The following is a 72,089-nucleotide window of genomic DNA, read 5'->3' on the forward strand; positions in this document are numbered from 1 at the left end:
AAGGGAATAGATACCTGGCACTGAAAAACTAGTAACAAGCCTGTACATGGCTGGGAAGGTCACAAACCCTAGAAGGGAAACTACGATTGTTGTTTCTCTAAATTGATATATTGTGTCTTTCAAATAGTCCTCTAAATATTTATGTTCTTATGCACAAATTATTGCAGCTCTCACCTTTGGTTAGAGAAACTTCTTTTTGCAGTTGACAGTAGCTGCTAGAGAGACTCAAAACTTATCAAAGTGCTGAGAATATAAGTGACTGTGGAGTACTTAGCATAAAATGATATACCATTATCACCCCTCTGAGGCAAGGAAATGTTGCAGAAGAGGTGGTTAGAAAGAATATAAGAGCCAGAGAAGGGGAAGAAATGCTGCAGCATGCTGAGGACATAACATTGGTATTGCATTTGTGAGCTCATGGTAACTCCTGTTACCTCCACACTATGAGACCCAGCGATATTCCATCATGGATGACAGGAGAATGGCATGCGGTCTTCATTGATCCCTGAGGAGGTATTGGAAGCAGTGGATGCTAGAAGAGTGAGAGACATTTTCTGCAGTGATGTAGCCACTGGTAGGTCTCATGTGCTCTGGTAAATGATACTCCTCCAATGCTTATTAAAACAACTCTGATTAAATTCAGTGGGCCACACAGATATCCAAGAAAGATGAAAGGTGTCAAAATAGAAGGGCTAGTTGAGAATAAGAGTTCAGTGGAAAGGAGGTAGGAGATGGTGCAAGATAAGGTCCTAGAAAGGGATTAATCAAACATGTATTATAAAAGTGTATAGAAATTGTTAATGTAAAAGAAAACTTGTATGTGTTCTTTGGTGTTTGAATTCAAATAGTCCTGTAGTAATGCTTCCCTTCTCACACGTCTTCATCTCTACCAAACTCACTATTATTATTCTTAAGAAGATTGAAATTTCACAAGTCATTACTAACTCACTGGAAGATTATAATTTTATGAGTATATGTTAGGCTTCACTGAATGCGTTTTTCCTATTTCAAGATGAATTTACCCAACAGTGTCTCCTGGCTTTTTCATTTGTGTTCACTAATTTGGATGCATCCAAGGTTTTTCACCCATTTTGTTGGTGAGTCTTATTATTTTCATTTTGTGTTGATTTATTGATTCCTTCTTTCTTCTTTTTTTTGTTGTTGTTTAGTTTTATTTACTTATTCGAGAGTGACAGACAGAGAGAAAGAGGCAGATAGAGAGAGAGAGAGAAAACAGGCACACCAGGGCCTCCAGACACTGCGAACGAACTCCAGATGCATGTGCCCCTTGTGCATCTGGCTAAAGTGGGTCCTCGGGAATCGAGCCTCTAACCAGGGTCCTTGGGCTTCACAGGCAAGCGTGTAACTGCTAAGCCATCTCTCCAGCCCCCCTTTTTCTTCTTTACTGGTTAATCTCTCTAACTGGAAAACAGATTCAACCTGTTATTCACTCACTGTTTTATTTTCTTTGGTCATGGTCTGCAGAATCACCAATTAACCATTTGAAAAATATTTTGACTTCAAAATTATCTTGTTCTTCCAGTTTTGTAGGGATAATAAGGGTTGGTAAAGTCCATGTATTTTTAAATTCACTTCATATTAGCAATATCAAGAATGTTGAAGGAGAAAACATCTCATTGACCACTGAATAACTGGTAAGGTAATAACAGCATAATGAATCAGGTATTCTGATTAAACAAACTAAGGACTAGATATTACTAAGAAATTATCCCTGGATAGATCTTTGTTGGTTATGGAAACTCTTGTTTTTTCCATTTTCTTAAGTTTCTGAAATCTGTTGTCACCTATACAAAATTGATTAAATAGGTTTAGCATTCTGGCCTTAAAACAAGTGCCTATGACTGGGTTTTACTTTTTACTGAGCTCTGTAGTTTATAAGTATTCTTTATATCATTATCATATTCATATATTAGCTATAACTAGATAAAATGTGTTGTAGTCAGTTTCACATTATTGGGATGAACCTCTAAGTCAGACATAGTTTATGGGATGAATGGCATTTATTTGAAGCTTACAGATATAGAAGTTCTATAATGGTGGAAAAGCTGACTTCCTTTCATGGGTACCTAGAGAGAAAAACCACCACCAGCAAGCCAGCACCACAAACATGACCAAACCTTAGGGACCTAGGCAGAACTTAGTCTGTATACCTTAGGCTACAATTCAGAATACTGCAGCTCAGTAGCAGCTCTTGGAACCCTGAATACTTTATGACCCACTCTGTGTATGTTTTATGATTTTGAAACTAATATCAGGTATACAAGACACAGCCGTGCTGTTAATTCAAGGACAAAATAAATCATGACCTTGAAGGGCATATTCTTTCTTTTTAGTCATCTCCTTTAAAAAGCACTTTTATTTTCACCATTTGGTGTTTTTTCAGGTAACCTTTCTATTGTTTCATCATAAAGCAGTTGATCCATCCTTTCTCATGGTCATACCTCCTTCACAAGAGCAATTTTATGGACTGGAGAGATTGCCTAGTGGTTAATGTGCTTGTCTGTGAAGCCTATGTACCCAGGTTGGATTTCCCAGTATCCCTGTAAGCCAGATGTATAAGGTGGCACATGTGTCTGGAATTTTGTTAGAAGTTGCTAGAGGCCTTGGTGTACCCATTCTCTCTCTCTCCTCTCTCTGTCTTTCAAATAAATAGAATATATTAAAAAATTATCAGTAGCAGAGAAATAGTATGTAGGGAGAGGTTTAGCCCTTCTTTAACTGATCTGTTGTATATCATCTTTCTATTGTGTTCATGAATTAATTAGTATGAAAGGTTTGCCTTGGTGTAGCAGTTAAATTCTCATTTCTGGGGGAAAACAACAACAACAACAAAAACACCTGGTCACAAGCAGCATTTGGAGGAAAAGGGTTTATGTCTGCTTTCAGTCTTGAAGAGGTTTCATCAGGTCAGTGAAAGCATAGAGCAGAAGCTAGCCAACACATTTGGTCTTATCACTTGGGAGATGAGTGCCCTAGCTAACACCCAGTAGGGCTAGAATAAAGAGCCCCAAGCCTCCTCCAGCAAGGCTATACATCCCAAATTGCCATCAGCTAGGGACTAAGCCTTCAAAACATATGAGGCTATGGGGAAAGTTTCACACTCAAGAAAGCATGGTTGGAGACCTAGACTCTTCTACTATCCCTGTTATCAGCTTGTATTATAACTCTAATTTTCTGATATCAAGAGAACTCTACAGCACAAACATATTTTCATATTGTCCATAATTTTATCTTTCCCATCATTTCTATGGAATCCGTTTGTTACATGTTTACTCAGTACTAGGCTTCTCAGAACACTGTACAAACAGGATATTTCAAAATTATATCCCTCATTTTTATTATTACTAACAAGTTTATCATTATAGCTAAAAGAGCTTATTGATTTCAATTCTTACAAAACCCTCATACATGGAAAATACATATAAAGAAAGAATGTTGGGTCAGTTGGAAGATCAGGTGGATGACTGGATGTGAGAGGTAGATGAATATACTCAAAATACATTATGTAGATGCATGGAAATGTTATAATGAAATATATCCTGTATAATTAATGTGTAGTAATATAATAAAAATTTTAAAAAAAGCAATATTTCAAGCTGAACATCTATGCCTGTAATCCTAACACTTGATAGAGACAGAAGCACTAGGAGTTTAAGATTAGGCTCAACTACATAGCAAGTTCTAGACCAAGATTACATGAGATCTTGCCAAAATAAAATATAAAAGAGTAACAAATATAAACAAAACAAAATGCAATAAAGCCATAAACCTTTGACGGTAAATATTTGGAAAGGTCTCAGTACTTAATGTATGAGATGATACAGATTTTTAACCTTTGAGTCCACAGTTAAATCTTAGCACTGTAGCTCATCTTAACCTATCACAAGTGATATGAAAATAGATACAAGTGATTTAAACTTATCATGTTACATAAACTATAGAACATTGAAATTATTGTTTGTCATCAATAATAGTATATTTTTATTCAAATATGTCTTTTTAGAGCATTGTGTAATTGTAAGATTTTAAATAGTTTCATTATGGAAACCATAATGTTATTCAAGGTCCAGCTAACAAAATGAACATAGCCTTGTAGCCTAGGATAAACAGATTTTCTTTGAAGGACACTGAGATAAATAAGTAGCTGATATGAAAAAGTGCGCTGACAGAAGAGAGGAAATATATGGTATATCTCTGGATAAAGAAGCCTTTTTAAAAAAAGAGGCTGTGGAGCTATATTAGAATACTGTATTCAGAAGTATAAAAGGGAATTAATATGAGATACATTAAATTGTTCACCATGCCAAATAACTATCTAATTTTTTTCAGTATTTTTCACAGGAAAAATGGTCCAATTTATTTATTGCCTTATGTAGTACTCTAAACAACCTTATATATAAAAGGCATGTTATTTTCCTAGTTTTCCCTAAGATCAAAACCTTAATGTGTTAGTTGAATAGCAGTGGGTTATTCTTGATGCTCCAGGAGTCCCAGATATTGTCATTTTAACTGTACCAGATGTAGACTGAGGTACTTTCTATGGTGTTCCCGACAGGACCAAAGTGTCTTTCCCCTTTCTATTCCATTAGTACCTGCACATCATGACAAATTCATGGTTATGTGGCAAGAACTCCAAAGTATGTTTTCATTAGTCCCTAGGAGACCATAAATTTCCCTGCTGTTTGGCATTGGTGAAGAGTTTACTATTTGCTACAAATGCTTCTGCTCTCCAATGTCACAAGCACTCAGTGCATGCATCATGCTGTGCTGGTTACTGCAATAGAAATCTCACTCTTGGTAGGTACCCTGAAGTACAGTATTGTCACACCTCCACCAGCAGGGGTGGATGATAAATCCCCAGAAAATTCAGAAACATGTTTGCTGGGTGTTTTTCTGAGAAGTGTGAGTAGATTAAAAATGTGAAATTCCTTTGCAAGACAAGGAAAGCTGGTCTTTCCAGTCCCATATTTTAAAAAGAGGCCTTGTCCTTTATTAAGAAATTGCTATTTTTGATGACAGTATGGGACTTACTTGGACATTTCACTGTTATTCCCAGATCTAATACACAAATAGCATCCTTTAATTGGGGTCCACATCACCGATTACATTGGGAATTCAACTCCAAATAGTCAACTTTTAGATTAATATAGGAGTATATACAAAGAACAAAACATGTGTGTGTAGAGTTTTTACTTTGAGATTTTCTGGTAGCTTCCTTATGCACTAATTTAAGGTAATATTTTACAAATATCCCATGTGTATTTAAAAATTATATGTATCACATATTTATTTGGGTATTTGTTCTATATTTATTTACTTAAATACAGATCTTAATTTTGTTGCAGAAAGTTGCTATAACCTTCTTTATTTTGTGTGCTTGAGTTATCTTTTAAAAGAAAAAAGAACAGTGCATCATGAATTGTGAACGTATAAATTTCTTCCAGTAAACATAACAATTTTTTCTTTAGATGTAGAGATTTTGTTTAATATGTGTAACTTTACCTCTCTTCTTGATGGATTGCTCATATTAATATAATGTATTGTTTCTACTTATCTGCATTAATTCTTTCTGCCTTAAATTCAATTTTCTGGGAAGCTGGTTTTGCTAAGGCAGCTTTCTTTTGGTTAGCATCTCTGTATTTTTTGAATTTTGGGAATATGTTTAGTAAGTAGCATCAAGCTAAATTGTATCTTCCTACAATATTTGGTAATTCCTAGCTCTTAATGAGTTTTACTTCTCTTGGCTACTTATATACTGGCATTTATCTCAGCCATCTAGTTTCGTGTTTTCTGGTTATCTTGCTTCCTAATATATCTTCCCTGTTTAATGTTAGATTGATAGGCTTTCATTACTTCCTTTTCACCTATGAAAATTTGAAAAATATATGTGATACCTAGACATTTATATTGTGTTTGAAGTTTTAATATATGAACTTATGTATTATTTTCCAATTAATTTTAGACTTGTGTAAAAATTTTTTAGCTTCTTCTGCCCTCATTGGAGAACCTGAAATACTTGACAATAATAAATCACCTGTTCTTTTATAACTGCTACTTACAGTTGTTTATATCATTAGCATTTTAAAAAACCACAATAGGAAGATTCATTATTTAAAAAATAACTTTGTTTACTATAACTTTGCATCTGGGCTCCTTTTATTTTCTTTCTTCCTCTTTGCTTTTCCCTTTTCATATATATATGTGGATATATATATATGTTTGGTATTTTATACATTATTATGTTTTTACTTTTTCTTCATGTGTGAATAATTATTTATCATCATGTAACACTTTAAGTGAATCGATTTTCTGTTAATGCTTTGAATGATTCCATTATAGTATTGGGTAGGGTGAAGGTTAAGCCACTGTAGTTGTAATAATGACATGCATGAAATACATGGCACAACCACCAAGGGTTAGAGCACAAGCCATTTCCTGGAAGAAGGGTTTTGGCTTTCTAGCTGACTTCTTTTTCTGTCATTTTCTATGCTAATTCCTTTCTCCCTGACCCCCCTTTTTTAATTTTAGAGAGAGCAAGTGAGAGAGAGAGAGAGAGAGGGAGAAAGAATTGGCCAACCATGGCAATCAAAGTCCAGATGTTTGTGCCATCTAGTGGATATGTGCAACCTTGCACTTGCTTCACAAGCAAGTGCATTAACCCTTAAGCCATCTCTCCAGCCCCTTCCTTCTCTTTTCTTCATTTGTTTATCATTGTCACTTAATTATACACCTTTATGGGATATCTATCTCCTTTTTTTAAGTCAAGGGAGTTTTATAGAACTTGTGGTTTCACCAGTGCTGGTCCATACCAACATTAGAAGATAAACATCTGGAAAACCTCACTTGTTTGTAAATTCTAAGACTCAACAGCATAAACATCTTATCTCATTATGCTTCTGCTCTATAACCTGACTACACAGATGCTTATCTTTTAATCTATCTTAATTATGGCTTTCAATCTTCTCCTTGCCTTGTGATAATAATAGAGGGATACCTCTGCATGAGCTAACTAGATATCTTGATTTGATGCTAACTGTGCATGCATTTATATAAGAAGACAAGATGGATAAATGAATAGCTATAGCCAATGCTGAAGATGAATGACAAAAATTATAAAACAAGAATCTGAGAGTTTTATGATTATTAAATAAAATTAAAATCTATAAAAATATTTGGCTCCTGATATTTGTTAATTTCCTTACACTCTTTCCTTTCTCTTACCGTTCCCTCTTTTTGACAGTTCTCCCAGTAGGTTGTAATGAAACAGATTGGAGGGAGAAAGAAAGAGGGACACATTATTGGAATCATATTAGTTTCAGGATGCTGAACCTTAGAGTTCATGGTCCAGTAGCTGTCTTTCTGCGTCATTGTCACCTGTCTATGTTTACATGTCAATTATCAATACAGAACAGACTTGGTACGAAGCAGAACTTCAGAAATAGTTTGTAAAGGTGGTTTCCAAAGCTATAAGGGAAAATATGTTGTAAGTTTTTGATGAATAACTTATTCAGGAGAGAAATGCCAATTAGTGGTAGGATAATGCAGGTAAATAATAAAGAGAAATGGTCCCATCACAGATCTGAGGATATGCTGATAACTTTAACATACACAGCAATGCTGATGTAGTGACTAGAACAGTTCACTTGGGGAAATTACACAGAAACTTTGGCTATTGGGCTCAGTTTTCAGACTAAGGACCAAATGCCTTACTCTCTTTTTCTGTTTCCTTATGTTGCCTTGGGATCAGATGGTTTTGTTTTGTTTTTGTTCATTTCTGGCACTATTCAAGATTGAAGTCAAGGCTTTACACATGCTAGGCAAGTGATCTACTAGAAAGAGAGCTACATCTCCAGGCCTGTTTAAAGTTTTATTTGGAATCAAGGTCTCACAAAGTTGTCCATGCTGACCTTGAATTCACTGTGTAGCTGAGGCAAGACTTGAACGCAATATCTTTCTGTCTCTATCTCCCCAGTAGCTCGAATAACAGACTCATGCCACCATATCTTACCTGATTTTATTGATTTTGTTTTTCCTCTCATTTTCCACTAGCATCTACTTTTCTCCTTGGAAAGTCCCTTCTGCATGAATGTGGCCATGAAGTAGTACCTATGTTTCAAAACCAACATTTCTAATTGAAACCACAAGAAAGGTTGTGTGTCTGGGTTTATAAGTACCTTTGTTACTAATTGTCCTAGATCAACAACTAGGATAAAGAAGATAATAAACCCAAACAAATTTCCTAAAGTTCTTAAAAATATTGTAATATTTTGTTTCTGAGGCTCTATTGTTAGTAAATTCTTGAAAAATAGTATTAAATACTAAAAAAGAAAAAAATCAGGCTTTTGAGTCAATAATAACTAAGTTCAAATCCTGGCCTTTCCACTAATATCTCTGTAACCTTTCCCAACTTCTATTGGTGTTCTTATCTGTTAAAGGAGATAAAACTTATTTCATGTAGTGATTGTGAGGATTAAATAAATTGATATGTGTGTGTTATATGTACTTTTTTTTTTTTTTTTTTTTTTTTTTTTACAATTTCTCTATTTTCCTTTGTGATGTTCATCACCTCCCCTAGCCCCAAAGTTTTCAATTCCCTTTGATTTCATCTCAGCAAGTCAGGTGAGTATTTGCCTCTTGAGGGGCATTCATAAGAATGAATCAGACAAATTGCAGGCGTTCCTTTTCTTTCTCAGAATGTCTAGACTAGGTTACTAAATTTCCTTGTTAAAAGGATATACCAAAGGAACCACAATGTAAGAAAAAATGTACTGCAAAACTTACCATTCTTGATATGTTGGTATATATTATGGTGACCTTTTGATCCAATCCTTTGAATTGGCAATACAGGATACACTTGAAAGCCCCCTTTCAAAGTGACTTATATAAGAAAAGGAGACTAAAACCATGGGTAGCAAGGCACTTAGTTTTTATTTATGGTAATTTAGGGGATAATTTATGTCCAAGAGAATTTCTAAAACTGGCAATCCTAATTGATTTACTATGATTAGATGTGGCCGAGTTCAGATGATCACAAGACCATGCTATCAGTTTGTGAGGCATGAATAGGAGTGAAACAATCATATAGTTATTTTCCCTTTCTTTTTCTTTTTCAAATTCTATCTGCCTTGAGTCCATGTGGGCTGCACTTTTATGTTGTTGCTTTAATGTATCACATATGCCTCATCTCCTTCATTAGTTTAGACATACAATGAAAAATTTTTAGGGTTGATTTTAGCTTAAAGTTTGAGGGAATATTTTTATGATTATGTGGAAGGTGTGGTGGCAGGAACATGACACAGTGTTGATATTCAGTTCCAAGTGAGCAGAGAGTGATGAACACTGGTGCTCAGGTGGCTTTCTCTTCCTTATTCAGCCCAGGACCCTAGCCCACGGAGTGGTGTCACTCACAGTGAGGGTTCTGGCCTCAACTAACCTAATCTGCTTCCCACCTGCCAAGAAATTTGTCTCCTAGGATTGTTTTAGATCTTGTCAAGTTACAATCAATATTAACTATCACTGCTCTCTCCCTACTTTTTTTCCTTTTATTTTTCTTTTTTTCATTATTTCCCAGATTCTTGATCATCATAAAAACATGTATGGATCCCTTTTGTAACTTTTTCTCAATTCTAGAAGTTTCTTGACTATATCATGGTATCTAGTGTCTAGGCATTTGCATAATTTGATTCTTCTTTTTGTTTAAAACTTTAACCCTTTTCCTTTGGGCAATTTTAATTATCTTATTTCCCTACTTAAGCCTTAAAAATTATATGGATAGCTTAACTCTCTAACTCTAAGACAGTTGAACATAAAAGTCATCCACATTATTTTATGCATCAGTTCATATTGGTGTGGCCTCCTTGACTCTCCCAATTAATCTCCCTGTGTCACAGCTATATCATTTTTAGTTTTGTTTATCCTTTATCTGACATGAAGCCTAACATATAGTAATATTTCACAAAACTCATTGAATAAATATATACAAGATTAGATTAATTATCTTGGGCATGTTCTGGAATATGACGCAGATTTTGTGACCAGCTTGTTTTCTTTCTTTCTTTCTTTTTTTTTTTTTTTTTGGATTTTCGAGGTAAGGTCTCACTCTACTCACTCTAGCTCAGGCTGACCTGGAAGTCACTATGGAGTCTCAGGGTGGCCTCGAACTCACGGTGATCCTCCTACCTCTGCCTCCTGAGTTGGGATTAAAGGAGTGTGCCACCACTCCTGGCCAGCTTGTTTACTTGTAATTCTTATTTCCCTTCAAAGTACTTTGCCAAGTGGGGACCCCCTGGATAAGTACCCCTTAAATGAAAATACACTTGACTGAAAGCCTGCAGACAATTTTTATGTTCTCAGCAGATCGGTCAGAAGGAAGCCACTGTAGGGTTTTTGGAATTTCCCTTTGACATGTCACTGTGTAAGAAGCAGAAATTCAGTCACTACTTGATAGCATTTCCTTGGAAATGTGAACTAAAATGTGTACTCTTTACAATTTAAAATATACTTAGTTATGTAGTCTTATAAACTTAGCAGCCAACTTGACCTAAATTAATCAGAAAATGACTTAACAACAGTATAAATGTCATTGGTATAGAGAGTCTCAAGTTTTTGGAGTGGAAGACTTTAAATAAAATAGCACTCAGGATCTATGACACATACATAGAAGTCATAACATGGAGTGAGCTACATGTCAATGTTCCTTCCCATATTTCCTTTGAATTAATGTATATATGTATGTATGTATATATGCAAGTATATGAAACTTTCAGATTTTATTGTTGTAGAAAGTATAATGACAACTTAAGCTCTAGGAGTCAGTTAGTGGTTAAAAGAAGTCTTGCAAGAATATTTTAAGTGCGTAAGTTTTTTCAAGCTTTATTTAAAAAGACACGATTAAAGCACTACTTAATATCTAGTACAACTAGCATTATTTCCATATTTCATATTATTATTTCTACCACATATACATTTATGCTTTCTTGCCATACATGTTACAAGATACAAGTTTTAGGATATATTTTTGATATAATCATTCCTGCACATGAACCAAGGTATTAGTAAACTGAACTTTCAGATTTTAGATCGAATCTACAATAGCCTTGGAGGTGAAAATTGAGAATTATTTAACTATATGATGATAGTTACCATAAAAAGTTTAAAAATACTATTTATTTGACAGGAGGGATAGAGAGAATGGTCAAGCTAGAGCCTTTTGCCACTGCAAACTCCAGATGCATGTGCCACTTTGGGCATATGGCTTTTTATGCTGGTACTCAGGAAAAGAACCTGTGCTAGTAGCCTTTGCAAGCAAGCTCCTTTAACCACTGAGATATTTCCATAGCTTGGTCCTAAGTTTAAGGACAGATTTGTGTGTACAATACTTGGAAGATAGCTCAGTGGATCAATATTTGCAGTGTAAGCCTGAATACCTGAGTTCAGAACTCCAGAAGCTGTTGAGGGTTTCTTTAATCCCAACAGTCTACTAGGAGGCTGAGGCAAAAGAATTTCTGAGAAGTTCCCAGACCAGCTGGCTTGATGAACCAAGCAGGGAAAAGCTAAAGAGAACTCTGCCTCAAATGAGGTAGAATATAAAGACTGACCCTAGAAATTGAACTCTGACCTCCACATTTTGCACCATGGCACACATGCATTTTACTCACATATGCGCCCAGAGCACACATATATACATATACTGAGAAAATGGAAAAAAACATGGGTGAGTGGAAAATTAAGTACAGAGCAACTATTTACATGGGTTGCAACAAAGGAAGATGGCAAAGAAAGTTTTAAATTCCCAATAGACTATGAATTTTAAATAAAGTATCATTTTTCATTCCCTTCCTCCAATTTAAAGAAAGTTTATAAAATTATTTTTATTATCTATATTTTGTTACATAATAATCATGAGCTGGGAAAACTACCCTTAAGTGGCTGATACATTCCTTTATATAAGACAGCATAACTTTGTTTTATATTGTATAGTAATAGTGCTGACATTTTTAATACTAGCGAAATTCCAAATCTTTACTTAAAATGGTATTAGAATACTTTATTTGATCGTGATGTTTGCTACTTGTTGTGACCTGGACTTCAAAAATATCACAAACAAATACAAATGAACAGTTATAAAGATTTAGTAATGTTAATATTGTTAATGAAGGGGTAACCTTTAAGAACTAAGTGTTTATTCTTTCAATTTGAACAAATTAACTGTTATTATTCTCTAGTATTTCTTTTAGAAATAAGGTTATGTACTCCTAGATTTTTTTTGTGGGGGAGGAGTGATGTTAATAATCTATGGCTGATTTTTCAGTGTTTTTAGAGACCCCTCTCATCTTTTGCTGGTTATTTGGTTATTTCATGAAGTTATTGTTATGTCCAGGTGAACAATATAAAAAAAAAGAAAAGATCAGTAGGAGGTTTCTCAGCAGGAACAGAGGCATTCATGATCCTTTTCTCCTGCTGAGCTCCTGATAGACAATGATAATTAGTGTTGAAGCCTCTTCCAGCTGGGTTTGAATATGGAGACATTTCTGTGACACTTGAGTCAAAACATATTTGCTGGTTTGATATGAACCACAAGGTGCATTTCCAACCCTGGTTGGCTGTCTGCTTGGGAGAAAAAGTATATTTGGGGTTAATATAAATGCATCACTTCACCAAGAAAATCAATTCTGAGAGCGTGCTCTACTGATATAGAATCAGAACTGCAGCTGTGTACATAAAGGACACAGTATTAGTAATGATTCAAGCTGAGGTGACTTAGCAGAACCTAATTTTGCATAAGCCTAACTTATAAAAAGCTCTTGGCCAATCACCCTCCTAATTGGCAAAAGATTAGTGGAATGCTACTGGGCATGGAATTCTTCATTTATCATATTGATCCCACTAAGATTTGTGGCAAGTTATTGAAGTGAGAGAAGAATTCTCATGGCATCTAAAGACAATGGCTGAAGTTTTTCTCTCACCTGCTCAAAATCCTGCTTATGTTTATACCAGGTCATGTGTCAGTTAGTAATCTCTTATGCTAATAGTTTTGCTCTGCCAGATGCCCCTACCATTGCTGTCTGGCACTCATACCAGAGTCAAAAGCAATGGTTCTGGGCTGGTGAGATGGCTCAGTGGTTAAAGGTGCTTCTTGCAAAGTCTGATGGCCTGGATTCAATTCCCCAGTACCCACATTAAGTCAGACGTCCAAAGTGGCATGCTTGTCTGGAGTTTGTGTGCAGGGGCTGGAGTCCCTGTTATGCCCATTCCTTAAAACCAATAGCTATTGGTGAGATGGGTATCTTATGGTTCAAACGTAATGTACTTCCTGATAAAAACTGTTCTCCTTCCATGCTCTGCCCAGGTGTTGGTACACTCTGTATACCTAACACGCAAGCAGAAGGCTTGGATGAGATGGTATGGCAGGTCTCCCACTGCCCGCCCTTGCGCTTTCCTTGTCATGAAGCTTTAGCACATTCTCGTGGAGGAACTAACCAGGACAATTGCATTATCTGTAATCATTAGTTGCTCCAGGATTCACTGCTTGTAATTGACATCCCTACAATCATTTAAATCAAATTTAGAAAAAAAAAAAAGATCCTGATTGAAAATAGCCAGTTAAGTGAATCAGCCAGAATGGACAGTGATTAATAATGAAGAATGATAATGATATGTACTGTGATAATTAGCATGGTGCTTTCCTATCAAATGATCCTTTTACTTTATGAAAATTTGGAAGATTTCTTTTGTACTTTTAGGATGGAATGTTTATTTTTAAACTGGTTATGTCATTCTTTTTTTTTTTTAGACCTTGATACTAAGTGGTGGAGACAAACTAGATGAGGGGCCTGTATTTATAAAGGAAACAATCCTTCCCAAATCCCCCATCCTATTTCTGCTTTCTTTGTGAAGCTCGCCAACTACTACAGAAGATTCATCTGCTAGGTTTTGCACTGTCCTACAGAAGAATTTTTCTCAATTGATCTATCTCACCTTCTAGTGAAATGTTAATAATAGCACAAAGCCAACTTAACAGAATGTGCTCTTGTACAAAATAAGAGATTTTTTTCACTTTCAATATGCCATGAATTAGACTCAAGGTTATGCTGAAGAACTACTGATGCCATCAAAATATAGCATTCTTCTAAGGTTACTTATGAAAAAGCAACTTGTCTTTAGTATTCAACCTGTTTCTCTATTACTGACCTGGAGCATATATTAATCCCCAGAATGCTCAAAGTATTTTCTAACCTCTTGTGTTTATTTTTTCTCAAAATATTTCTGTTAAAAGTAAGCAATTATGGGCTGGGGAAATGGCTTAGCAGTTAAGTGCTAGCCTGTGAAGCCTAAGGACCCAGGTTCGAGGCTCAATTCCCCAGGACCCACGTTAGCCAGATGCACAAGGGGGTGCACACCTCTGGAGTTCATTTACAGAGGCTGGAGGCCCTCGCACGCCCATTCTCTCTCTCTGTCTCTATCTGCCTCTTCCTCTCTCTCTCTGTCACTCTCAAATAAATAAATTTTTTAAAAAGTAAGCAATTATGTGATTTTATGGCTATTCTTGGCTCTTCAGCTTGGCAGCACTGGCCATTTGACAAAGACCATGACAACTTCTAGTAAAATGGGTCTGGGGAGCATAGTTGAAATTTGAAAACATGTTGAAGCCCAAAGACTTGAGTTTTCCTTTGGGTTGTTCTGTTTACCAGATACATCATTTACACTAGGGCCTTTGGACCTCAGTTTCTTTAAATTTAGCAGCACTTCTCTAAGAAGGCAGTTATAGGAACTATTGAAATTATGCAGGTTTATTAGTTAGGGTTCTCTAGAGGAACAGAGCTGCTAGAATGAATTATTTTAAAAAGGGAATTTATCGGATTAGCTTAGGGTAGTGCAGTAGCAGTTGCAGGCCGGAGAATCAAGGAACCTGGTAGCTGCTCAGTACATGTGGCCAGATGCCTCAGAAGTCAGGATCCAGTACTGCAGATGGTGCTGGAAGGCCTGGAGGCTTCCTGAGGGGCTGCTGGGTTTCCATCCATGACAGAGCTGGTCTTTAATTCAAGGTGGAAGGTAGCAAGCATCTCTGGAAGCCAAGTGGAAGGAAGGAAGGAAGCTCTTTTCACCCAGAGCTTCCTTATATAAAGTCCCCCTCTGAGCGGGCCACCCACTCTGGCGGAAGGGCTCACTCTGGGGGAAGGACTTTCCCCTTTAGTTGATCCTTCCTGGAAACAACCTCTGAGACCCACCCGAAAGGGGTTTCTGTGGATTACTAAACAGATCAAGTTGACAACACCTTAACTATCACAGCAGGTGAAAGTGTTTTCTCAGCAATAAACAATCATCTGTTGCATCTTGTTTAACTCTCTAGCACCTCACATAAATATGTACTTTTGGACTAAATTGAGAGATGTCAAATTGATCCTCTCCAATGATGACAAATTATCACAACTACCTTCAAGTGTATTAGCATTTTAATATTTTAATGATGCTCTGAAAAATATCCCCCCACAATTAAGATTTAAAATTTTTTTGTTTATTTGTAGTTATTTGAGAGCAACAGAGAAACAGAGAGTAAGATGCAGTGAGAGACAGAGAGAGAGAGAGAATGAGCATTCCAGGGCCTCAATCCATTGCAAACAAACTCCAGATGCATGTGCCATCTTGTGCGTCTGGCTTACCTGGGTCCTAGGGAATTGAGCCTTGAACTTGGGTCCTTAGGCTTCACAGGCAAGCATTTAACAGCTAAGCCATCTCTCCGGCCCCCACACTTAAAATTTTAAAGCTTTTTTGTTTCAATGACTAGTATGGGTACCTCAGGATTGAAATGTGTACTCCCATGATTCCGATCCATTAATTTTATTCATGTTCAGAGTGATGTAACACCTATGCCTAAAACTGCTTTCCAGAGCCTGAGCATTAGCTTAGTGTTACTGAAATAAATTCCAGCTCCTTTGAAGGACTCCCAGTCTTGGTTCTTTTTGTGAAGACAGACCTACACATTTACTTTGCTTATGAGAGGTATTATACTTGTTCTAAAGAAATAAGGGGTCATATTTTTCCTTAGTAGAGAATGGAATTTTATTCTTATTTTAAGGGAGAAACCTTTTCTTACCTTTAAAGGTAGAAAAAGGACTGTCATTGGGAAGCCTTATATACTATGATTTCTTCTTTGAACTTCAAAGAAATGGTTTGTGTGACAAATACCAATGGTCAGATAATTTATTAAATTAAGCTAGGTGAAACAATTTGTCAACCATGATTGCTCTGATTATGGTGCCATAAATATTAAGTCCTTAAGATTTTCTTGGAGCTGTGACAGCAGAATTTATTGCTTTAAAAATGATGAATATGATTGTGTTATTTCTACATGGGTGATGTAACAAACTACTCTATACTTAGTGGCTTAAAGGAACAAATGTATTTCCTTACTGGCCTGTAGGTTTGTCTTTTTTTATTTTTTATTTATTTTTTATTAATTAGTTTTGTATTCAGCAAATACAGTCTGGTACCATTATTAGGCTCATCCGTGACCTACCCCTCCCTTTGGCCCTTCCTTGTTGATCATGCATTCTGGAGTCAGCCTTCAGTTATGGGTAAGAAAAATGTCTCTGCATATCATGACTCAACATGTGGCTCTGACATTCTTTCCACCCCCTCTTCCGCAAAATTTCCCTCAGCCATGTTGGGTTCATTTTTGGTCTGCTTCAGTGATGAAGTGTTGGGGGCTTCTGGGGCTCTGGCTCTCTGATTTGGTAGGAGTTGATTTTTCTCTGTGTTGGTTTCCTTCCCCCTTGTGCTGGTATCTGGTTCATAGGAAAACAGCACCCTTGCTTGTTTTGCCAATTTTTCTTAGTTTCATCCGGGGCCCTTTTAAGGTATGATGGGGTGGCTCTCTCCTTTGGATCTACATCTATCTGAAAAAGAGAAGCAGATTCCCCAATGGAGAGTAAGTTAGCACCAGGACAAATGAGATAACCCTCGCTTTTTTAATAGAGAATTTAATAGGTGTAAGGCCTGTAGGTTTGAAATGTAACATGTATTGAGAGGGTTTTGTTTCTTCTGAGGTTCTGAGAGACAAATGGTATTTATTTTTGCTTTTGCTGACCTCTAGAGCCCCTCATTTCTTGGCTCTATAACTTGTATCATTATGCATGTGTTCTCCCCTTCTCTGACACTGCACTCCCAGGAGGACCCTTTTGAGTAATTAGGATTAACCCAGGATGAGATATTCAAATTAAGAACCCCATATTTGCAAGTCCTTTGCCAGGCAAGATAAAATATTCACCATTTGCTGGGGGGTGGGGGTTATGTGTAGTGTTGTTGACCAATTTGGAAGTTGTTATTCTGTTTAGTGCAGGGTTAAAAAAAACCTATATGTTTATACAAGCTGTAAAAAGACTAACTGGCTGTAGAAACAGCTTAGCTGTTAGGGTGCTTCCTTGAAAAACCAATGAACCCAAATTTAATTCCCCAAGACCCATGGAAGCCAGATGCACAAAGTGCCACTTGCATTTGGAGAATGTTTTCAGTGGCCTGAGGCCGTGGTGTGCCTCTCTCTCTCTCTCTCTGTCTCCCTCTCTCTCTCTCTCTCTCTCTCTCTCCATATACATATATATATATATATATATATGTCTGCTTCTTTCTCACTCTAACAAATAAATAAAAATAAAAAGATTCAGAAAATGTAAGAGCAAATCATTTTTTTCTTCAAATAACCACTTGTACTGTATATCAAAAGAACTAGTTGAGATATAATGAAGCTTTTTTTTGCTGTGAGATTAATTTAGGTAATTTTTTTCAAGATTTTATTTATTCAATTAATAAAGATGAAATAGGGGTGGTAGGGATACAGAGAGAGAAAGAGAGAGCGCAAGTGAGAATGGCTGGGATAGGGGCTCTAGCCACTGCAAAGGAACTCCAGATGTAGGCGCCACCATGTGCATCTGGCTTATGTGGGACCTGGAGAGTCGAACCTGAGTCCTTAGGCTTCATAGGCAAGTGCCTTAACTGCTAAGCCATTTCTCCAGCCTCAATTTCGGTAATTTTTAAATATTTTATTTATTTCACAGAGAGAGGAGAGAGGTGAGAGAGAGAGAGAAAGAGAGAGAGAGAGAGATTGAGAATATGAGCACACCAGAGCTTCTCGCCAGGGCAAACAACTCCAGATGCAAGTCTGTCTTATGTGTCTCCTTGGAAATAGGACTTTGGTCATTAGGTGTCTCAAGCAAAGCTTTAATGGCTAAGCCATCTCTCTGGCTGAATTTAGGAAATTTTAATTAAATCAGTTTTGATGAGTAGGACAAGGAATGATTAGACATAATCATGACTTGCTTCAAGCTTTGCATACTCTAGAGGAATGGCTATGTTCTTTAAACAACGAGTTTAGCATAGGATCTCTAATTTCCAGTTCGAGAGAAAATTAACATGACAAGGATTTGTAACTAATGTCTTTGTGTACTACTGAAGGCCAGTGAACATAGGCCATTTTGTGCATGTGGCAGGAGAGTTGATTGATCACTAAAGGTAGCACCTTGCCTTAGGTAATTATGTGCACAAAGAAAAAAATGTCCGATTTCTTGAAAATATTCTAATAACATTTTAAAAAATGATTCAACTTTACTTGCAATTGGTATTTTCAAAAGGCTTGAATATTTCTTTGCCATTATGATAAGTCATTGCAGCATTTGTAATGACATTTTATAAAACAGGATTAATGACTTCTACTTTTTTCTTTTGTGTAAAAGCAAAGTACTGCTAAGTTTTAAATGACTCTTCCACATAAACAAGTGGGGATATTATTGTATAGCCACTGATGAGTTTGAGATAAAATCTGAAAGGAATGAACTAAGAGAACTAGCTGGTTTGAGGGGGAGCCAAATCTGGTTATTTGATCATAAGTATATGAAGTGAATTTCATAAGAAGGACACAATTAAATATAAACGAAGCATTGGTTAGAACTTCATTATAATATCTTAAATGCAGGAGAGGATAGGGATGTAAAGAATGTAAGATACTTGAAGGGCTCTTTTTTTTTTTTTTTTTTTTTCTTTTTCTAGAAACATAGTGCAGTGCAAGGCAGGCAACTTGAGATTAATGTCTAGAAGGTGGAAAGTCCACACTGCTGGGGTAAGTGCTGGGTACCCAGGAATGATCAACAAAAGCTGTAACTTTCTGTTTCAAATGAGTGAGTAGTTTCTAGGGATATGGCAGAAGAAAAAATAAAGGAAGAAATGCTAAGTATCAGATAATGAATAGAACATCAGCCTAGGCAGGGAAGAGCATCCAGCAGAAATGACTGGAGTAAGCCCCACTGAACCATGGGAAAACAGATGGTAAGCAGCAGAAAAAGAGAGAGCCCACATCAAATAGAGCACTTAGAGCATTCAGTAGAAAAGATGGGAAAGCCCCATGGATCAGTCAGCTGGAGTTACCAGTGGAGAGCCCCAGGCAGAGGTCTTCTCAGGTAAGATTTCCAACTTGCATTTCCCATCACAGGTACTTTCATACCTTGGGACAAATAATAGTGACCCCTATTCAAGTATTTAGATTGGGAGCTGGGTGGGGGAACAAGACAGTGTTGGAAATGGTTCACCTTTCAGCTGTTCCTCAAGGGCATGGTGTTTTAAACCCTTTGTCTCTAAACATGCTTGAGTCACAGGGGGTTGAGAGCTTCCATTATCCCCAGAGTCAGCTTCCAATAAGATATAACAGCACATGATAATTTACTCATACATTTTCTATTGCAGTCAGTTACCTGGGGATTGTCAGTCATAACTTCTACCCTGGTTATGTGTGACATCCTACTATGTATCTACTGTGCAGTGATATATAATCTTCTACATGATATTAATGTCTTTATTTGCTACATCACATATAAAGTACCTGATATGTACCTAGTACATATTTCCTTTATTAAAGAAGAAAGGCATATAAATGAGAACATCAGACTAAGAACTTTGTCAGTTTTATTTTTCAATTAATGTTTCATCCACATTAATGAATTATAGTAATGTACATATGCAGTATGTCTGAAGAGAGACAGCTAAAATTGTGCAATTTAGGATCATATATTTGAATTTACATTGAAGAGAAGTAATAACTAGAGTAAGAGATAGATTTTTAAAAAAATTTAGTAGGACTTCATTTTAAAAATATTTATATTTTTATTAACAACTTCCATGATTATAAAAAATATCCCATGGTAATGCCCTCTCTCCCCCTACTTTCCCCTTTGAAGCTCCATTCTCCATTATATACCCTCCCCTTCTCAATCAGTCTCTCTTTTATTTTGATGTCATGATCTTTTCCTCCTATTATGATGGTCTTGTATAGGTAGTGTCAGGCACTGCATGGTCATGGATATCCAGGCCATTTTGTGTATGGGGGAGCATATTGTAAGGAGTTCTACCCTTCCTTTGGCTCTTATCTTCTCTCTACTACTTCTTCCGCAATGGACCCTGAGCCTTTGAAGGTGTGATGGAGATATTGCAGTGCTGAGCACTGCTGTCACTTCTTCCCAGCACCATGATGCCTTCTGAGTCATCCAAAGGTCACTGCCATCTGAAAAAAGAAGGTTCTCTACCAGAAGTAAGAGTAGCATTAAAATATCAGTATGAACATTAAGAGAAGTGCTTATTGGGCAATTTGATAAACATAGTGTATACATTTAGCCAGACAGCAGCAGACATTAAACCCCTAGTGCTCATGACCAACCCTGTTTTAAGTTTCCATTTCTGTACTGGATTTCCATTTCTGTAATGGATAAAACAGTAATGTTATGTGCACTGTGTTCTGTGGTGTTACCCACATGATTGTCCATAGGAGGGACTCTGGTTCAAAATCCAAATTAAATGTGTTTGAGTCCCAGGGCAATGGTTTACCTATCTTCCTAGTTCTCTATCTGTATAAACACTAAATTCCTTTTTGTCTACACTGCTTTGATATTTCACATTACTTTCCTTTGTCTGCTTCATAGCATGTTCTGTAATATCTTTACCCTTTTTAAAAATTACATACATACACTAACCAGTTTCAGCACACTGACTTTTCATATGCAGAAAGCAGAGCTTGATCTTTGAAGGAGATGGAAATGTATTGAAATCACAGGGTGGGGACTTGTAATTGAGAATTGGCCATATTCATATTCTTTAGAAAGTAGGTATTTCTTGCTAATTTGGTCACCTGGTTGATGGAATTCAGTTGCTCAGGGTTTTCTACCCCCAGATTTTAAGCTCAGTTTGACTTCTCTTTTCTCTCTGTAGATTTGATGAAATATTTTGATTAGAAGTGACATTGAGTCTTATTCATCCTTTCTTCCTCACTCATCTATATAAAGAGAAAAGCACATATAGAAGGTTGCTTTCTCTTTCACAGACATTGCTTCTTCTGCACAAAGACAGAATCTCTCCAGGCAGTTTATGGGTTCATGCAGCATTTTTGACTGTGATAACTGGTTTCAGTGGAAGTTACAGTAGTGCTGTCAATGTTAGATCCTAACCAGGGTAACCAACAGAAAAAGCCTGGGAAATTCAAGCAAATTGGACAGAGTTTCTGCCGTACTGCAGGAATTTCCATATTCCTTACACAGATTAAATGAAAATGATGTTGTTCAGATCTATTGTTAAATTGAATAAGAAAACACATGCACATGATGTATGGGATTCAGGTTACATTCAGGTTTGGCTCTACAAAATCATGCAAACTTGATTTATATTCTTTGTTTATAGAGCAGAATCTCCTCACACAGTGAGGTCAGTTGCATTCTGGGTGGTAAAAGGGAAAGCCACAGAGCACTCATCACTGTGCAATATCAGATGGCTTTGGGGTCCATAGTTGCCAGAGCAGCAAGGATCTGAGATCCTTATTTGGGTACCAGAAAAAAAAAAATCACCACCAAAAGGTGATGGGGGTGCTTGAAAGATGGCTTAGCTGTTGCCTGCAAAGCCAAAGGACCCAGGTTTGATTCTCCAGGACCCACATAAGCCAGAGGCACAAGGTGGCATATGCATCTAGAGTTCCTTTGCAGTGGCTAGAGGCCCTGGTGTACCCATATTCTCTCTCTCTCTGAAATAAATAAATGAAAATTAAATTAACTTTAAAAAAGGTGGGCTGGAGAGTGGTTAAGCACTTGCCTGTGAAGCCTAAGGACCCAGATTTGAGGTTCAATTCCCCAGGACCCACGTTAGCCAGATACACAAGGGGGTGCATGCATCTGGAGTTCATTTGCAGTGGCTAGAGTCCCTGGTGCGCCCATTCTTTCTCTCTCTCTCTCTCTCTCTGCCTCTCCCTCTCTCTGTCTGTTGCTCTCAAAAAAAAAAAAAAAAAAAAAAAAAAAAAAGGTGATGGGTTGTGGTTTTTATAAACTACTTCTATAAAGGATTTGATATGGTATTATGTAATGAATACATAATTAGTTATGTTTTAGATTCTATGTTCATATATTCCTGAAGACAGGTAAGTTTAGTTACTTCTGCAGTGACTTCACATATCAAACGATGGTAACTGAAACTTTCACAGGAACAAAAAGATCAAATTCAAATAGTTGTTCAATGCTATGAAAAGCTGTCCTGCAGTGATTGTCCATTTGTATATAAAAAAATAAAAGTTTTGGGCACATAAGTTGTAATTTGATGTAAATAACTCATTTTAAAGTATAAAGACCAGATTATTTTAATATTCATTTTTCATTCCATCGTATTGATGCTATTTGAAAATAGCTCAAACAAGAAATTTAGCAGTCAAGTCTAAGGAAAAATAGCACAGTGGTCCTGATGGACTTGGGGGCATATAGTTTTGCTTCAAATCTTTCACCTATAATCTAGTGGCTGTGTGACTTTGATGAAATTAATTTCTCTCAGAAGAGAGAAAGAGCTTCTCTCTCAGGTGGTTGTTTTGAGAAATAAACATAATAACAAGTAAACTCTCTGGCAAATAGAAACTTTAAAAATATTTTCTATAGAGGCTGGAGAGATGGCTTAGTGGTTAAGTGCTTGCCTGTGAAGCCTAAGGACCCTGGTTTGAGGCTCGATTCCCCAGGATTTACATTAGCCAGATGCACAAGGGGGCACACGTGTCTGGAGTTCATTTTCAGAGTCTGGAAGCGCTGGTGCGCCCATTCTCTCTCTCTCTTTCTACCTCTTTCTTTCTCTGTCACTTTCAAATAAATAAAAAATAAACACAAATTTAAAAAATATTTTCTATAAATGTTTATGCAATACTCCATCCAAAAATTTCCTTATGAAACAAACACATGTGTAAAATGTGCATGGAAAGTATGCTAATTTTAGTTCACTTGAATTTCAAAGTGCTTATTTTTCTTATGAAATGAGAAAGTGGGTGCTAGTATAGAATTTTATTTATTTATTTATTTAATTTTTTTGTTGTTTAATTTTATTTATTTATTTGAGAGTGACAGACAGAGAGAAGGAGAGAGAGAGAGAGAGAGAGAGAGAGATGGAGAGAGAGAGAGAGAGAGAAAGAAAATGGGTGTGCCAGGGCTTCCAACCACTGCAAATGAACTCCAGACACGTGCGCCCCCTTGTGCATCTGGCTAACATGGTTCCTGGGGAATCAAGCCTCGAACCAGGGTCCTTAGGCTTCACAGGCAAGCGCTTAACCACTAAGCCATCTCTCCAGCCCTAGTATGGACTTTTAATTAGACTATAAATTAAGTGAATTTTCACATGTTGGTCATAGTTCTAGTTGGAATAGAATGTAAAATACTTCTTTTCAACAAACATAATAGTATAATAAACACTAAACATAGAAAAATCCATGTGTTAACCACGATTGAATAAATCCACAAAGCAGTAATTAGAATTCAACCTTTGGTTGTTTTCCTGATATTTGTACTGTATAACAAAGCCTTGCTCATTTTCTGTATTTTTATTGCAAAAAAAAGTTAACTTAAGAAAGTGAATAATGCAAACTTTTTATGACAATAAGTAGGGAGAAAATTAGCTTTGTAATTTTTATAAAAGTGAAGATATTTCTGTGTATTTTCCAAATTTGATTCCTTAACTTAGAAAACCTTGTATTTAAAAGATAGTTGCGGGCTGGAGAAATGGCTTAGCGGTTAAGCGCTTGCCTGTGAAGCCTAAGGACCCCGGTTCGAGGCTCAATTCCCCAGGACCTACGTTAGCCAGATGCACAAGGGGGCACATGCGTCTGGAGTTCATTTGCAGTGGCTGGAAGCCCTGGCGTGCCCATTCTCTCTCTCTCTCTCTCTCAGTCTCTCTCTCCTCCTCCTCTCTGTTGCTCTCAAATAAATAAACAAATTTTTTTTTAAAAGATAGTTGCTAAAATCTTATAAAAGCTTCAAATATTGAAGTTATCAGGATAGTTTTTTTTGTCTTGGAAGATTAATTTTGTGTTTGTCACTATTAAATTTTAAATATGTTAACATTTTAATTGTTTAATCTAAGATAAGTGCAAGATTCCTTAAATAGTATTTAGGTCATAAGGGCCTAAATTAAAGAGTTACATTATTTCAACAGTGTGCAGAACCATTACATGTGAATCAATCTGGAAATTAGAGGCTGACCCAACATACTTATATTTTCATAATTTTCTTGTTTGATGCTTTAGTTTCATATTCTGCCTTGACCTCACCTATTGGATTTGTATTATCAATACATCTTTGAAATTTTCTCCGATATTATTGAACCATAAATTTTATTTTTACTTAATTATTCATTTTTTCTTCTAATTTAACAGCTTCTCAAGCATTTTTGGCAGTATTCAGAAATATGTTTTTAATTTGTCAATACCTTCAGCTATCGGGCAATTGTTTCCTGCCAACAGTCTTAATGGACATCCATACCTTTACTTCTACTTTGTAAGTCCTGATTTGCTCCTTTTCCCAGTAGGATTGATTCTCCCACAGTTTGTTATCCTTATAATTCACTGGAAATCAGCTGTGTTGATTTATATGGATTATGATAAACAGAAATCTACCAATCTCTGCAGCTTGCATAAAGTTTGTGTCAGATTCATTGAAGAGTTCCTAGTGTATCTGCCTTAACCTTATCAGCAATTTCAATATCTGTTACTGTTCCTTCTATCTCTTAAATGCTGTTTTCTCCTAGGATTCATCTGTGTAGCAGAGGAAAAGAGACTTTATTAAACTTTCTTTCCCTGGCTCCATTCACATTGCTTTCAGTTTTCCTCATATCTTTGCAACATCTGTGTTGTCCTTTAAGTCAGAAACCTGAGTCATCCTTGAGTGCTTTGGGCCTCTTCACTTTCTGTTGGCCTGCTTCCCACTTTACATCAGCCTCCCCATCTGCTCCCTGAGTCAGGAGATAGCAGTTACAAGTCTTCCTGTGATCCTTCTAAGGAATTCAAGTCTATGTCTTGTCCTCTGATTCATTTGCTTGTCTTGATTGTTGAATGAATCCTCTAAAGGACCTTCAGAGTCAAAATTTAAATTTTCTTGCTTCTATAGGCATTCACATCCAGAAGCAGCAAACCACAATATTTCCTGGAGATTTCTAGGCTCAGCTTCAGCTAGGTCAGACTAGATTTCTATCTGCAGATTTAGTAAGAGGTACTGAGTGATACAACAATCTAGCTCACATTGGACTGGAAGATATTGACTCTGTGACAGCAAAATTAACTCCTCTTCCTTGAATATGAAATTGAGGCTAGTAAAAAGAAAATCCATCTTTATAAACAATTATATAAATTTGTGAAGTTAATTAAATAATATGCTTTGATTATGTGAAATGAAAATGATCAAGTCAATTGTTTAGATATAAATTATGTATACTGGGTTGAACAATTCATTCCTTTTGAATGCTAATATTATACTATCTGCCATGTTTATTTTTTGAGACTGACAGATTTTCTGTCTATAAAACTTGTTTTTCTGAACTCTCTATTTTTAAAAACTTTCCAAGTTAGTTAACTTATGTTATCTTCTGGCCATATTTACATGAATAAACAGATGGCCAAAGAGTCATATAAAGAAAAATTGCAAAGGGTCTTTTAAAAACACGTACAATGAATTAAAATATTTGCTTTGAAACAGACATCAATAAAAGCTCATTATTTAACTTAGAGCAAAGTAACCTGCTAACTCCAGGAATGATTGCTGTTCTCTGTCTTCCATGTGAAAAACAATCAAGTTGGCAGTATAGGCATTTGGAAGAAATATAATAATGAATTTTTCTTGTGCGTATGTGTATGTGTAATGTGGTATGTATAATGTGTATTTGTGGCATGTGAACTTGTATGCACACTTGTGGTGCCCCATGTGCTCACCTGTGATGGGGGAAGAGTATGGAAGTGTGGAAGGATAAGCCTGAGAAACTCTGGTCTCTTCTCCCCTTTGCAGGACTGGGGTTATAGGCATGCGTAGCCATAGCCAACAGTTTATGTGGAATCTAGTCAGTCTCCCTCAAGCCTTTAGGCTTGTGTAGGTAGAGCTCTTAACTGTGGAGCCATCTCTCCCTCCCAGACATAGAACAATTTTGGTCACCATATTTTTTGATGCTCTCCAAGCCTTGGAGGGGTGATATAGAAGTCCTGCTTAGGGCTGAGCATTCAACCATCGCTCATTCTCTGTGCTCTGGCCAGTTATAAGTCTCTGTATTTATTGTTATCTTCTTCAAAAAGGAGCTTCTCTGGCCAAAGCTGACAATAGCACTAGTCTATAAATATAAGCATTAGAAGGAAATTTGATGGGCACATTCAAAAGGGCAAATTTTATGACTTACAGTGCATTCATTCACAAATACTCATTTTGTTCTTTAAAAATACCTAGGGCTGGATAGGTTTCTCAGTGGTTAAGGTGCTTGCCTATAAAGCCTAATGACTGAGTTCAATTCCACAATACTCATGTAAAGCCAGATGCATAAAGTGGTGCATTCATCTGGAGTTCGTTTGCAGTGGCTAGATGCCCCGACACACCCACTCTATCTCAGTTTCTCTTGTTTTATCTCTGTCTGCTTGCAAATAAATAAATAAAATAGTTAAAAATTAAAATACCTAATATAATGATATTTATTCTAAAGAATGAAAAGTTGATTTAAAAGAGGGGAATTAATTCCTATGTGAAGCTTTCATTGACTGCCCTCAGGAATGCAGCAAACATAACCTTACAATATTGAATGTGTCTCATTCTAGTTATTTATTGATTTATGATATATTCCTGCCAAATTTTGGCAAATATGCTGACCAAGAGACTCAACTTCTTTTATATTAAGCTATGTCTCTCATAATATATATATATAAATTTGGGTATATATAACTTTTAATCAGTTTGTTTTAATATATATGATGTTGTGGTCAGTTTCAGATTGCTTCAGTGAACATCCAAACCAGGCAGTTTAGGGGAGGAAGGGATTTATTTCAAGCTTACAGATCCAAGGAAGAAAGTTCTGTTAGTAGTGCAAGAAGCTGCTTCCATACATCCAAGCATTGAGAGACTATCACCATCCACCAAACACCAGAATCAACCAACACAATCCAAGCAGCAAAAAACAGGGACCTCATCAGAGCTCAGACTGCTCTGCATACCTCTGGGCTAGAAATAAGATTCACCCCCAAACACACCCCCATTGACACCTCCTCCAGCAGCTGATCCAAGTTAAAAACTTAATGAAAATCTATGAGGAACAGATATTCAAACTACCATATGTAATAAACACATACTAAATAAAAGTGAGGATAGGATAGGCATTGAAGACACAGTATTGCAAGAGACAGTCATGTTTCCTTTTCTCAGTCTTAGAGAAGTAATATAGAGGCAGTTACAGAGAACATCCTTCCTGTTCTCCGACAGCAGTGATATCCATCATGAGAAAAAATATAATAGCAAAGCAATTGGAATATGGAGAAAGGAAAGTAAATACACTAAACTGATGATAGTTCATGATGTATGGATAAGTGATTTGGGGGTTGGAGAAGCAAAGAGGGGTAGACATTAGTGGATTTCTGATGATATTTTAATGGACGTGTCCAACTTCTAAAAATAAATGTCATTAGGAAAAGGGTATTTTTAGTGAGTTCAAGCCAAACTCAATGGGTCACAAAATTAATTGGATGCAAGAAAGGAAGGATAGCCGAGTAGGATTCATCATGAAATGAAAGATGGAAATGAATACTATATGAATGGTACTAGGATACATGAGCATAGGTGATACCAGGGACTGTGATTTATAGGGCAGTGTGAGGAGGTGTAAGCATATAGAATGAAAGATAGAGAGATGGCCCTTCATGCAGTCTATGACAGATAACCACAGTGTAGATCCTGGATGGTGATCAAACTGTTTTGGTAACTGGGCAGATAGTCATCTATTATTGTCTCATAGAAAATAGGAAAGGACATGTGATGGGAAAATAATGAACTCCATTTGGATGAGCTAATTTTTTTGTATCCACAGGGTATCAAAAATTCATACCAATCAGTAATGGGATATATGAGTCTATAGTTTCAGGGCATTTTCTAACATTAGCTATTGTTTTGACAATGTCTGCAAGTACATAACAAAGATTCAGAAATAATTCAGGATCATTCTTCCATGATAGTACGTTGAATAAGTGAGTGGAAGGCCTATATGCTCATTATGAGGAGTATATTTATAGGGAAAATGATGTAAGAGAAGATATTTTTAACTTATACACATAAAGGAAAAATAGTTATCTGTATTAACTGCTACTAAGACAAGCATAGTAAAAATTAAAACCTAATTGTAGAATTACTCAAGAAGAGATAATTTTTAACTAGCTCACTAGTGGATCACTTTACTATGGTAACTGCCAAAGTTAAGAAACAGAATGCAGGATAGGAAGAGAATGGGAAGTGAGAAATGGAGGCATGTAGTGCAGAACAAGCTGTGGCACATTTGATGTATGAACCAGATGGTGGGAGAAAGCCAGGGTGAGAAGCATCAACTCAAGTAGGATGCCATGTTAAGGAAGGTGGAGATTAAGTATATTCAAATATGGATGGGAAAGAGTATGTGGAGGGGGAAAGATCCAAGTTAAGTCAAATTGTCATTGAGGAGGTAGAGTTTCCAGAAACCTGGTGGGAAGTTTAGCCTTTAGTAGGAGTAGAAGGAGGCAACACCCCTTCAAAGTGTCAGAATGAAGATCAGCAGACATAGTTGCAAGTTACTTTTTTGGGATAGCAGCTGAATATTATTGGAACTTCAAGATGATGCTTTATTTTCTCTGTAGAGATGGGGGCAGAGTTAGGTATTATGGAAAAGGTGACAGAGGACAACTCCAGGATTCAGTGGTTTGAGGGACATAATAACAAACAGTTGTAGAGCTGTAACACTCAAGGTGTTTGCTGTAAAATTTTATGTGAATTAGTTCATTGAATCCTATGGGTTAGTTCTAGTTTTATTCCCACTTTACAGATGAGTGCGGAGTCAGTCTGATCTGAGTGTATTTCTGAGAAGAGAGAGAAAACAAGCTGACATTAATCTTGTTGTGATTAAATACCATGAAATTGAAAAGAGACTAAGCTAAAGAATCTCAAGTCTCCATGACAGCACATAAATAAACTTCCAAAGCAGCTATCATGAACATGTCTTAAACAAAACTCTGATTATACAATGTTAGTCTTCTGTTTATGTGTCTACTTCCCTGGAAGATTCTGCAGCTTGAGCATCCTAGTAGTTTCTCTCCAATGCATATCCTAAGTGCATGACAAAACACATACTAACTTTGCTGAATTATGGAAAAGCACATACTAACTCTCTGCTGAATCAGATTAGGCTAATTTTTGTCATTTTGTGTTTTCCAGACTCACTGAATGCTTTTTTATTTCTTGGTTGAATTCTCCAAATACTTCCCAGATGTCCATAGGATTGTGTCCCAGTCTTTTCTTTCTGCTAAGCTTGAGTTTGTTTGCATTTGTCTTTTTAATTTTATTATTAATTAGTTTTGTACTCAGTGAATACAGTCAATTTGGTATCATTGTTAGGATCATCCATGTCCTACCCCCTCCCTCGTGGCCCTCTGTTGAGGTATATGTGTCATGCATTCTGGAGTTAGCCCACAGTTATGTTAGGATAGATGTCTCTGCATATCATGACCCAATGTGTGACTCTGACATTCTTTCCACCCCCTCCTCTACAAAATTTCCCTCAGTCATGTTGGGTTCATTTTTGGTCTGCTTCAGTGATGAGGTGTTGGTAGTCTCTGGGTCTCTGGATATCTGATTTTGTAGGAGTTGACTTTTCTCTGGGTTGATCTCCTTCACCCTTGTGCTGGTACCTGGTTCACCAAGAAAACAGCATCCTTGCTTGTTTCGCCAATTTTTCTTAGATTCAGCTGGGGCCCTTTTGAAGTATAGATGGGGTGGCTCTCTCAGGATCTATGTCTATGTGAAAAAGAGAAGCAGATTCTCCAATAGAGAGTAATGTTAGCACCCGACAAATGAAATAACCCTTGCTTTTTTTTTTTTTTATAGAGAATTTAATAGGTGTAGGCCCTCTTGTAGCCCACTATTGGTGGTAGCTTGATAATGGAGAGCAGGGTTACGTTTGGATATGGTTCTGACTTGTATCCCAGATCCAGCTATGTGTCCCATTCCACTGAATGGACCAGTTAGCCAAATCAAGAGCAATTGGTTTCCCACCATGGATGTATGTCACTATTGCACTTGTGTGGGCATCACAACAGGTTATTTGCTGCTAAGTAAGTTAGACTATGAGTTGCTTGGACAGATATTGATCATTTTCTCCCAGTCGCCCATGTAGTACCTTCTGGCACTAGACACACTGACTGTCTGGTGACTGACTCTCTTCCAGTTTCCAGCCATGCCATTCCATTTTACATGTCAACTGCATAAGGTGTCTTCAGCTGTAGGGTCTTACCACTAACCTTTGGTGGGTCATCAAGTACTCTGACAGAAATCTATCTTTCTTTTAGGAAAGCTTGTAGGTCTCTCTGATCAAAAGCTCATTCTGGATGATAGCTGCGTGCTGGTACTGGGAGTTACAGGTCAGTGCCCACTAAGAAAAGGAAGAAAAGAACTAATATAAAATAATTAGAGAGGAGGGAGAGAGAGAAGCTTGTAATGAATGCATACATGAGCTATGACTGAAAAAAAAGATTCTAACACAACTCTTATAAATTAGATAATCTTTTTTATGTAAATTAAGAAAAAGTAATAGCAAACTTTGGAGATAATTTTATAGTTCAAATATGTTACTTTTTCACACAAAATTCATTTATCAATTTCTTCTGCTGAACTGATGTGGTGTTGGTTCCTTACCCATGGAGAGTGACCACCTGGTTTATAGTAATTTGTTCTAGCAGCAATAGAAACTGATAATGGAAAATGCATTCTGCAATTACAAAACTGGGAAAGACTTAAGAAAATTCTATTAAAGCACTTAATACATATTATGATCATGCCACACTGCTGAGGATGTTAGGTTGGTCAACTTCAACAGATTTAAACTTTGCATAGCCATTTTTTTCTGACTGAAAATTGTCACCACACAAATGACAAGAAGGATTGTACTCATCTAATTGTGAAAATACAAGATCAGAGAAGATTTTTTACTTAAATAGTTTGTATATTGATATACACTAGAAATGTTATCTCCATTTTATGGGCAAACTTTAAGCAAATTGACTCCTGGAGATAGAAGAATATCTGATACAAAGTTCATGTTCTTCTATGCAAGTCCTAAAAATCTAGCTTAGAAGCACTTTACAATAATTGAGTCAGCTATACCACTGGTTTTGCATATCTGCACTTCTGCATAAAAAAATCACTCAAATTTGATTTTGGCTTTGCTTTCCTCAGTAGAACCTGACCTATTCTCAGAGAAAGTGTCCCTTGCAAAGTTTGGGCTTAGCAGGGGCACCACAATTCATAAAACAAAACCTATTGACAACAAAACAGAACCAACCAACATAATCACAGTTGGGGACTTCAATACTCCACTATCAGCAACAGATAGATCATCCAAACAGAAAATCAAGGGAAGGGAGAGAGCTCAACAACACCATAGAACAATTAGTTCTAATGGACATCTATAGAACATTCTATGCCAAACCCAAACACTACACATTCTCAGCAGCCCATGGTACTTTCTCTAAAATAGATCATATACTGGGTCATAAAACCTGCCTCTATACATTTAGGAAGATCAAAATAATTTCCTGTATGATATCAGATCACAATGCTTTATTGCTGAAAATTAACAACAAAAGGTGCAACAGGAAACCCATTGGCAACTGGAAACTAAACAACACACTTTTAAATAATAAGTAGGTAGTGGATGAAATAAAAAATGAAGTTGTAGCCGGGCGTGGTGGCGCACGCCTTTAATCCCAGCACTCGGGAGGCAGAGGTAGGAGGATCGCCAAGAGTTCAAGGCCATTCTGAGACTACATAGTGAATTCCAGGTCAGCCTGAGCCAGAGTGAGACCCTACCTCAAAAAAAAAAAAAAAAAAATGAAGTTGTGAAATTTCTAGAAATCAATGGCAAAGAGAACACATTATAACAAATTTATGGGACACAATGAAGGCAGTCCTCAGGGGAAAATTCATAGCACCAAATGCCTTAATAACAGAGACAGAGACAAATCAATAACTTAAACATCAACCTAAAGGTATTGAAAAAGCAAGAAAAATCCAACCCCAAAAGCTCCAGATGAAAAGAAATAATTCAGATCAGAGCAGATATTAATGAACTGGAAACTGAGAAAACAATTAAGAAAATTGATGAAGCCAAGAGCTGGGTCATTGAAAAAAAAAAAAAAACATAAGCAATATTGATAAGCCCCTTGCCAGTTTGATCAAGTGAAAAAAGAGACACTTGAAATTAACAAAATTAGAAATGAAAAAGAAGAGATCAAAACAGACATAAGTGAAATTGGGAGAATTATCAAGACTTATTTAAAAAAACCTCTACTCTACAAAACTGGATAATATAGAAGAAATGGATGAATTTCTGGATACATACCATCTACCAAAGCAAAACTCAGAGCCGATTAATCTCCTCATCAAACCTATCACACCCATCATGACTAAAAAGGTAATAATAATAAAAAAAACTCCCCAAAAAGAAGAGTCTAGGACCAGAGGGCTTCTCAGCTGAATTCTATCAAACCTTCAAGAAAGAACTAAAACCAATTTTTTGTTAACTGTGCCACACCATCAGAGAACAGGGAAAGCTCCACAACTCCTTCTATGAAGCTAGTCTCACCCTAATACCAAAACCAGGCAAAGATGCCACAAGAAAAGAAAAATACAGGCCTATTTCCCTGATGCATTTAGATGCAAAGATCCTGAACAAAATTCTTGCAAACCAAATCCAAGAAGACATAAAAGCATTATCTACCTTGATCAAGTAGGGTTCATCCCAGGAACGCAGGGGTGGAAAAACATATGGAAATCTGTCAATGTAATAAATCACATAAATAAGCTTAAACACAAAACCCACATGATCATTTTGAAAGATGCAGAAAGGGTCTTTGACAAAATACAACACAACTTCATGATCAAAACATTGGAGATAATTGGCCTGGATGGTTTATATCTCAACATAATAAAGACTATATATAAAGCTCCTAAAGCCCAAATAGTATTTAATGGAGAGAGACTTAAGGAATTCCCATTGAGATCAGGAACAAGACAGGGGTTTCCAATCTCACCTCTGATCTTCAATATAGTACTAGCAGTCCTAGCTCAAGGAATAAGACAGGAGAAAGAAATAAAAGGAATACAAATTGGAAAAGAAGAAATTAAGTTAGCTCTATCCAACATGATTCTAGAGACCTGAGAGCCTCCATCTGAAAACTCTAAAAGGTGATTAATGTCTTCAGCAAAGTAGCAGGATATAAAATCAATGCACAAAAATCAGTAGACAAAGGTACAGAGAAAGAAATAAGTGACACTGTCCTGTTTTCAATAGCAACAATATATCTTGGAATAACACTAACCAAGGATTTGAAAGACCTATACAATGAAAACAATAAAATATTCATGAATGAAATTGAGGAGGACTTGATAAATGGAAAGACCTCCCATGCTCTTGGATAGGCAGAATTAACATTATGAAAATGGCAATCTTACCAAAGGCAATATGCAGATCTAATGCAATACCAATCAAAACCTCAACATTGTTCTTCACAGAGATAGAAAAAATGATCTCAAAATCCATATGGAAAGGCAGAAGGCCTTGGATATCCAAGCATATCCTCAGGAAAAGAAACTCCTCTGGAGGCATCATCATACTGTTGAAGCAACTCATGATCTAAGCTACTCAGCAGAAACAACCTGACATGATGCTCACACAAGTGCAATAGTGGCACACAGCCATGGTGCGAAACTAACTGCTCTTGATTTGCCTAAGCCATCTGCTCAGTGGAATAGAACCCATAGTTGAGCTGGGAAACAAGTCAGATTCAAAAATGAGCCTGCTCTCCATTATCATGCTCCCATCAATTGTGGACTACAAGAGGGCCTACTTCTATTGAATTCTCTCTAAATAAATAAATAAATAAAAATTCTCTTTAGGGCTGGAGAGATGGCTTAGTGGTTAAGCGCTTGCCTGTGAAGCCTAAGGACCCCAGTTTGAGGCTCGATTCCCCAGGACCCACGTTAGCCAGATGCGCAAGGGGGCACACATGTCTGGAGTTCTCTGTCACTGTCAAATAAATAAATAAATAAACAACAAAAATTAAAAATTCTCTCTAAAAAAATTTTATCTGGTGCTGACTTCACTCTCCATTGGTGGATTTGCTTCTCTTTTTTAGATCGACACAGATCCTAAGAAGAGAACTAGCCTATCACATTACAAAAGGGCCTCAGCTGAAACTAAGAGTAATTGGGGAAAGGAGCAAGAGTGCTGCTTTCTTGGTGAACCTGTTACCAGAACAATGGTGAAGGAGATAGACACAGAGAACACTCAACTCCTACCAAACCAGACATCCAGAGACACAGGCTCTCAAGACCTCATCACTGAAGCAGACCTAAAAGAAACCCATCATGTGGCAGTGACCTTGGGATGACTCAGAAGGTATAGTGCTGGAAAGAAGTGAGTGAAGTACTGAGCAACATCTTGATCACACCTTCTTAGGTTCAGGGTGTAATGCAGAAGAGGTGGTGCAAAGAATGTAAGAGCCAAAGGAAGGGTAGGACTCCTTACAATGTGCTCCCTCCAGACATAAAATGGCCTGGATATCCATGACCTCATTGTACCTAACGCCATCATAAGAGGAGGAAAAGTTCATGACAATAACTAAATAAATAAATAAAAGAGAGGCTGATTGAGATGGGGAGGGGATATGATGGAGAATGGAATTTCAAAGGGGAAAGTGGGGGGAGGGAGAGTATTACTATGGGATATTTTTATAATCATGGAAAATGTTAATAAAAATTGAAAAAAAAGAAAACCATCATGGCTCAGGGACATTAATAAAATAGGGGTTGGAAAAATTGTTAGAGCCACATGTTGGGTCATTATTCATGGAGACATGGCCTCTTACCCATAACTGATGGCTAACCCCACAATGCATGACCTACATTCCTCAATGAGGATGGTCCCTGCAGGGGAGGGAGGACAGGGAGGAGGCTAACGATGGTATCTATATGAGTGTATACAAACTGTAATAACTAATAAAAGAGAGAGAGAGAGAGAGAGAGAGCATCCACAAAAAGTTTGTGCTTAGTTTGTGTGTGAATTAAAGGAAAGTTGTGTAACAAAATGGTACTGTGCCCAGATTATATCAAAGGAGAATACCACCAATAGTTTAAAATATGGCAGAAGCAAAACTTCACTTCAGTCCTTCCTATGGTTGTAAGATTTCATCTGTAGACAGTTATTTAAAATTTGACTTACAAAATAATTTGAGTTTTTGAACTCAAAAATATATGAATACATCAATAATTCACCTTATATGGTGTTGTTGATGTTAGATTATAGGCCATGGTCATCCAAATTAATTTTTAGCCAATTTAAAGTTAGATATGATAGGTGGGCTTCCTGGATGTATTATAATCCACTCAAGATTTAAAATCTAAAATTGAAATATTCAGCAAGCCATGGTGGCACATGCTTTTCATCCCAGAATTTTGGAGGCAGAGATAGGAGAATTGCTGTGAGTTTGAGGCCAACCTGAAACAACATAGTGAATTTTAGGTCAGCCCAGGCTAGAGAATAACCCTACCATGGAAAAAAAATCTGGGAGTTGAAGTGGCTTAGTTATGAAACACTTGCTGTGCAAGTGTGAACACTTGAACCTTCGGCATCCCCGTGAATGGTGGGCTAGTGTGGTGGCCTGCCTTTGGTAAGGCAGTAAAAGGCAAGTTGGTTAATGAGTCTAGTCAACTTGGAGGTCTTATCTTAATCAATAAATTAGAGAGCAATGGATGGAGACACTCAATGTCACATGTCAACCAGTAGCTTGTAATTGAACATATATGTACACCCACACACATGTGAATACATATATACATACATGACACATAAATTCACATATAAAAAACAAGAACATTTGAGAGTGATTACAAAACTCACCAATGTCGACCTATAGTCATCCCATGCACATGTATATGTACACACACACACACACACACACACACACACACACACACATTTATACACTCACATAGGCTTGTACCACACACACACAAGAACTGAACAGACTATCTCACATCCTCATCTAGGTTGATGCTGTGTCTTCCCAATAGTTATTTGTGGAAGAGAACCATATACACTGGTTTTCATCAGTTAAGTTTGAACTGAGTGAACAAAGGGAGAGAAGAAAACAGGAAGAGAAAGAAACATCCACTACTGGGGAAGATGATAGAGTAAACATTAAAAATGTGAACGAAGTTTAAACTTTTAAAAACATATAAGCAATTATTAAATCTAGAGATTTTAGAAGCACCAATGATTCCTATCATGGATCTAATTCACATTCCATGTCTGTTTAGAGATAAATACTAAGAACCATACTATGAATAGAAAGAACATTCTTATTTCATACTAATACTAAATATTAGGTTTATAGTGGTGGCTCATGCCTTTATTTGCAGCAGTTGGAAGGCTGAAGTAGGAAGATTATGGTGAGTTCTAGGCCAGCCTTGGCTATACTGAGCCCCTGCCTCAAAAGACAAAAAAAAAAAAAAAAAAAAAGTTAGAAACATTTATAGAACCCCAGCTTTATGAGACTTTTGCATTAGGACTTTGTGGTAGCCAGAATTCTAAAACCACCTCTAAGATGATATTCACCTCGTATCTTCTCCAAGTTATTCAATTACACAATCTTGATTTGCACAGAAAACACTTTGCAGGAATAATTAGTCACAAAATACCAAGATGCTCTTAAGAAGATTATGGTTAGTGAGTATGATCACATAAGTCCTTAAAATGGTATAGGTTTTGTCTAAAAGGAAAGAAATTAGAATCATGAAATGGAGTTGGCTTAAGGGATATTTTCCATTGCTGGTTTGAGGGTGGAGGAATGTTTTCAGGGACTAGTAACAAGAGTCTAGGGATGAAAGTCACTGCTAGAAGAAGACAGGGGCCTAAGCATCATTGTTGTAAGAAGCTGGAGTTTGCTAACATATTAAATAAGCTCTTTACCAGAGTCTCAGATAAGTCACGGTCTGACAATGACCTGAGTTACACACCCCCTAAGAGCAAGCCCAGACAAGCTGCACCTGCGCCTCGACCCACAGAACAGGGAACAATATATCATACCATTTTAATCTGCCAAGTTTGTGATCATTTCTTACATAACAATAGCTAATATAGATTTTTTAAAAATGGAAAAAGTCTCAATCTTTGCTTTTATTTGTCTTTGAAAATAGTTTACATCAGAGAAAATAGTGATGGTTATTTTCTATCCAAAACCTAGCTCTCATTTTCAATTCCTGTGGTCATGACTTCAGAATTTTGTAAATGAATTATTCATAGCACTTGATGTGTTTGTTAAACCTTTGTATTTGTGGGCCCAAGATTCCTAATCATGTTAGTCTGTTTGTATACACTAGTACATCCATCCCTTTGGCTACTTTTATTGGTTTTAAAAATATATTTTTTCTAAAAAGCTAGATTTGAATAGGAATGAAGGTTTAAGACAAATAAGGATTTTATACAAAGACAAGACAGTCTTATAAAGTAAAGAAAGTAGAAAAGGCGGTTTAGAAAATTATGTACAACATAAGAAGCATGTTATTTGCATTTATAATTGTGCCTCTGGTGTGAAAGGGTCCATATAGGTAGGCTTTCTTTGTGAGATTACAGTCACTGTTACAAATCAAAAGACTGGTGAAAAGGGCAGATTCTAAAAGCCAGTGTGATGATTACTCTTCATTGTTTCATTGTCAACTTGACCAGTCTTAGAATCACTTAGAAAATTGCTGAAGCACAGCTCTGTTTGTGACTATTAGGGCTTTTCTAGAGAGGATTAACTGAAGGAGGAGAGCCAGTCTGAATGTGAGTATAACTATCCCATGGACTGGAGACCTCAGCAGCATGCTGGCATTTTGTTTCTTTTTCTTCCTGGCCACATTGAGGTGAAGGAACATTTCTGCCACATGCTCCCACCATACAGTTCCACCACTATTAGATTCTTCCTCAGCACCTGGGTCTACAGACTAAATCCTCTAAAACCATGAGCCGAAATAATCCTTTCTTCCCTTAGGAATTTATGTTCATTATATCTGTACAGTACAAAAAAAGTGACTTAACACTGCCATTACAGAAACCTGGTTCAGTTTGTAAAGTTGACACTGAAACCAGATACACTTTTCTCTTACAAAGTCATCTCTTCTATGGCTTCATTTTTCTTCATACTTCTAACATATAACTGTATCTATCAGTACTTCCTGATAAAGGTATGTCTCTGCAAAAGGAGTCAAGGAGAAAAACACAGGCTGCTGAGTTTAAAAACAATATTAAATATCTTGTGACTGAACTGAAGACTAAAGTTAGTAACCTTCCTCCCAGATACCAGTATACAAGATATAATCCCCAATTCAGGGAAGAGGACAGACAAGATTGATATGCCAGTTGAAGTTGGAGAAAGCTTAATCCTAAAACCAGTGGCTCTGGTTTGTGAATCCCCAGACCAGAACTGAGTTATACCCAACAGTGAACAGTGGGCCAGGGAGATACCTTGGTTCTCCAAAACAATATAGGCCATTATCAAGCACTTGGGTACACAGCAGAGCTACAAGGTAAGGCACTATTGCTAAAGACACCATAGGCTGCCATGTAAGGACACCAAGAGGTCACTGGGAACTGACAGGAACGCCAGTCCTCTCCTGGCAAACCCTTGTGGTGTTGGAAAGATCTATGGGAGCTACTGTGTGATACTGGTCACCAATAGTACAAATAAGTAGAGACCCCCTTAGCTTCCCAATGCACAAGCTGTAAAAGAAGTACACACTTGTGCAATAGTGGCACACAGGCCTTGTGGGTAACCAGCTCTCCTCTGATTATACATGAGGCCTGCTCAGTGGGAGAGAACTTATAACTGGTGCTGGGAACCAAGTCAGAAGCCCCATGTCCAGGAAACACCCAAAGCCCAGAAATAAGCCCCCATTGTTCTCTAGATAAGTAAAGTCGGCATATACATCAAAATGTCTCTTGAACGTCTATCCATATCCCCCTTAATCAAAGTTTCTCTCACCCTTGGTTGGAGAATCTGTTTTATTTTACACATGGTAGAAAATACTGGGGAGATACAAGATCCATCAATTCATCAAGAAATGATAGGCCAGTGCTCATCACCAGATGTGCCTCCTTTACTTCATTTACCAGGGTTCAGAGGAACCTGCAGAGGACGCAGTGACAGGAGCATTGCTCCCAATACTAGCCCAACAACAGAAACACATTGCAACAGAAATTCAGACTACAGGGGACTCAACAGTAAAAACAAACTGACAACACACCCAAGGCTCAGGGATTGCTATGGAAGTGTGGGAGGAAGAATATAAGAGCCACAGGGTGAGTAGGAATATCCTGAGGTACAGGCCCCCTAAGATGTTAAAGAGGTCTTAACTACCCCACAGTGAATACCAAGGATCCTACTGGAGAGGCCTCTCATGGAAATGTTGGGGGGGTACAAGAGTATAACCTATGTAAAAATAATACATAAATAAATTAATTAATAAAATAAAATTATGTCTGAAGGAGGGGGCAGTTTTTTAAATCAAAATAGCATGCTAGCTCACTTAAGGTCTAGTTTAGCTCACCAGGGTTGAAGCACTGTATTTGGCATACATGATACATCCGTAGACTCCAGATCAAATGATTTTCAAGGAAGAGTTACGAGACTCATGAAATGGCTGTACACATGGCCAATATTTATCTCAGTAAAATGGAGCAAAGCAAGGACTATAAAGGGAAAATGTGCACACAATGAAGTCAGAGGAAACCAGGAAAAATTTGTTTAGTTCTTTTTTAGTGCTGTCACATAGATGGTGGTTAATTCCTCCATCAATGATTGTGACAACATAAACTGTCATCTACCAGTGAAGCTTATTAGCAACTCAGTTCTAGGGTTTATTGGTCATGTAGGCATCCTTTGCCTGGCATTGTAGATTGTCAGAAGGAAAGCAGGTGGTTAGCAGAAACCATACTGTTTGCACGATCAGGTTATGCAAGTAAGACATTATCAGTTAGCATGATGAGAATTCTGAGAGTAATTCCAAAATTTAAATCCCCAGTGATAGTCAAGGCCAACTATACAAGAAGACTTTTCTATGAGTCACAGTCTTAGACTCACTATGTGTATCAGTTATTTTCTCAGTGCCTATATAAAGTACCTCACCAGAAGCAGCTTATGGAAGGGAAAGTTTTACAGGTTATTTATTTATTTATTTATTTGAGAGAGACAGACACAGAGAGAAAGAGGCAGAGAGAGAGAGAGACAGAGAATGGGTGCATCAGGACCTCCAGCCACTGCAGAACTCCAGATGCTTACGACCCCTTGTGCATCTGGCTAATGTGAGTCCTGAAGAATCGAGCCTGGAACCAGGGTCCTTAGGCATCACAGGCAAGCGCTAACCACTAAGCAATCTCTCCAGCTCAGGTTTACAGTTTTGAGGGGAAGTTTTATCATGTTGGAGAAGGCTGGGAAGGCTAGAGAGGAAGCTGGCATCACACCAGCAGAGAAGAAGCAGGAAGTAAAGGGAACAGTAAGCAGGGCTGAACTATAAAACCTCAAAGACTGTCCGCATTGACCACTTCTTCAGCAAGGCTGTACCTCCTAAAGGTTCCACAACCTTCCTGAACATTCAACCCACCACACTATTTTGTTTTAATGTTTTTTTTTTTTTTCATAGGGCCAAAGTAGAGTTAGTTAGAGTCAATGATCTAACCAGTGTCTACTTATCCAATAGTCTTAGAAACAGAACATATCCATGGGCAATTTATTAGGTACCTTTCTTGTTGCTATGACAAAATGCATGAAAAGAAACAACTTTAGGGGAAAGGGATTTAATTTGGCTTACTTATAAGAGGCTAAAATTCATCATATCAAGAATGCTATGGTTCCAGTAGTGTGATACAACTGGTCACCTTAAATTCAGAGTCATGAAGCAAATATTAGTTAATCCTGGCTCTCATCTTGCTTTCTCCTTTTTATTCAATTGGGATGGTTAGTTCCATGTTCAGGATGGGTCTTGCCTTCTCAATTTAACATTTCAGAAATCACCCTCATAGACACACAAAGAAATGTGCTTCCATGTAAATTCTAAATCCTATCAAGGTAATAATTAAGGTTAACCATCATAGGCAACTGAAGAAAGCATTTAAATATTTTTCCTATGTTTTAACTTCCTGCCACCAAGTCAATCTTCTTCAAAGGGAAATGTGTTCTATAAGATTGAAATATTTATTATTACTCTAAATAATCCTGTGGCTTCTAAAGTCTCATTCATTAGTCTATTCAATAAGATCTTTATAGATTGCTTAGTATGGGTCAGGTATAATCTAGGTACCAAATTATGATTGAGGTAAGAAAAATATTTCTGTTATCTAGGGCTCACAATATAAATAAAGGACACAGAAAAAGATAAAAATTACACCCTAAAAAGTATATATACAGCTACAAAGAAAGAAGAGAAACGTAAGCTGGGAAGGGTGCTCAATTGCAAATCATGCAGTTTGAGGGTAGGCTAATGAAGGCAACATTAAGCAAGGCTTCACTAGGTGAGAGTAAGCCCTGCGGAGTTATAGAGGGAAGTACATATTCACATGCGTAAGTTGTGAGGCTTGAGCACACATGGCCTGCTCAAGGAAGAACTGAAAGGAGATATATCTGAAGAAACATGAGTTCCAGACCTGAGAAATAATGGAAACATCACAAATGTCAGACGTAGCTATAAAGATTGTGTCTTTTACCTTGAGTAAGAGGAGAGGCCAATGAAGGTTTTTGAGTAGAGAAGTGGCAAGACCAAACTTGGTTAGAAAGATTGCTCTGGCCTCTGAGATGTGTGTTGGTAGACTGTAGGAGGTGATGGTGCAGAGTGAGCAGTCAGAAGTGATGCAGAGAGAAGAGGATTGACTGGACCAAAGTGATAATCTGGATGTAGTGAGATGCAGTAAAACTCTCTGTATTCCTTGATGGAGGTGAAAATCTGCTAATGGATTTAGTATTAGGTGTAAGGAGAGAAGAAAAGCTGGGAATTAGGTTATTGTTTTTGGTGTGAACACCTAGAAGAATGAAGTTGCCAATTGCTAACTGGGGAACTGGACCATTATGCCATACACAAACACTGAATTTAAGTTTTGAGTAGAATAAGATGCTATTTAGATATGTACAGGTGGGAGTACCAAGTAGGTAGTTAAAAGTAAAAGCCTGTGATTTAGGGTAGTGTCTGGCCAGAAGGTATAATTTTGAGAGTTGTGAACAGATGAGATCACCAAGTAAGGGAATGTAGACATCAGAAAAGCCCCAGGATCTGGGCTGGAGAGATGACTTAGCAGTTAAGTGCTTGCCTGTGAAGCCTAAGGACCCCAGTTCGAGGCTCGATTTCCCAGGACAAATGTTAGCCAGATGCCCAAGGGGGTACATGCATCTGGAGTTCGTTTGCAGTGGCTGGAAGCCCTGGTGCACCCATTATCTCTCTCTATCTGCCTCTTTCTCTTTCTTTGTCACTCTCAAATAAATAAATAAAAATTAACAAAAACATTAGGAAAAAAAAAGAAAGAAAGAAAAATCCCAGGATCTTGAGCACTCCTTGTTCAGAGACAAGCCTGGCAGTGGAGGCAGAAGGAACAACTACTTTGAGAAAAAGTCAACCAAGATAATACACTTTGAAAGATGTATTCCTTTCTTGTGGTGCTTACAAATACCTGACCAAGGCAACTATTTGGCCCAAGATTTGAGGGTATCATCTATCATACCAGGCCACGCATGGTGACAGAAGGATAAAGTAAGTGGTCACATTGCATCTGCAAACAGGAAGCAAATCAAGATGGATGCTGATATTCTACACATTTTTTTTTCCTTCTCATTCAAACTTTAATCCCAGGCCATGGATAGTGCTACCTACATTTAGAGTCAGTCTTTCAACTTCAGTTAAACATGTTTGTAATCACTCATTGACACAACCAGAATTTTGTCTCTCAGGTGATTCAAGGTTCCATCAAGTTGACAATTAAGATTAACTTATAAGTCTGCCCCTTGTCAACTTGACTCTCAAACACATCCCTTTTAATTCCAGGCTTTTATTTTTAACTACCTACTTGGTAGGAGCCATAGGAATAGGCATAAATGGCTGAGGCCATGGGAAGTAAATATATAGTTCAGTCAGTGACAGGTAGAAAGACTTTTTATCTTTTGTTAAATCATATTAAAAATTTTAATGCTTTATGAAGCTGTTTAGAAATAGTTTTTTCTTAAAATATTTTTGCTTATTTTTATTTTTTTATTTGAAAGCAACGGACAGAGAAAGAGGCAGAGAGAGAGAGAGAGAGAGAGAGGGAGAGAGAGAATGGTCCAGACACTGCAAACGAACTCCAGATGTGTGCACCCCCTTGTGCATTTGGCTAATGTAGGTCCTGGAGAATTGAGCCTTGAACGGAGGTCCTTAGGCTTCACAGGCAAGCACTTAACCGCTAAGCCATCTCTCCAGCCCAGAAATAGTCATTTTATTAGTTATATCTATAAAAGTTAGCTTTGATTATCTATACCCCTTCTCACACCTCCATTATCAGATTTTAACTTATATTGTAAGTCTTCCTTAAATTTTAACCTTTAATTATCACCAGAACATTGACTTCTTCAAGCCTTTAGGCTATAATTGACCCGTACAGTTTAAGAAGTTTCTTTACCTATGAGGCAGAAGGTGATAGAGAAGAAAATTAAATCACAAGAGAGAAACTGGTATAGAATTTCTATGTTAAGTACACACTCAGCAAGTACAAGGTACTTACCTACTCATGAAGCTGTATCACCTATGCCATTGTTTTTTTTTTTTTTTTTTGTCACTATCAGCTACTAACGGTTCAGCTTATATAGGTTCAAGGAAGAGAAGGCCTTACATATAAATATTATCAAATCCTGAGGAGTTTTCTCCCTCAGTGTGATTCTTTAATTTTAAGAAAGTCATGCCCCTATTCCAGGCACCACCCCTGGATATTATGGTGAGGACAATATGTTCCTGAGCTGTGTAAACAAAAGGATAGTAGTAAATCGTTATCTAGCAAACTAGAAGAGAGGCATAGCCTGTGAATTGTCTACATTGTCAAATGGATATGACTTTGCATTTAAAGATTGATAGCACAATTTCACATTTTTTTTTGATCAGCTAAGTGACAGACTTGGACAAGCTATCATTGCTCTAAACAATTATGAAAAGTGACGGACAAAATGCCCTTTTAAAAATATGGAAGTTGAGGGCTGGAGAGATGGCTTAGTGGTTAAGCGTTTGCCTGTGAAGCCTAAGGACCCCAGTCTGAGGCTCAATTCCCCAGGACCCACCTTAGCCAGATGCACAATGGGGCACACGCATCTGGAATTCCTTTGCAGTGGCTGGAGGCCCTGGAGCACCCATTCTCTCTCTCTCTCTCTCTCTCTCTCTCTCTGCCTCTTTGTCTGTCGCTCTCAAATAAATAAAGTAACAAAAAAAAATTTTAAAATATGGAAGTTGAGAATTTTGGTGTGGAAAAAAGGCTTTGAAGAATATCTACTTTCTCAACCTCCTTGTTGAACAGGGTGAAGAAATATGTCCCAAAGATTATCTAAGCCATCTTTGCTTCAGGTAACAAATGGAAAAGAAAGAGCTCAGTCTGGATTAGTTTTTAATGTTCTGTTTCCTTATGAAAGTGATTCATTGCAGAGGTGCAAAAATTATTGAGCATTCTGTTAAATTTGCACAACCAATTTCTCTCTCTCTCTCTCCATATATATATATATATACATATATATATATATATATATATATGATTATTTTTTCTTATTAGAAATGACATATTTTGTATGAAAACATCACATGTTTGTACCATCCTTTCCCTTCTCCATGCTCCTTTTCTGAAGAGGCCTCTCTTGGTTGGGGATACAGGTCAACCCCATGGGGACTGTGGGTCATGCATTGTTGAGGGGGTAAGAGACAATATTTCTGTGCAAAATGTCTGAACTTCTGGCTCTAACAATCTTTCCACCCCCTCTTCCACAAAATTTCCTGAGCCATGCTGGGAACATTTTAAATCTACTTCAGTGATGGGCACTTAGGAACATCTAGATCTCTGGTGTGGTAGGTGTTGAGTGTCCTCAGTATCTTTCTCCATCACCCTGTGCTGATATCAGCTTAACTAAGAAAGCAGCACTCTTGCTCATTTCCCCAGTTCCCCTGTGATTTCCGCTGGAGCCAGGGTGGAGTGCGCTTGGTAGTTTATCTCCTCTGATCCAGTTTCCATCTGAAAAAGCGAAGGCAATTCTCCAATGGAGAGTGAAGTCAGCACCAGTTAAATGGGATAACAATTATTCATTTAGAGATAATTAAAATGGTTTAGACATTCTTATAGTCTAAGGTTAGTGGGAGATTGACAATGGAAAGCAGAATCATTATCTGGATATGATTCTGACTTGTTTTCCAGTTCCAGATATGGTTTCCTTACACTGAGTGGATCTGTTAACAGGTCCAAGAGCAGGTGGTTACCTTTGCCACTATTGCACTTGTGTGAACATCATGGCAAGTTGTTTTCTTTTGAGTTGTTTAGACTTTGAGTTGGTTGGACAGATGTTGACCACTTTCCCCTGGTAGCTCATGTAATGTCTTCCAGCACTAGATGGTCTAATTGTCTGGGGAATACCTCTCTCTGGATTCCAACCAGGTCTCTCCAAGGTCCATGCCAACAGCATTTGGTGTCTTCAGCAGTTGGGTCTTACCATTAACCTCTGGTGGGTAATCAGGTGCTCTGACAGAAGTTTGTTTTGGGAGATCTAGTGGTTCTCCTGGTCAACAGCTCATTGTAGATATAGATTATATCCTAGTACAGGGAATTATAGGCCAGTGCCAAGGGAAAAGAAAAAAGAAGAGAAACAGGATAAATTTGAGGTTAGGTTTTGTCTCTCTCCAGGGCCCTTCAATTCAGGTGCTCCCTCTAAGATCCTCTTGAGGGTTCTATCTTTTAGTCTGACTTCCAGGATATAAGATTCTATGGTCCCAGTTCAATTTGAGTTCAGATTGTGTGCCCCCCACACCTTTTCCCTTCACCCAAGCTCTGCCCTCACTATTGCCCAAGCCTCAAGATGCTATTCAGTTATGTCAGCAACTTGGGCTGATACAGATTAGGAAATGCATATGAGTGAGATCATGTGATGGTTGTCTTTCTGTGATTGTGTGATTTCATTTAGAATGAGCTGTTCCAAGCTCAACCATTTTTCTACAAATTTCAATGTGTCATTTTTTTCTTACTGCTGAGTAGAATGCCATCATATAGATATACCACATTTTGGTTATCCTTTCATCCAATGATAGGCATCTAAGTTGATTCCAGTTTTTAGCTATTATGAATTAAGCAGCTATAAACATGTTTGAGCAAATATTTCTGAACTGAGATATGGAGCTTTTAGGGTAAATGCCCAGTAAGGGAATAACAAGGTTGTTGGTAACTCTATATTACTCCTTTACAGGAGACTGAATTTATTTCTGCAGTGGTTGTACCAGCTTACATTCCCACCAATATTGAATGCTTGTTTCTATTTTTCTACAGCCTCACTTCATCTATTTTCATTTGATTTTTTAATGTTTGCTATTCTTACTGGGGTAAAATGGAATCTCATAGTTGTTTTAATTTGCATTCTTCTGATGGCTAGGGATGTTGAACATTTTCTTAAGTGTGTGATAGCAATTTTTAATTCTTCCTCTGAGAACACCCTATTATGAGCCCCACTTTTGGAGTGGGATGTTTTTTTTTTTATTGTTTAGTTTTTTGAGTTCTTCGTAGATTCTAGATATTAGTTCTCCTTCAGTGGCAAAGATCTTCTTCCATTCAGTCAGTAATCTTTTGGCTGTGCTTATGGTATGTTTGTGCAAAGGCTTTTTAGCTTCATGAGGTCCCATTGCTTGAGTGCTTGTTAATTTCCTTGACTACTGGGGTTTGGTTCAGGAAGTCTTTTCCCAGTCCTATATCATGGAGAGAGCTTCCTATTTTATCTTCCAGTAGTTGAAGAGTTTCAGGTCTTATGTTGAGGTCTTTAATCCATTTGGACTTGATTTTTGTGTATGGAAAGATGAGTGGGTCTAGTTTCTTTTTTCCATATATAGTCACCCAATTTGTCCAACACCAATACTTGAAGATGCTGTCTTTTCTCCACTGTACATTATTGGCACCTTTGTCAAAGATCAAGGAGCTGTAGTTGCTTGCCCTAAGATCTGGATCTTAAATTCTATCCCATTGGTCTATGTTTCTGTTTGAATTCAAGTACCATACTGTTTTTGTCACTATTTGGCTTTGTAATATAGCTTTAGATCAGGAGTGGTGATACCACCAGAGATGTTTTTTTGCTGAGTATATGTTTGGATATCTGAGGCCTTCCACTATTCCATATGAATTTTTTTTTCATTCTCTGTGAATAATGATGCAGTTATTTTTACTGGTATTTCATTAAATCTGTATATTGCTTTTGGTATAATTGCCATTTTTACAATGTCAATTCTACCTATTCAGGAGCATGAGAGGTCTTTCCATCTTCTCAAGTCCTCCTCTATTTCTTTCCTGAGTGTTTTTATGTTTTCATTATATAGTTCTTTTACATATTTTGTTAGTGTTATTCAAGGTATTTAATTTTTTTGGATCTTTAAAATGGGACAGTCTTACTAATTTCTTTCTCTGTGTATTTGTCCTTTGCATATAGAAAAGCTACTGACTTTTGTGGATTGATTTTGTATCCTGTCACTTTGCAGAAGCAGAAGGGATTAATCACCTTTAGAAGTTTTGGGATGGAGACTTTCAGGTCACTTATATATAGGACCATGTCATCTGCAAATAGGGCTAACTGGGCTTCTTCCTTTCCATTTTGAATCCCTTTTATTTCTTTGTTCTGTCTTATTGCTTGGGGTAGTACTTCTAGTAATATGTTGAAGAGCATTGATAAGAGTAGGCACCCCTGTCTTGTTCCTGATCTCAGTGGAAATGCTTTTAGTTTTCCCAATTAAGTATTATTTGGGCTTTAGGAGATTTATATATAGCCTTTATTGTGTTGAGATATAAACCTTCCATGCCTATTTTTATCAGTGTTTTTTAAAAATAATTTTTAAAATTTTTATTTATTTAGTTGACAGAGAAAGACAGAGAGAGAGAGAGAGAGAGAGAGAGAGAGAGATTGAAGGAAATCATGGGTGGGCCAGGGCTTCCAGCCACTGAAAACAAACTCCAGATGCATGGGTCCCATTGTGCATCTGGCTAACGTGGGTCTTGAGGAATCAAACCTGGGTCCTTAGACTTTGCAGGTTAACATCTTAATCACTAAGCCATCCTTCCAGCCCTCCTTTCAGTATTTTGATCAGGAAGTGGTGTGGTATTTTGTTGAAGGCCTGCATCAACTGTGATGATCATGTGGTTCTTATGGTTCATTTTATTTTGGTGATATGCTGCCTTGACTGATTTCCAGATGCTAAACCATTTCTGCATCCCTGGGATGAAGCCTACCTGATCAAGGTAGATAATGCTTTTGAAGTATTGTTGAATTCAGTTTGCAAGGATTTTGTCCAGGATCTTTGCATATAAGTGCATTAGGAATATGGGCCTACAATTTTCTTTCCTTGTTGCATCTCTGTCTGGTTTTGGTATTAGGGTGATCCTAGCTTCTTAGCAGGAGCCAGGGGAGGGGGGAATTCCCTGGTCTCCATTTATGCAGAATAACTTGAGAAAAATTGTTTCAATTCTTCTATGAAGGTTTAATATAATTCAGCTGACAAGCCATCTAGCCCTGGACTTTTCTTTTGGGGGAGGTTTTGGATTACCTTTTTAATCTCAATGGGTGTGATGGGTCTGTTTAGGAGAGTAGTCTGCTCTGAGCTTTTAGTTTTGGTAGATGGTATGTGTCTAGGAATTCATCCATTTCTTCCAGGTTAGTTAATATTATGGAGTAAAGGTTTGGGAAGTATGCCCTTATGATTCTTCCAATTTCATTGATGTCTGTAGTGACCTTTGTTGTTTCATTTCTGCTTTTCTTCATTTGAGACTTCTCTGTCTCTCTCACTGTTTTTGCTTGATCAGTTTGGCCAGGTGTTTGTCAATCTTTTTTTTTTTTTTTTTCCAAATATCAAGTTCTTCATTTCATCAATTTAAAAAATTGTTTTTTACTTTCCAGTTGATTAATTTCTGCTCTAATCTTTATTGTTTCTTTCCATCTGGAGCTCTTTGAGTTGGATTCTTCTTGTTCTTTCAGCACCTTTAGGTGGACAGTCCAATTATTTATTTGTGATCTCTCTGTCTTTGTAATTAAGGCATTTAGGGCTATGAATTTTCCCCTTATGACTGCCTCCATTGAGCCCAATAAGTTTTGGTAGATTGTGTTTTCATTATCATTCAGTTCTAGTAATTTTACAATTCCTTTTTTGACTTTTTTCCATGACCCATTCATTGTTTAGAGGTGTGTTGTTTATTCTCCAGGAGTTGGTGGAGTTTTTGTTGTTAATTTCTAGCTTTAAAGTGTTGTGATCTGACATGATGCAAGAAGTTACTTAAATTTTCCTGGCTTTATGAAGGCATGCTTTATGGCCTTATATATGAAGAATTTTTGAGAAGGTTCTGTGGGCTGCTGAGAAGAATGTGTATACTGTAGAGTGGGGTGGAAAGTTCTGTAGGTAGCAGTTAGGTCTAGTTGATCTATGACGTTATTGAACTCTATTGTTTCCCTGTTGCTTTTCTGCTTTGATGATCTGTCTATTGAGGATAGTCGAGTATTGAAATCTCTGACTATGATGGTGTTGCTGTTTATTTCTGCTTTATTGTCAAGTAGATTTTGTTTTATAAAATGTGGTGCCCCTGTGTTTGGTGCATATCACAGAATTGCAAACTCTTTTGGAAAGAGTTGACTGGAGAAAGAACCTGCTTTTCAAGGTTATGATTTATTTTTTCCCTGGATTAAGAATATGGCTATGTCCTGCACACATGGTATTGGTTTCAGAAGCATGAAAAATGTGTGGAGTGGTCATGAATTGCACACGTTCAAGGAGCAGCTGCTGTGATGCAGCATGAGGCAGGGCCTGATGCCCTGGTAGGAAGATGGACTGTGGTTAGCATGAAGACCTGGAGATGTTTTGGATATACCAGGACTATTCAAGGGCTATCATAGAGCACACTGTTGGCCTGTGATGGAAGTGGTCCCTGCCTAGTCTTCCCAGCTGGAGGGGAGGAATTGGAAAATCTGGAGACTGTCAGTCTCTGGTTATATTGAACTTGAGCTGCAGAAGTTTGATGATTGCTTAATGGTGGTTGAGTTTGTAATGTTTTTGTCTCTATGCACTATACCAGTTGAAAATGTTTACTGTGTGCCTTTGCTGGAGGTATTTAACTTGTTTGATTTTACAGGACTTACTATCTTAAATTGGTCAAGACTGTGGGGACCTTTGAAACTGAACTGAGTACAGTTTGCAATGTGTGATGGTTATGAACCTATTGGGAGCCAGGGGCGGAATGTGGTAGTTTGAATAGATGGCCCCAATATATTGAGTGTTTTATGACTTTGAGTATGCCTCTGCGCCACCTGTCTGGAGGCAGTTTCACTGGTGGATCTTTAGATGTGGTGGTGGGTTTGAGATTTCAATTTAAAGAAATGCAAAGTATGTCTAGCTGGAGTTCCTGAAGTGTGCTGTGCTGTCTGGCTTTTGGATTTTAGGCTTGGGCTTCTCTCTGTGTGTGTTTAGACCTGTGAAGGCAGGCTAGCTTCTTCTGCCATTGTGGAACTTCCCTTGGATTGGTAAATTTCAATAAATCCCTTACTCCATAACTGTGCCTGGTCTGGAAGTTCATCTCAGCGAAACTGAAGCTGTCTGCTATACCTCATGATCTGGATATTTGGTCATTTTAGGGTGTCCCACAGTTCTCTCATATTCTTTTAACTTGAGTTTTTGAATTTTGCTATGTTTTTGGCTTCTCAACAAATTTCTGTCTTATCTTCTATGCCAGAGATTCTGTCTTCCACATGAGTAACTCTGTTTTTGAGTAGTTCTAGAAAGGTTTTTATAATTTCTATTTGATTTTCTTTCTGTTGTGTTATTTTGTATTATATCTATCTCTTTTTTTGTGGTACAATTTCAATTCGTGTTTTGATTTTTTTTTATGCTTCCTGTAGTTCATTCTTGTATTTGATCAAGTCTTTGTTAAGCTTAATTAACTGGTTGTTGAGGTCTTCCATTTCTGGACTTACCTTCAATTCATTCATATCTTTGTGGAGGGTTCTAACATTTTCTTCAATCAAGTTAAGTGTAATGTCAAAGGCTGAACACTCTAGGAGATGGATCTGTTCAATTTCATTGATATGATTGTTGGTTCTTTTATAGCTTGCTTCAAGTTCAGCAATTTTTTAATCAAGGCCTCATTAGTTGTTGTGTTTTCATTTTGGGAATGAATTTCTGTTGATTTCTCTATGATTTCATTGAAGGCTTCCTTAGTAGGACTTAGCATCCTTGGTGGAGATCTCTCAGTTTTCTGACTTTCATTGACATTTTTGCAAAGTTGTCTACCCATTTTAGGAAGACTCCTTATTTTATTGAGGAGGAAGCAAGTTTTTGTCCTTTGGCCCATTTGCCTCCTGACTCAGGTGAACAAGGATGTAGGTAACTAGGGACCAGTCAGGATACCAGAGCAAGAGGCCTGATTCCACAGTTCACACAGGGGCCAGACCTTCCCAAGCAAGGCACAATGGGACCTACCAGGACCAGGACTAGGAGGAGCAAGGGAACAGAGACCTGGTCTACTTCGTGTCATGCTTCCAGGACACAGAATAGTGCAGGTGACCCAGATTGGGGATGTGGGAGGAGCCCATCTACAGGGGTCTGGCCTACTCACTGACCTCACAAGGAACTCAGACACTGGAGGTGGGACAACCAATGTTTTTTTTTGTTTTTGTTTTTGTTTTTTTTTTGTTTTTCGAGGTAGGGTCTTACTCTGGTCCAGGCTGTCCTGGAATTAACTCTGTCATCTCAGGGTGGCCTTGAACTCATGGCAATCCTCCTACCTCTGCCTCCTGAGTGCTGGGATTAAAGGCATGTGCCACCACACCCAGATGACAACTAATGCTTTTATCATAGAGCAACCATTTGTTTCCTTGTAATATTCACAAGCTTAGAATAAAACACATACCTTAATGTGTACAAAATAAATTGTACATTGAAAACATTTATGAGACAGTGGGAATTGAATAGTACATATTTATCAACATTATGGAATTAATATTAATTTATCTTATGTATAGTGGTAAGATTGTGGCACTTAAATGTGTCCTTGTAAAGATACCTAATGAAATGTTTACAGATAAAATGAAAAATAAATATAAGTCAAGCATTTACATGATGATTTTGCAGTAGAGAAGCATCATGCTTGACTGATAACTTGGAAGTAAAGAGCTGTGAGCTGGCTGTGTAGGCATTTCCTCTAAGGGGTCACTACCTAGGTGGGCTCAGCAAGGGACTTGGATCCAGTTCTAAGGTTTACATATTCAGAAAGTTATTTTTATATATAAGACTGAGAGATTGATTGAAACTATCCAAGCTTATGAGATTATTAAATCATAGTGAAGAAACTTTATTTCCAATAATACAAGTAATTGTACTTGCTATTCCAAGCTAAACCTTTGTAATATCAATAAAATTGGAGATTAGAAAGTTTCTAATTGGCATAATCCAACAAACAGAAGAGATGACTAGACTGTGGGTTGTTCCATTAATAAACACTGTCTGGGGCTAGGGAGATGGTTAAATGGTTAAAGAAGCTTGATTGCAAAGCCAGACAGCACAGGTTCAATTTTTCCATACCCATATAAAACCAAATGCACAAAATGGTGCATGCATCTGGAATTTGTTCTAGTATACCTGTCTCTCTCTCTTCTCACAAATAAACTAATTAATTAATCTAAAAAAATTAACTGAACTGTCTGAAGACTTGCTTATGTTGTTCCTGACCAAAAAAGTAATTTTGGCTAGAGAGATAGCTTAGTGGTTAAGATGCTTTCCTGCAAAACCCAAGGACCCAGGTTTAATTCTCAGTACTCACATAAGTCAGAAACACAAGGTGGTGCATATGTCTGGAGTTCACTTGCAATGACTAGGGTCTCTATTGCACCCATTCTCATTCTCCCTCCTCACATAAATAAAAATAAAATTTAATTAAAAAATAATTTCTTTTGTAAAGCTTTTTCCTATTTAGCAGGCCCTCAAATACTTTAAAATCATTATTTTCAAGTTCCCATTGTTATCAAGAATGTCATGAAATTCTACCAATTAACACAAACATTTTGAGATTATACATCAGAGTGGTCTTCTGTAATTTAGGCCTTGATTGTGGAAAGTGAATTTGCTATTACCTTATGTTCATCATTAATTCTCTTACAAAATTATCATTCTTTATCTGGTTTCTCCAGTGCCTGACAGGCAAGTGATCAGAGATAAGAAAACTATGTTCCAGCCTACATCTAACTGCAGCCAGCTTTGGGCAGCCTGTTACCTAATCATAGTTTCAATACTTTTAAAAAGTTGGTGAAAGAATAAGGAAAAATAGTTCATGACATGAAAACTAAGTGAAGTTCAACTTTTAGTGTCCATGTATAAAGTTTGGAAGACATTGAACATGGTCACTTATGTCAGAAGTGAGTGAGTGAAGTCAGAACTATATGGTTGCAAAGTCCAAGTATCTTGCTTTTTGCAGGGACCATCTTTGACCCTGTAGTATATATAATTCATATTTATATTTATGAGTATGAGATATCACCTCTTTATTAAGTTAAAATTGCTTCAAGATTATTTTTCCAAATAGCTTCATTTAGGTGATGTTTAACCATTTAGATTCTAATTATAGCAGTGAATGTTATTTGTGATATCCAGAGGATATCTACTCATTCATTCATTTAATAGTCAATATACATTGGATATGTATTACATGTGGTACTGGCTTATAAAACCAACCAGAGAAATTAGGATGGTCAACTGGAAAATGTAAAAAGTTTTATTTGGGGGCAGGGGTGTTGGAGGATTATTTTCAATCATGTTTTGGGCAGACTTTCCATCTTCCCACTGTAAAAGAAAAATTGTACTGAGCAAATCAAATAGGCAAAAAATGAGCTGCTAAACTCCATGCCATGGTAAAAATCTAGAATGCCTAAACCCTGGAATGAACTTCTATAAATGTACTGAAAACCACTGTAGGGGAGGTGGTCTATGTGATTCTGCATTTGCTAATTGGTGAAGTTAGGTTATCTTTTTCCCAAGACTGAGGGATAGAGACCTCTTCTTATTTTTGTTTTATTTTTGACACTTCTCTTTTTAAAAGGTCATACTTTTATATCCCTTCCCCCCAGCCCCCATTTCACTGAAGGCCCTTCTCAGTGAGGTTATTGGTATTCAGTTTGTGGTGCTGAAGGCTTCAGTCAATCTCTATGGGGAAAAACCTTGCCTCAGTCAGGGTAATCCTACCCACCCTGTGGCTCCTGCAGTATTTTGGCCTATTCTTCCTCAATGACCCTGACCCTTAGAGGGTGTGTTCGAAACATGATTTAGCGTTGAATCCACTGCAGCTTCTAAATTTCTGTTTTGATGTGATCTGTGTGACCACGGTGTCTCTCACCATTTCCGTAGAGCTAGTTGTCAAGCTAGCAGTGATAGCAGTACTCATGTTGGTCATTCCTCTGCCATGACTCCTGGGCCCTTGCAGATGTGGTAGGGTGACCTGTCTTGTGGTAGGCAGTTGACTATCTTTCTTGTAATGATGTATCCTGGATCTCTCCAGTATTATCTGCCATCTATAAAATAGATTCTCAAACCAAACATGATGGCACCTTAGATTAAAGGGTATAAGCATAATTATTTGAGGGACTTTTAGCACAAGAGCCATGTAGGTTCTCTCTGCCATCTATGAGTTTCTTATCCATGGGATTCTGACTTGGTTCCTAGTACCAGGTAAGGTTTCTCTCCCACTGCGTGAGTTTCATGCCCAATCCAAGAACAGTTGATTACCCACCTACACTGTGTACCACTCTTGCACAGACATGCACTTCTTGCCTGGTGCAGGCTCTTCTGCTTGTTCATGCTGTTGGTAACTATTTTCTGTGAGCAGCTCCCTTGGCACTTTCCAGTGCCATGAGGGATAGTCAGGAGGGAACTGCCTTCCCTTCAGTTCCAGCATGCTCTCTGTATGTCTTGTGAGTGCAGGCTGGGTGGCTTCAGCAATAGGATGGATAGCCCAATTTGGGCCCTGGGATATACCAGCCAGTGTCCATGGTTTTAGGGTTCATTTTCTCTACTCCATTAATCATAATGATTACACATCAAAGAAACTGTACAGGTCCTTGTCAAATATGGAGTAAGACTTACATATCAAAGGCACAGAAAGTATTTATGCTAGAAAATTTTTTTCTAACATCAATAATAAAATAATAAAAAGAAAACCATAAGATGAAGAAGCTATAGTCAGTAAGATTTTCATCTGATATCATCTGAGGGTGATATAGTGCTTTTGATCACCATTATACTCATTTAGAGCAGTCCAGTTATTTCTTTCATAGATATGTAAAAGGAGTTGTTATTTACTTGGCTTACTGGAGTTACTTTTCACTCTATAGTCTCAGCGTGGCCTTGAACTCATGGTGATCCTCCTACCTCTGCTTCCTGAGTGCTGGGATTAAAGGTGTGTGCCACCATGCCAGGCTTGGAGTTATTTTTCTATATGCTGCACTGGAATAGAAAAGGCATGGGAACAGGTCCTCTGTATACCTGACTTTTGGCTATATCCTCTCTGTAGGGTAGTGTCTGGAACACACCGAACTCAAACCATGCTAGGTGAATGGGAAAGTGAAGAGACATTGGTGCAAAAGTATGTGGGGTCCTGCAGAAGCACTCAACATATGGAGGATAGCAACAATCCAAATAGTGTTAGGCTTTCTTACCTTATGAGTGCTGGTAGCACACATAATATAAGACACTGAAGTTGTAAGTTGCTATCTACTTGTTAGGAGCTTAAGTGAAAAACATTAAAATTAAAGCTATATTCAGTAGTAAGTATAATCCTTTTGTGAACTGCTCTATATTCTCCATGGAATATTTGCTGCTGATGTGAGACCTTGTACGTAATTTTTCTTTTGTATTTGTGATAAGCATGTGCCCATTCCAAGAATAAGAGACTATTAACATAATCAAATATTGCTACGAAAGTTTTACTCTATGGAAACTGATAATGCCAGAAAACAAAACACACAAACAAACAAACAAACAAACAAAAAATACCCCAGCAAATATCAACAAAACAGCTCTCACCTCAAAGAGAAGAATTTTTTTTCTGGAGCCAAATATGAGTGGCCATTGACTAGAAACAGGTTTAAACTACCCAAATTCCTAATGAAATTCCATGTTGTAACAGTAACAGTTTCATGAAGTTTTCATAGCAACAGAACAAAAGCAAATAATAAATAAAAGCACTTTTCAAGTACATTTCTGCTCATATAATGTAGGTGGGTTCTAGAAAATTCAGGAAATCTCCTACAGGCTTGAGATGCTATCTGAGGTTTTGGATTTATGAAAGCTAGGGATTTGTTCACACATTCCAAAAGGACTTACCTAGTATTCAGGATTCACAATAAATGGCCATGGAGGGGATGAAGATAGCTCAACATAATTTGGATGTGGACCTGCAACATTCTAATTCCCCACAACTACTGTTGTAATCATCTTCGAATGCTTAACACTGGTGTGACAGTCGCAAAACCTAATGTCAGACATAAAGCCCCTGAGAAACCTGGAGACTTTCTAGATTAATGAAATCACCCAGGTATCAGTGTGAGTTTTACAATTAACTCACTAAATACAACCTCCAAACTGTAATATATTTGCTTTATGTAAATACATCAGTAAAGAGCAAAATGCTATGGTACTGGAAAATCATGTTTTTCATGAAAAACAAGGATGACTCATTAGGCATTCATCCCATAAAATCTGTTTTGTATTCAGAGAGCCAAGAAAATATAGATCAGATCCCATTTCTGAAAAAATTTACTTTATTAGAAACACTGGTTCTGGATGATTGGCTCTTAAAAGCTGAAATAATCAGTCAGAAAATGATGACATCCTTTCCTAAGGTTAATTGTACTCTCAATTGCCTTTAAAAATTATGATTTTATGGTAATGAGGTAATGTCCATGTTCAAAAGTTCAGATCACTTATATTGGAGGTTTTAACAAGAAATAGAATGCCAGTAAAGAACAAGATGTTCTTTGAAATTAAATGACTTACACATCACACATCGCTTATTTGAACAAATAGTATATTTGATTGAGGAACAGAGCCCAAACTTTAAGATCTCAAATCCTACAAAAAATTGTCACTTCACAGTCATGTGATTAAGAATATAGAAGACAATTTACTACAAAATGAAAATGCACAGAATTTTTTGAGCCAATTCAATTGTTTTTAACCTACAAAAATCCTTTTCCCCTCAGCATCTTAAGATTGATCAATTTTCTGGGTATTTGTTTGTCTTTATGCATAATAGATAATAGATTTTACCATTTCTTTTAATTTTGGGTACCATCTGAGCATATATTTTGCTTACGTTCTTATCAGAATTTTTAAAAAAATCTGCTGTCAGCAAGAGAGATCCAAATACTAAGGATAGGAATCTGGCACTAGAAAGAAAAGCTTTTTTTCTACAGGGTCTTCTTAAGAAATGGTAAGGTGGAGTCAAGCTAAAGGGGTACAGTATCTGAAATTCTTTGTATCAGACAACATGTGGAAATCAAGGCAAGTAAATGTTACAGGAAAAACAGGGTAGAAGCGGTTATAGAAGGCTGGTGTAGAGGTAGGACCTAGGGACCTACTCATGAGCCCTGGCAGGACTCTTGTCCTAGTAAACAAACAAATACTAAGCTCCAGAAATACGTGTTCATATCCCTGGACGATTTCCACAGATTCTTAGGTCTTTGCTTGTACTCTCATGTATCATTCTGCCCAAATCTGTCTGTTCCAGAATGGGTTATGTAACCTTTTACTTCACAGCTGCTCTTGGGTAGCTTCACACTTGTCAGATCACTGTGACCGAACTCTTGACTTCTTCCCCCTCCATCTGCCCTGATCTGAGTCCACCTGTTCCTTCTCACCATAACACATTCAGCATTGCAAACAATTTCCCAAGCCTGAGAGTCATCCTAGTTTCTGGACCTGTCAGTGCTGACATTCCAGCAGCCAGTACATCCTACGTAGCTAGTGGCTGAAGGGTGTCTTGGATATTCATCTTCCTTCCAAACTCCCTTAGTTTCATCTTGATCCAAGTCTTTCATATCTCTTACTGAGATTTATAAGATATCCTCCTCCATCCATATCTTACAGAAATTCATTTCCCATACACAAGTGCTCATCTTAAAATCCAAACTGGTGATGTTCTTTTCCTTTATAAGACTGCAATAGTTTTCTAGAAATTGTGGATATATGTTTTCCTTCCACTTCCACTTCCAAATCAGACATAAAACTTAATTTATTTCCTAAACATTTTCTCTTTCCCTCTCCCTTTGCCAATGTAGCTTACAAAATATTAGCAGTTTGTATTAGGACTTCATTATTGGTTCAATTGCCTGCACATTTTCCTAACAGTATGGATACACTGAAGAGTGTCCTTCCACTTTAAATATATCAGCATCCCTTCTATGCCTTTAAATGTTGTTTTGCATTAAGTTCAAGTGTCTGATTTTATATTTTGTTGTTTTCCTAGAGACAGTTGTTCTTCTGGTGCTCGCTACTTCCTATTTTCTTCTGTTCACTGAAGACAACGTAGAAAGCCTTTAGAGAAAAGCAAGAAATGGTAGAAAATTTACATTGTTGCTTAAAAAAATCCCTGCACTGGGATGGAGAGATGGCTTAGTAATTAAGGCATTTGCTTGCCTGCAAAGCCAAAGGACCCAGGTTCTATTCCCCAGGACCAACATAATGACAGATGCATAAGGTGGCACATGCGTCTGGAATTCATCTACAGTGGCTGGAGGCCCTGGTGCACCCATTCTCTCTCTCTGCCTCTACCTCTTTCCCTCTCTCTCTCAAATAAATCAATAAAAAAATAATAATTAAAAAAATTAAAAATACCTGCATGGAAATGACAATCATTTTATTTTTCTGCATCCAGTGATGAGAACTGACCATGTGATTCTTAGATGCAAGTGGAATCTAGGAAATATAGTTCTCAAGGGATGCAACAGTTGCTTGCCTCATTGCTATAAAAAACACCTGAAAGAAGCAACTTAAGGGAGAAAGGATTTAATTTACCTAATGGTTAAAGGGATATTAGCCGGTCATGGCAGGAAGGTGTGGGGGCTGAGAGACTGGAGCATGTCATTTTTTGGCAATCATGGCAGGTGAGAAGCAGAGACTTTAGGCTGAGACAAAGGACAGGTTAGATTCTCCAAGGCAGCCCCTGAAGACAATGTCTGCCAATCTCACAAAACAATGTCACCATCTGGAGACCAAGTGTTCAAACACATGCATCTGTGGGGGTCATTTTACATGCAAACCATAATACCCATTAAGGTCTTTTGTTTAATATCAGCAATCTGTTTTATCACCAAGCCTCCAAATGACCACCATATGTCTTATGTCTCTCTAGTATCCTCTCTGTATAGGATTAATGAATAATTTGCTGCTGTTTCCTTATAAAGGAATGGCAAGAAACAGTAGGCAGATTGTTGGTTGGTTCTGCTTTGGCAAAAATAGTAATGAAGTGCTCACTTGTAATGAATAATGTATTGGGTACATCAAGTTCTGTTGAGCTCACATCCTTTGGGTAAGTAGGCCAAGTGGGTAAGCCTATACTCTGCTGGGACAGTCTATCCCTCAAGAACATCCCTGCTATGATTCTCTGTGTTGCCTATTAGTTCTATGACACCCTAAAATTGTGAATCAGTGTCCATGGGAATATTATGTCTTCCTGTGGTCTACTAGAAAGATTGAACTACTTGAAGTATCTCATGTTCGTTTTGATGAAATATGTATTATAATTGATTTATTTTCTGAGTTAGGTTTTCTCTAGATCAAACCATATGAATTTCTGAGTAAAAATGTAAGATAAAACATAAATCAGATGGAATTTACTGCATTATTATCTTCAAATGTCTTACAACTAAGGGAAGAAGAATCTTTCACAAATGACAGTATCATAGTTTTATATGGTTTCAGATTTTTAGCTCATCTTGTTAAGAGAAAAATAGAGTAATACAGACTCGCAGACTCAGGGAACAAGATTGTGCCTTTTTTTTTATTAAATATCATCAGTATAACTAAAGAGCTATACATCAATGTATTCTAAAGTTGCTAGTCATTTGATAAATTGCCAAAATATTTTATCCCAAATTTTGGATGCATAAATAGAACCAATTCATTTTGAAAGCCACACAGTATAGTACAAAACGTGAGTAGTCACTTTCATCTTCTGTAAAAAAAAATAAAAGAAAAAACAGTACTAAGACAGCCTTGAGTTGGTTTTCATTAAGAGATGTATATGTCTTCATATAAAACATTACTATTTCTCAGTCTCAAGAATGGCTAGATGAACAGTGATTCTGTTTAAACTCACCTTCCTAAACATTTGAAATTTCACTGAGTTGATATTCAAGACAGTCTACACCCAGCCCTTCAGTTTTTCTGAAGTGGGGGTATAGTCCTGGATGGTAAACAAGCAGATATGTGCTCTGAGGATGTGTTTCCTTGTTTCTTCATGTCACCACCCAGCCTTGGCTAAATCTCCTCCATCACTTTTACAATGAGCTTGATGAGCTTGGATGAAGAGCCACATGGCTACTGTCAGGGGAGCAGTTTGACTGTGTGAAATTACATAAAATAAAACCTGTTTTGGCAAAAGCAAGCATTGCAATTGCTCAATAAGCGTGCTTGCTAAGCCTGAGCAGACGGAAGGACAGTAAAGCAGACTGCTCCACAGATGATGATAAGCAACAGTTAGACCTAAAGATGGGTGGCTTGATCTGAGGAGAATTAAAGAAGCCATTTGCATCAGATGCTGGAATGGCTAAGCCACACTTCGAATCAGTGAATGTCATTGGAAACCACTTTAAAAAATGTGATGCAACACATATATTTTATGTATTTGTAAAGCCAGATGGGATAAAGAATAAGAATTTCAGAGAGAACAAATGGGCAGAAAGCATTTTTAGATGCTACTCTAAACTGATGCATTATGGATAAATGAGCTAATAGGCTTACATAAAGAAAGGATCATGGTGACAATGAAAGAGAATTCTCATTTCAATAGGAGTTTATAGTTTCTGTGTCCCTTATTGCCTAGGGAAAAACATAACATACTTGCCCTTCCTGACATCTTGTGTTACTGAGAAAATTAAAGTGTGTGTGTATGTGCATATGTGTGACTCCGTATGACCATCTCTGTCTTCTTGCTGTAGATTTTGATGTAGATATTAGCCAGTACTGAGCTTCTTGCATCATGCTATTTAAGTTTATTTAAGTGTATATTTAACTATGTCAAATTAACAAATTTATAAGCAAGCTTTCAAAGCAATGGGTTCATTTAAAAATCTATATTGAGGGCTGGAGAGATGGCTTAGCGGTTAAGCACTTGCCTGTGAAGCCTAAGGACCCAGGTTCGAGGCTCGATTCCCCAGGACCCACGTTAGCCAGATGCACAAGGGGGTGCACGTGTCTGGAGTTCGTTTGCAGTGGCTGGAAGCCCTGGCCCACCCATTCTCTCCCTCTCACTCTCTCTCTCTCTCTCAAATAAATAAATAAAAAGAAAAAAATTTAAAAAAAGAAAAAAATCTATATTGAGCCAGGGGTGGTGGCACATGCCTTTAATCCTAGCACTCAGGAGGCAGAGTTAAGAGGATTGCCGTGAGTTCGAGGCCACCCTGAGACTACATAGTTAATTCCAGGATAGCCTGAGACAGAGTGAGACCCTACCTCAAAAAACCACAAAAGAAATCTATATTGAAATAATTTTAGTATCAAAATGACTTAAAAGGATAGCTGTACTTTCTTATATGTTCTTCACTCAGCATCCATCACTTGATGTTAAAAATTATAATTTACCAAAACTAGGCTGGAGGAAGTAGGACAAAAGAAAATAACAGGAGGGGATTGTGATCAAAATACATTATAAATATATTTGAAAATTGTCAATAAAGAAGTTTAGAAACAGCTAAACTGGGTATATAGCTCAAAGGGTAAAGTGCTTACCTCACAAGCATGAGAACTCAAGTTTGATCCACAGTACACAAGTAAAAAGCTAGGCTTGATGGGGTACAACTATATTTCCTGTCCTTGGGAGGTGGAGGCAGGAGGCTCCCTGGTGCTTGCTGGGTAGTTAGTTAGCCTAGTTGATTAACTTAAGGCAATGCCTCAAAAAAGGTAGATGGAATTCTGGATGATAACACTTGAGGTGGTCTCTGACCTAAACAAGCTTGCATACACGTATGTAATGCACTTTCACATACATGTGCACCCTACACACATGAACATGTATATGCATGTACACAAAAAGAACTGAATATTGTCAGCTAAACTTCCGGTGTTAGTATTTCCATAGTTCTTCCACTAATGTTCTTTTTCTGGCTCTCTAGAACACATTTCATTGAATTCTCATGTCACTTTAATCTCTGTGACCTGTGACAATATCTTGCTTTTTCATTACTCTGATATGTTTGAAGAATATCTCTCAAATATTTTAGAAAATATCCCTCATGTTGAGTTTGCCTTAAATTCTTTCATGAATGGACTTATGAAATTTTGGGGAAAATACCACAGAGGTGAGAATCCTTTTGTGCCCTACCATGTGGCAAGTATAAGCTGTAGAATGACTTAATATTTAGTTAAGATAAAGTCTTCTATGTTTATCCACCATAAAATTACTACTTCATATCAATTTAAAAATCTGTATATTTTTTGTTCAAAGACTACTTATAGGAGGAATAATTACTATTTTTGAACCACCTTTAATTATTAGTCACATTAGATAACTAGGAATAAATCCTAGTTTAATCTCATGGGCAAAATTACACAATGTAGAGAAAGTACCTTTACCTCTCGAACATAGGAAAAACAGAAGATGCAGATAATTCCCAGAGAAGCACTGAAAATTACATAGAAACTATATTTTATATTTGATATACTGGATAATATGTATGTGTGTATGTATTTGGATCCATTACTAGTCTCTTAAACTTGACTTTGGCTCTTTTTAAGCAAGATGTCCATTTAATCAGCTCATATGGTCACAGGTAAACAAATAGTTCAAACAGATGATAGCATTTGACTTTATATATATATAGAGAGAGAATGGGTGTTCCAGGGCCTCTAGTCACTGCAAACAAACTCTAGATGCAGGTGTCAGCTTGTGTATCTGGCTTAAGTGGGTCCTGGGAAATGGAACCAAGATCTGTTGGCATTGCAGGCAAGCGCCTTAACCACTAAGCCATCTCTCCAGCCAAGATTTTGCCTTTTAATTAATCATTTACAGGGATATATGTAAACACAAACTATCATAATCTCTTGGTATTCTAAAGAGAAAAGTAAGGATGTTGTTAATGTACAGAGACAAAAAAGAGAGCAAAATAAATTTATAAATATGTCTATGACTTTACCATTCAGTTATTTTAAACATTTGCAAGATATACATATATTGCTTATAAAGTAAGCACATAGATCCCTTACAGCAACTACATGTTAACTTCCATCACAATGTTAGTAGCTTGAACAATTTAGCAGTGATGCTGAAAATTGAGTGAAGCAGTTGAAAACCTGATTATGGGCAACATCTTCTTCCATGGTATCTAAGCTGTAATGGTGATGGCACTCAAGTCACAGATGTGGGCTCATTTGAAGGGGATTGTTGACAGCTGATCAAAAGACTTTAGGATGAAAAACTCCTCATACAGGAGATCAAAAGGAACATGATTGAGGCAGGGATAAGTGAAATTGAGTTAAGGAAAATAATTCAGAAACAGGAAGGGATACATCAGAAGATTGTTTTGTCATTTACCCAGAGTCTCATCTAGCTTTAAGCTGCACTAGCCAGCTTTTGACAGTTGAGGATACACTTTATCCACCAGGCAGCCATGCCCCAGTACCTCTATTTTCAGAAAGTCAGGACCTCCATCAGAGAAGGAAGCCAATAAGCTACACCAGGCTATCATTCAAGGGCCTCACCATAGTGTAAGAAAAAAATGCCTTCTTGCATTTCAGAAGTAATGTTATGGCATTAAAAACATTCTGATATTTTATGCCTATTTCTTTTCTTCCCCTCTATTTAGATGCAATATTAGGTACTAATGTCTACATTGAGAAAATAATGATTATATATTTATCTCTAACACATGAGTTTTAACATAAAGATTCCCCCTAAAGTGATTCTCTTTAAACTGTGGGATTGTTGACTATGAACAGACACTGCAGAAAGTATGTTCAGAAGATCCTATATGTTTCTCAGGATTATAATTTTCTCATGTGGCTTAATTTTGGACCTAGCTCCACGTTTTTAGGCAGTGTATAAAGGTCTGCACTTAGGTGATGCATAGACAAAATAAAGCAGGCAAGAAAGAAAGAAAGAAGGAAGGGAGGGAGGGAGGGAGGGAGGAAGGAAGGAAGGAAGGAAGGAAGGAAGGAAGGAAGGAAGGAAGGAAGGGGGAGGGGCAAGGGGGCAGAAAGGGAAAGAAGGGAGGAAGGAGAAAAGAAAGGAAGGAAGGAAGATAACTATCCTTCTTTCCAAGAACACAAGATGTTTGATGACTTGGAAATAGAGGAAAGACTGTTTCTACCTTCTGATGAGCTCAGGCATGTTCAGGGTAGTATGGAAATACACTCTTTCCACCTCGTTTTTAATGTAATTTAATTTATTTGCAAGCAGTGGGGGAGGGAGGGAGAGACCGAATGAGTATGATGGGGCTTCTAGGTACTGCAAAGGAACTCCAAGTTCATATGCCACTTTGTGCATCTGGCTTCACATGGGTACTGGGAAATTGAAGCTGGATCCTTAGGCTTTACAGGCAATCACTTTAAATGCTGTCTCCACCTTCTATACCACCCACTCCTGTGTTCACCTGGGCTCACTGGCTAGAAGCCTTTACTGTACAAATTCAAGGCCTGGACATCTTTAATGTCCTATGGGGAGGACATCTTTAAATGTCTTTTGAAGTCTATTTTGTAAAGGAGGAGATAGGTTATCTTAAGTAAAGAAGTTGATAAGGACCAGAGAGATTGCTGAGCAGTTAGGGCTTTTGCCTATGAAGTCTAAGGACTGAGACTATATTACCCAGCACCCATGTAAGCCAGATACACAAAGTGGCTTATGCTTCTGGAGTTTGTTTGAAGTGGCTAGATGCCCAGTCATGCCCATTCTCTCTGTCTGTCTCTTTTTTATACATCTATCTTTCTGCTTGCAAATAAATAAATATTTTTTTAGAAAGTTGATGAGCAACAGACCAGCTGGAGGTGAGAACAGCAGCCACATTTGTGTGTAAGTTTAATATATTGTGCATTTTAGAGAACAGAGGTTATCATGCTTGTACAAAAAAGAGAAAAATTTGTAAACCAAATCATAGCAGGATAGAAAAACATTGGCAAATAAATGGTACTTGCTGATTTTGTTGACTATAGCCTTGATTGTGAAGGTAGGAGAGGGAAGATTTAAGGACAGATGGCAAATGTCTGAACATGAAGCTGCACTTGCATGCATGTGGAATCGAGGGGTGATGGAGCAGAGAAAGGAGCACAGATATAAGTTTGGTACCTATCTTCTGGCATCAGGATTCTGAGCAGCTGGTATCGCTCCAGAGTGCAAGACTGAGTCAGAAAGCATAGAAATGGTCCCTGTCAAGTAGTGCAGTGTAAAGGTGAGACAGGACTTCCTCAATCACTTAGGAAAGATTGAGAGGACCAGAACATATATATTATTTTATTTTTATCTGTGTAGGAGGAACATATCACTGTCTCTAATCCCTGAAAACAAATACCAAATGCATGTGTCACTTGCTATTTCCATCCTTATGTAGTTGTTAGAGAATTGAACCTGGGCCAGCAGGCTTTGCAACAAAGCACCTTTAAGTGCTGAGCCATCTCCTCATCAGAGGCCTAGATTTTTTTATTTATTATTTCTGTCGAGCATATGGAAGCTGCACTAGAGAAGTAATATTATTATTATTATTTTTTTTTTTTGCCAGTGTTGTTGTATTGCTGTTTTATTGTCCGTGGCTTAGGCAAATATGAGTTTTAGGACATTTAGTTTATGTGCAATCTGGAATGGTCTATGATGCCTATAAAGAATTCAAACTCAATTTTACCTGTTTGAAGTTAAAGAAACAATAGTTAAATCTGGACATTATGAATCTAAATAAAAGCATTAACAGTTAAAATCTAGAAGGAGCCTGAGGGTTTTAAAATTATGGATATAAATTTTTTTGACCCAGATTTCCTCTTTGCCTCAAAGATGGAATGAACATTTTGTAAATTGGCTTTAGCAATTGAAGAAGAAAGAAGGGAATGAAGGCCAAAATGAAAACAGAACATGTCAGCTGTTTGATTCAATTAATTGTGGAACATCTTGAAATTTGTTTTAATGCACATGTATGTGTAGATGCAATTGCCTGGGCAGAGACTAGCAGTGGATATTAGGGATCCTTCCTCCATTGCTTATTTGCTATTTCCTTTGATGTAGTCTCTTTTTCACTAGCCCACCCAACAATTCTCTGGTCTTTGCTCCCCACAGGACTAGTCCTGTAGATGTATGTGGCTGTGCTCAGCTGTTTTATATGAATTCTAGGGATCAAATCAGACAGACTCAGTCACTTCTGGCCTTTGTGCTTGAAGCAAGTGCTCTTATCTGCCAAGCCATCTACCCAGCTCAATTTTTTTTAAGTGGAGTTGACAGTTAAGTCAAAGTATGGAAAACATTAAGCATTCATCAAGGTATGCATATAGACGTCTATGTGTGTGTGTGTGTGTGTGTGTGTGTGTGTGTGTGTGTGTGTGTGTGCAAGAATGGTCAGGGAAATATGCACAGAGATTACATAGTAGGCTAGAAAAGAAACTGAAAGTTCAAACCATGTGTTGACACTAGTTCTTTCAGACTTCTGGAAGAATGGGACCTCAGCAGGATATCTAATGCTGAGTAAGGAATAGTATATTAAATCTGTAGGATAAACAGAGGGGCTGAGATTCAGGAGGGGTTCTGGAAGACAATTAGCTGAGCAATAACTAATTACATATTTCCAAATACAAAATAAAAAAGCTAAGTTAAATAAAACAAAAAGTCCTGGAACTCCAAACCTTTAATATTAGAAGTTAGCACCTTGAGTGTGTAGGTTGTGATAAATATAAGAGAAGGCCGAAACTCCACCTCTGAGCCTACTCCAAGCAGAAGGAAGAGGAGAGAATGATTATAAGATTTGCTTTCGAATCAGGACAATATTAAAGAAATTTGGAGCTATGAAAGTTTAAGTACTCAAAAAAAAAAATTAGAAACACAGGGAGGACATTCCATTTTACTTTCAATTTGACTGTAAACCTTGAAGGGCTGGACTGATGTCACTGCAGTTTTGGTCTTTTCAGCAGCATATTAGTGATAGTCAGGGAACCAGGCAGGCAGCTGATAGCAGGCGGTGCGGCTGACAGCAGTGAGAGGGTAGCTATTTGGCCATGCTGCTAATCATTTAACTGCATACAGATGATAAGAAGATTTTAGTCAGGGATTACAGCTTGAGTTATTTCCAGATTGTACCATCACTCAGAATATCACCCAAAAAATGTCTCTGTCCCAGAGAAGCGAAGAATCAGTAATGGTATGTATCCTGTGACTGCTTAAGGCAATCCAGGGTTCCTAGACTCTCAGGACATCCCTCCAGCCCAGGACATTCATATTTTTTTTTTCTCTGTAAAAAGTGATGAGATTTCTTGGCTATAAAGACAAGTGAAATCTGTCACCACTTCTCAAGTGTTTTTTTTTTTTTTTTTTTTAAGGAAGTTCCTGGACCTGCTAAAACTGGAATTTAAATAAATTGCAGGAAAACAATTTTCTTAAGGTTAATTGCTTGAGAGGAAAATTGCCATTGAACATGGGGACAAGGTGCTTTATGAGTACAGAGTCATAGAAAGTTTGTGCCCTGAACAAATGAATAATTTAGCTGCCACTTCTATTATATGTTGGTATTATGAATCCTAGAGAGGGTAAGAATAAAAATTGAGCATTAATATACAGCAATCTGGAGAGAGAGGTCTTCAAATTACCTTTCAGACTGTGAGTTTAATTGAATGGCTCCCATTTATTTTGTTTGAAAGATAGCAGGTTCACCATCAGTTGAAATCTACTTCATTTGTACTAGCCAAGGCCTGCATTTGTCTTTAGAAAACATCCCCATCAATCAGAAATGCTTGCCTGTAAACTGGAATGTGCTGGAGTCATATCTGTAGGCCAGCCTCACTGTCACATTGGCTGGAACAAGGAGGAGAATGTCATGCTTTACACTTACACAGAATCTTGAAGAAATGTACTGAATGCACTCAAACTGAGACTGGTTATGTTCACTTATTTGTTGAGGGCCTGGGGCCACACCTGGGTAAGCAAAAAGAGGATGATTAAGATAACATGCCTGCTTCAGAGGATGCAGCTCCAGGAAAAGAAAGCCCTCTGCATCCTCAAGGCAAATACATGCATTTTATTTTACCAGTTGGACATTAGATGATGTTCCTTTCATGTGTGTTTTTCTGGCACATGACCTTTCCCTTCATTAAAATCACTGGATGCTTAAACACTTCAATGTAAAATGATATAGATGAAAATCATCAGTGACGAGGCAACCTGTGAAAGTTCCACAAGTCCCCAAAATACCTACTTAGTCCTGGCTTGCTTGAAAGTCTTATTGCCACCAAGGTATATATACCTCCTATACAAATTGGATTTTTTAGAATGAGTATTCTTTTTAGGATCAATGAAGTCATATATGAGACGTAATGTTTTCCCTGGCTGCAAGATAACCCCCAAATAAGCTCTGTAACTAAAACCATTATTTATTACATATTTGTTTGCAAGGAGAGAGAGGCTAAGGGAGAGAATGGGTATATCAAGGTCTCTTGCCACTGCTAACAAACTCTGGATGCATGTGCCATCCTGTGCATATGGCTTTACCAAGGTACTGCAGAATTGTACCTGGGCCAGCCTGCTTTGCAAGCAAGAACCTTTAACTACTGAGCCATCCTCTCCAGCCCTTAATCTCAGTAATTTTATCTGAATTTATGTAACCAGTGCTAGAGCCCTATGAACCTGCCATGATTGAAAACCCTTTATAAATCTTATATCTTATATTAAAACTAAATATATCTTACCTCATTTATGCCTTTATAACCAGCCTTTCAGAGATAAACAGCCATTACTCTGTTATAAAAATGAGAAAATTAAGACACAAGTTGTTGGGAACTGACCAGAATTCTGTCTGAGTAGAACCAAAGAATCTGGCTCCTCAGTTCATGAGCTTCACTGGCATACAGTGCTCCACTGTTTAGATTGTCAACTAAATGCCTCATCAAAAATGTGCTGTTTCAATGTTCTTCTTTCTAAGCAATCACATGTGTCTTACATTTCTTGCTTTTTTTCCATTATGTTTGCACATAAAGCTAACTGTTAAGAGCTAGAGGACATAGTCTGGTTTGCATCTTTGCTGTGGTATTCCTGCACATGTGCAGAGCACCCACATTGCCACTGCCCAGAGCAGTGCTGCTATGTGCTCAGAGGGGCTCTGGTATCCCAGCATTTCAACATGTGGAGTGCAAAGTGTGCTTCATCACAATGATAGATTACTGCATGCTAGTTTCCCAGGTTGCTCTTCAATGTAAGGTTATGAATGGGAAATTGGCAATGGCCAAGATATTTTTTTTCCAGTTGGTACTTGGGTCTAGCAAAGTGTCCCAGTTTCTTAGGCGCTTACTGGTTACCTTTGTGTGCTCAAAAGTCTTATTTAAAGTTTGCATGATTCCAGTGCAGACATTGTCCTTGGAAAACACTGCACTGAATGAAGTCTTTTTCAGGTATATGGGAATGTACAGTGTTGCAAGAAAAACTTCTCTGCTTCCTCCATTTGTCCTTTTATCTCGTGCTCTCCTTTTATTCCCCCATACAGTGCTTTGCCATTGCCTGCTCCTTCACATCTCATTTTCCTCCTCCTCATACTCCTTTCCTCCCTCTCCATTTTCATCTTCTTTGTAGAATTGGAGACTGAGCCTAGTATCTTCCTGAAGTAAAGCAAATGCCTTACCACTAAGCTATATGCCCAGACTGCTTTATACATATATATGTATAATTGTACAATGTACACACACAGACAGACATCCCCCACATACACACATATGAGAGAGAGAAAGAAGATTGGGCACACCAGGGTCTCCACATGGGGAATCAAACCCAGGTGGTCAGGCTTTAAAAATATGTATTTTGAACCACTGAGTCATCTGTCTAGCCCCAGACCTCTTTTTACTTATCTTAAAAAGGGTCTCACCAAGTTATTCAGGCTGTCCTTGAACTTGTTCTCTGTTCTAGGGAGACCTTGAACTAGTGATTTTCTTGCCTTGGCTGCCAGAGTCGTTGGCATTATAGATTTTGCTCCTAGGCCCACTGGTTTACATTAGCTTAACTCAGGCTCATATTGTTTTAATTGAAGGTTAATCTGGTGATTCTTTACAATAAACATTATTTTTGCAGCTAGAGTTTTTGAAAGCACACTTTAAAAATATACAAGTAACTAAAGGACTTTCATACAGACTCATGAAATATATAATATAAAACTTACAAATTTTTGTACGGTAATTGATGTCTAGAATGCATGTGATCAATCATCAACTGCTATTTTGAATTTCTTTTTATTGACAACTTCTATAATTGTAAACAATACCCCATGATAATTCCCTCCCTAACCCCACTTTCCCCTTTGAAACTCCACTCTCCATCCTATCCTTTCCCCCTCTCAATCAGTCTCTCTTTTATTTTGATGTCATCTTTTCTTCCTATTATGATGGTCTTGATGAATGCTAAGTTCCCAGTTGATGGAAATTTGGGAATTAATGCCTCCTGGAGGCAGTGTATTGTTGGGGGCAGGCTTATGGGTGTTATAGCCAGTTTCCCATTGCCAGTGTTTGACACATTCTCCTGTTGCTATTGTCCACCTTGGTCTAAGAGACAACTTGCAGTACTGTAAATACAGCTTGATAGACTATTCTGAACAGAGTTGCAAGACCTGAATGCAGTAAGAACTATGAACTATGAGGTTTGGCTTATGAGGGTGAGAAAGAGCTTTGCTTGGACTGGGCTAACAATTTGTGTTAGAAGCTTGCTGTTATGCCCGTGTTCTGAGACATTGTCCAAGGTTGCTTTGCATAGAAATGAACTGGTGTGAGCAGAGGGATATGACACACACACACACAAAATGAAGTCTTTGGGCTTAAACTGCT

This window comes from Jaculus jaculus, chromosome 10 (genome assembly GCF_020740685.1).
Source record: "Jaculus jaculus isolate mJacJac1 chromosome 10, mJacJac1.mat.Y.cur, whole genome shotgun sequence".
In the NCBI taxonomy this organism is placed as follows: Eukaryota; Metazoa; Chordata; class Mammalia; order Rodentia; family Dipodidae; genus Jaculus; species Jaculus jaculus.